Source organism: Aegilops tauschii, chromosome 7 (assembly GCF_002575655.3).
Source record: "Aegilops tauschii subsp. strangulata cultivar AL8/78 chromosome 7, Aet v6.0, whole genome shotgun sequence".
NCBI classification, from domain to species: domain Eukaryota; kingdom Viridiplantae; phylum Streptophyta; class Magnoliopsida; order Poales; family Poaceae; genus Aegilops; species Aegilops tauschii.
The window spans coordinates 634426964-634499052 of record NC_053041.3 but is presented as its reverse complement, the minus strand read 5'-3'; positions in this window follow the sequence as shown (position 1 = coordinate 634499052).

The following is a 72089-nucleotide window of genomic DNA, read 5'->3' as shown; positions in this document are numbered from 1 at the left end:
AAATAAAAGTTCTCCAAATGCCCTGAAAATGAAATATGATTTTTTCTTGAATATTTGAGAATATCTGGCACTGAGAACATAGCAGGAGGGGCAAGCACCTGGCCACGAGGGTGGAGGGCGCGCCCTACCCCCTGGGCGCGCCCCCTGCCCCGTGGGCCCACGGTGGCCCCCCTCCACTTATTCTTGCACCCACACACTACTTCTTCCTCCCACAAACACCAATATCCAGCTCAAGCACGAGTTCTAGCTCATTTTGCTGCGATTTTCAATATCCTTGCTCAAAGCACCTCTCACAAAACTGCTTGGGGGGATTGTTCCTTGGTATGTGACTCCTCCATTGGTCCAATTAGTTTTTGTTCTAGTGCTCTATTCATTGCAAATTTGTGCTGCCTAGGTGACCATGTTCTTGAGCTTGCATGTCAAATTTATATGGTTCCAAGTAGTTCTAATGCATGATATAGGCTCTAGGCACTTGTAGGAGTAGTTGCTATCAATTTTGTTGAGCTTGGTTCACTTTTATTTTGAAGTTACTAAAATTTTCAGAAATTTTCAGAGGAAGAAATATGCTCAGGAAAATGTTCCAAGGTGGTTCTTCAAGGAAGCAAGGACCCAGGCTTGCAATGCGTGATGCTGACGATGAGCCACCAAGGAACGCTCCAGTACGGCCTTGTGAATGGCCTTCAGAGAACTTTATGGATCGAGCGGGAATCAAGGAAGAATTTAACGCATATTTGCGTAACGCTGATCTTGTGAGCTTCGAGGCAGAGAAGTGCAGCCAATACCACTATGTCACTAGTTCATTTGTGAGGAGGTTTGAATTTTCATCTTCACGTAATTCCCCAACTGTCCTATTTGATCTTTATGAAAAATCTTCTACTATGGACTTAGAGGATTTTACCACTGCTTGCAAACTTCCACAATGGGGTAGTGCTAGTGAACCTCGCAAATCTGAATTTAGAAATTTTCTTGCTAGTACAACTGTGGGGGAATCTAGAGATATAGCACAAGCTACCATAGGGAGCATTCATTTTCCTGCTATACATTATTTTGCTCTCTTCATAGGTAGGTGCATAAATGGTAAAGATGAAGCATGTCATATGTGTGTCCCTGACCTTAGTATTCTTAGGAGTGCTGTGTTAGGAGACAATCTTATAATTTGGGAGCCATTGTTGCACGTAGGTTGCTTCATAATAGAATTAATGGAGATTTTTTTGGAGGAATTTATGCAACCCGCTTAGCTAATTTTCTTGGTGTGGACGTTCGTGAGGATGATATTGAGTTGCCTCCTACTTATTTAGACTATAATGCTATGGTCCACCACCAGTTTGTCGAGAGGAATGAATCACCTCTCCGGTATCGCTTAATCTTTGACAGACGTCGTGCTGTCCGTATTACTCTCCCTGCTCCTTCCTTCTTTGATTATGAGGCAAAAGGAAGATATGTTATTACCAGAGAGGAGGCAGATGAGTACGAGAGGAGGGCGGAGGCAGCTCGCCGCCACGCTGCAGCTCAGGAGGCGATAGCCGCTGCATCTCAGTACGACCCCGGCTACAACTACGGATATCCGCCAGGCCATCCATGGCAATGAACCAACTTAGGCCAAAAGCCTAAGCTTGGGGGAGTACGTATTTCCCATCGACATTACATTCATGTTCACACACACTCATTGCTAGATGTTGGTGCTCATACTTTTTCATTGTAATATCCATGCTAGTTTATTTTCTTTTTCTTTCTTTCTTCTTGTGTGTTTGTTAAACTTTAAGAAAAACAAAAAAAAATTGTAGTAGCTTTTAGTTAGTTTACTTTCTTGCTGTAGTAGTAATAATTAAAAATAAAACCCAAAAAGATTTCCCGTTCTTCTTTTGCTTGTTGGGAGCTTTCCCGTGTAAATAGTTTTTATTTCTTTTCTATTCTTTGGGGGTCGATAGGAGAAGACCATAATTAAATTGTTGAAGTGGCTCTTATATGCATTATTGTTGATTTAACCAAGAGCCCATATTGCCTTGTCTTCTCCTGTTTATTGAATGCTCGCAGATTCCAGCTTAGTCCAATGCACGTGCACTCCTATTATTATTCACATCGTTCGGTCGTGCAAGTGAAAGGCAATTATGACGATATATGATGGATTGACTGAGATGAGAAAAGCTGGTATGAACTCGACCTCTCTTGTTTTTGTAAATATGATTAGTTCATCGTTCCTGATTCAGCCTATTATGAATAAACATGTTTCCAATGACAATTAGAGATCATAGTTGCTCGTGCCATGCTTGATTAGCTATGAGTTATAATGGTTTACCTTGCGTGCCAACATGCTATTAAAATGATTGTGATCTGGTATAGTAGGGTGGTATCCTCCTTTGAATGATTTAAGTGATTTGACTTGGCACATGTTCACACATGTAGTTGAAACAAATCAACATAGCCTTCACGATATTTATGTTCATGGTGGATTATATCCTACTCATGCTTGTACTCAATGTTCATTAATTTTAATGCATGTTCATGACTGTTGTCGCTCTCTAGTCGGTCGCTTCCCAGTCTTTTGCTAGCCTTCACCTGTACTAAGCGGGAATACTACTTGTGCATCCAATCTCTTAAACCCCAAAGTTATTCCATATGAGTCCACTATACCTTCCTATATGCGGTATCTACCTGCCGTTCCAAGTTAATTTGTATGTGCCAAACTCCAAACCTTCAAATTAAATTCTGTTTTGTATGCTCGAATAGCTCATGTATCAACTAGGGTTGTCCGTATCTTCCATGCTAGGCGGGTTATTCTCAAGAGGAGTGGACTCCGCTCCTCACTCACGAGAAAATGGCTGGTCACCGGGATACCCAGTCCCATGCTTTATGCAAACTAAATCAAAATAATTGCAAACAAAACTCCCCTGGGACTGTTGCTTGTTGGAGGCACTCGTTGTTTCGAGCAAGCCATGGATTGATGCTTGTTGGTGGAGGGGGAGTATAAACTTTACCATTCTGTTTGGGAACCGCCTATAATGTGTGTAGCATGGAAGATATCGCTATCTCTTGGTTGTTACGTTGACAATGAAAGTATGCCGCTCAAAATATTATTTATCTCTATTTCAAAACCGAGCTCTGGCACCTCTACAAATCCCTGCTTCCCTCTGCGAAGGGCCTATCTATTTACTTTCATGTTGAGTCATGACCCTCTCATTAAAAAACACTAGCTGGAGAGCGCTGCTGTCATTTGCATCCATTACTATTAATTTATATTGGGTATGACTATGATTGGATCTCTTTTACCATGAATTACAATGTCTAATCACTCCTTGATCTTTAAAGGTGCTCTGCATTTATGTTTTGCGGTCTCAGAAAGGGCTAGAGAGATACCATCCTATTATATCATATCATGATTGTTTTGAGAAAGTGTTGTCATCCGAGATTTATTATTATTGCTCGCTAGTTGATTATGCCATTGATATGAGTAAACATGAGACCTAAGAGTTATTGTGAATGTGGTTAATTATAATCTTTGCTGAAAACTTGAATGCTGGCTTTACATATTTACAACAACAAGAGCAACTAGAGTTTGTAAAAGTTTTTCTTTATCACTTTCAGTTTATCAACTGAATTGCTTGAGGACAAGCAAAGGTTTAAGCTTGGGGGAGTTGATACGCCTCCGTCGTATCTGCTTTTCCAAACACTTTTGCCCTTGTTTTGGACTCTAACTTGCATGATTTGAATGGAACTAACCCGGACTGACGCTGTTTTCAGCAGACTTTCCATGGTGTTATTTATGTGCAGAAACAAAAGTTCTCGGAATGACCTGAAACTCCACGGAACATCTATTTGGAAAATAAGAAAAATACTAGAAGAAAAATCCACGTCAGGGGGCCCACACCCTGTCCACGAGGGTGGGGGCGCGCCTGCCCCCTAGGGCGCGCCCCCTACCTCGTGGGCCCCCTGACGCTCCACCGACCTCAACTCCAACTCCATATATTCACTTTCGGGGAGAAACAAATCAGAGAGAAGGATTCATCGCGTTTTACGATATGGAGCCACCGCCAAGCCCTAAAACCTCTCGGGAGGGCTGATCTGGAGTCCGTTCGGGGCTCCGGAGAGGGGGATTCGTCGCCGTCGTCTTCGTCATCATCAACCATCCTCCATCACCAATTTCATGATGCTCACCGCCGTGCGTGAGTAATTCCATCGTACGCTTGCTGGACGGTGATGGGTTGGATGAGATCTATCATGTAATCGAGTTAGTTTTGTTAGGGTTTGATCCCTAGTATCCACTACGTTCTGAGATTGATGTTGCTATGACTTTGCTATGCTTAACGCTTGTCACTAGGGCCCGAGTGCCATGATTTCAGATCAGAACCTATTATGTTTTCATGAATATATGTGAGTTCTTGATCCTATCTTGCAAGTCTATAGTCACCTACTATGTGTTATGATCCGGCAACCCCGAAGTGACAATAATCGGGACCACTCCCGGTGATGACCATAGTTTGAGGAGTTCATGTATTCACTATGTGCTAATGCTTTGTTCCGGTACTCTATTAAAAGGAGGCCTTAATATCCCTTAGTTTCCGCTAGGACCCCGCTGCCACGGGAGGGTAGGACAAAAGATGTTATGTAAGTTCTTTTCCATAAGCACGTATGACTATATTCGGAATACATGCCTATATTACATTGATGAATTGGAGCTAGTTCTGTGTCACCCCATGTTATGACTGTTACATGATGAACCGCATCCGGCATAATTCTCCATCCCCGATCCAATGCCTACGACCTTTTCACATATTGTTCTTCGCTTATTTACTTGTCCGTTGCTACTGTTACAATCACTACAAAACACCAAAAATATTACTTTTGCTACCGTTACTTTTGTTACCGTTACCACTACTATCATATTACTTTGCTACTAAATACTTTGCTGCAGATATTAAGTTATCCAGGTGTGGTTGAATTGACAACTCAACTGCTAATACTTGAGAATATTCTTTGGCTCCCCTTGTGTCGAATCAATAAATTTGGGTTGAATACTCTACCCTTGAAAACTGTTGCGATCCCCTATACTTGTGGGTTACCATACACCACATGCTGGAGTACAGACGGGATCACCAGAACCTTCGCATGTCACCTAGATCTGGCGATGCCCATATTCTGCAATGGGCAAAGAACTTAGGAGATATCGAGGATCATCGACTTCAAGCTGAGTTCTATCACATCCAGCGCGAACTTGCCCAAATCATCATGAAGGAGGTCGTCGGAAAAACAGGGATTTTCTATGAAGAAGGACAAATGTCGCGGGAAGACGTCCGAACACGCGTAGCCGCGCAACGTCTCGACCTGAAGCCTTTCACTAAGCTCGGGGACTATCTCCCAGACTTGGATGGATGGCACGACATGTTGGAGTGATTGTCGATATATGACAATGTGTCCATTTAGTCCATACTATCTGTATGACGAAACTTTGAGTTATGCACGACGAAACTTTATTTGTGATTTAATTAAACCGTCCTCCTCGACTAGCGAAGATCACTCTAGTTAGGGCATTTTGGGTACGATGAACTTTGTTATTTATGCTTATGATATGTTGCTTCTATTTTTGCCAAGTCTGTCTCTTTCTGTTGCTCAACTATATATGTTGCATATCATCGACTCATGTGACGATGCAGGTATATAGATCATCGATGGCGAAGAAGTGCTACGCCAGGAGTATACTACGAGTGGCCGGAATGTCAGGCCCAGGTGTACCGGTTTCCGGTTTCCGAGCAACAGCCAGTAGTTAGTTTAGGTTCACGCTAATGCGAGAGAGGGATACGAACTCATGTACTGCATAGTTCCGCTCTCACTCAAAGTGATAACTCTTCTCACGTATATCATTGTTTAGATGGATGATGATGTAGTTGCAAGTAATCGAGACTTGTATCGCTATTTTCGTGACGATGACGAGAGACCACTTTGTGTTGGATGATGATTATGATGATGACATGATTTGATGAGACTATTTGTATGTATATGCTATGAACATTTGTATGTGTATGATATGCTAAAGATTATTATATAAAGCTCATTCAAATACAACACAAATATGCAGGAAAAAACAGAAACTAATAAAACTAGCAGTAGAGAGGGGAACAAAGTTCGCAGTAGCTCTCCCTTACCAGTAGCGCTTTCTGCTAAAGCGCTGCAGATATTAGCAGCAGCGTTCCGCACTAAAGCGCGCAGATATTAGCAGCAGCGTTCCGCACTAAAGCGCTGCAGATATTAGCAGCAGCGTTCCGCACTAAAGCGCGCTACTGCTAGCCATGTATAGGAGTAGCATGGGACGACGGGTGCTACTGCTACACGTTAGTTGTAGCGCCTTATTAGTAGCGCGTCGTCCTGATACATCTCCAACGTATCTATAATTTATGAAGTATTCACGCTATTATATTATCCATCTTAGATGTTTTATATGCATTTATATGCTATTTTATATGATTTTTGGGACTAACCTATTAACCTAGAGCCCAGTGGCAGTTTATGTTTTTTCCTTGTTTTTGAGTATCGCAGAAAAGGAATACCAAACGGAGCCCAATTGACGTGCCAATTTTTGATGATTTTTTATGGACCAAAAGAAGCCCCCGGAGTGAAAGAGTTGGGCCAGAAGAGTCCCGGGTTGTCCACGAGGGTGGGGGGCGCGCCCACCCTCCTGGGCACGGGCCTCTATCTCGTGGATGACATGGAGACCCCCCCCCCCCCCCGGACGTGAGACCTACGCCAAGAATTCCTATAAATACATAAACCTCCAGAAAATAACCTAGATCGGAAGTTCCGCCGCCGCAAGCCTCTGTAGCCACGAGAAATCAATCTAGGCCCTCTCTGGCACCCTGCCGGAGGGGGCCATCATCACCGGAGGCCATGGAGGAGGATCCCGGAGGGGCCATCATCGCCATGAAGGCCAAGGACCAGAGGGAGAACCTCTCCCCATCTAGGGGGGAGGCCATGGAGGAGGAAGCACAAGGGGGAGAACCTCTCCTCCTCTCTCTCGGTGGCGCCGGAGTGCCATCGGGAGGGGAATCATCGCCAAGGTGATCGTCTTCATCAACATCACCATCCTCATCTCTTTTACGCGGTCCACTCTCCCGCACCCCGCTGTAATCCCTACTTGAACATGGTGCTTTATGCCACATATTATGATCCAATGATGTGTTACCATCCTATAATGTTTTGAGTAGATATCCTTTGTCTTTGGGTTGATTGATGATCTAGATTGGTATGATTTGTATGTTCTATTTTGGTGCTGTCCTATTGTGCCCTCCGTGACGCGCAAGCGTGAGGCATTCCTGCTGTAGGGTGTTGCAATACGTTTATGATTCGCTTATAGTGGGTTGCTTGAGTGACAGAAGCATAAACCCGAGTAAGGGGGTTATTGCGTATGGGATAAAGGGGACTTGATGCTTTAATGTTATGGTTGGGTTTTACCTTAATGATCTTTAGTAGTTGCGGATGCTTGCTAGAGTTCGAATCATAAGTGCATATGATCCAAGAAGATAAAGTATGTTAGCTTATGCCTCTCCCTCATATGAAATTGCAATAGTGATTACCGGTCTTGTTAACAATTGCCTAGGATAATTCCGCACACCGACTCATCATTATTCCACACTTGCTATTTATAATATTTCGTAATATATTCTAACTTTATGACAACAGCACCTACTTTTATATTTTAGCTCTCCGATATCATGCAAAGTTATCCTCTTCATACCCACAACGTAGTTTTATTTCTTGTTTCTAGTTGGAAGCAAACGTTCGGTGTACGTAGAGTCATATCAGTGGCAGATAGGACTTGAGAGAATATTGATCTTACCTTTAGCTCCTTGTGGGTTCGACACTCCATACTTATCACTTCCACCTTTGGGAATTGCTACGATGATTCCCTGCACTTGGGGATTATCAAGCTCTTTTCTAGCACCGTTGCCGGGGAGCAATAGCAATAGTGTGGGGTTGATATTCTCATGTGTGCTTGTTTGCTTTCTTCACTAAGTAGATTTTGTTTTTCCTTTTTGTTTCTGTTTAGTTGTGGGTGAAACATACAAAAAAAATTAAGAATGAAAATACAAAAAAATTTACTTACCTCTCATGCATAAAAAGTTTTTCAATAAGAGAAGTGATTGGAAGGTTATGCATTGGAGAAGTGAGGGTCGACCTTGAACACTTGTGTTCATGCTCATGGAAACAATGTAAAAAATTTCATGGAAGCTTCTCTGAAAATAATTATCCCCTTGTATATATCCATTGTATTATAAAAATAATGTGCCAAGCTTTGGTTTTAGGATGATTAGATTGCTTGTTTACTATGTGCAGTACAAAAACAGAAACTTCGGCTGTAGTGCGTGAATTTACAGTTTTTACTGGAAAGTCAAATGGGTCTGAAACTTTTTGCACATTAATTCTGTACAAATTGTTTAAGATTTCATATTTTGTTAGAAATTGTTGGAGTTACAGAAGTTTACTAAACATCCAGATTACTACAGACTGTCCTGTTTTTGACAGATTCCGTTTTCTATGTGTTGATCGCTTATTTTGATGAATCTATGGATAGTATCGGGGGATATGAACCATGGTCAAGTTGGAATACAGTAAATAAAGTGCTAATATGAAATTGGAATGAGTTTTCAACAGTACCTAAAGGTAGTGATTTGCTTTAGTATACTAACGGATCTCACAAAGTTTTTGTTAAGTTTTTGTGGATGAAGTGTTCGAAGAACGAGGAGTTACCAATGTGAGAAGAATAAATAGAGGCAAGAGTTCAATCTTTGGGATGCCCAAGGCACCCCAAGTAAATGTTCCAAGGATACTCAAGCATCTAAGCTTGGGGATGCCCCGGTTGGCATCCCATCTTTCTTCTTCAACAATTATCGGTATACCTCGGTTTTTGTTTTGTTCACATGATTTGTGTCCTTTGTGTTTTTCTTTTTCATTAAGAACCGTGCTAGTATGAGATAGCCCTTTATCTATTTATAGAATGCTTCATGTTCTTCACTTATATCTTTTGAGTATGACCTTATAGAATGCTCTTTGTGCTTCACTTAAATCTTTTGAGTATGGTTTTATAGAATGCTTCGTGTGCTTCACTTATATATTTTGAGCTTGGATATTGGTTAGACTATATTAATTGTAGAATGCTCCATGAACTTCACTTATATCTTTTGGAGTATGAATAATACTATCATCTAAAGCGGGTTTGGAAGAGTGTCAAATTTAGGAATTAGTGATCCCACTATTCCGTATGAGAAGAATTTTGCTTATGTGGAGAGTAGTAAAATTTCTATGCTTGTAGATCATGAAAAGAATGCTTTATGTGATGGTTATATTGTTGAATTCATTCATGATGCTACTGAAAATTATTATGAGGGAGGAATACATGCTTGTAGGGAGTGCAATAATATCAAGTTTCCTCTCTATGTGCTTAAAGTTTTGAAGTTATACTTGTTTTGCCTTCCTATGCTAGTTGATTCTTGTTCCTATAAATTATGTGCTCACAAAATACCTAGGCATAGGAAGTGGTCTAAATTCAAATGTGATAGTCATATTCTTCATGATGCTCTCTTTATGTTTCAATTCTTATCTTTTATGTGAGCATCATCGAAATCAACATGCCTAGCTAAAAGGCAATAAAGAAAAGCGCTTGTTGGGAGACAACCCAATATTTACCCTTACTTTTTTTGTGTGTTTAAATTATTAAGCTACAGTAGTAATCATGTTTTATAGATTTTGTTTCAATAAAGTGCCAAGTAGGACCTCTGGAAGACTTGGGTGAAAGTTAATGTGATCTTGCTGTAAAAAACAGAAACTTTGTGCTCACGAGATTAGCTGTCATTGTTTACAGAAGAGTGATTTTGAGTTGATTCTTTTTGCAGAAGATTAATAGACAAATGCCTCACGTCCTCCAATTTATTTCATAATTTTTGGAGTAGCAGAAGTATGGTTGCTGTTCAGATCATTACAGACTGTTCTGTTTCTGACAGATTCTGTTTTCATTGCATAGTTTGCCTGTTTTCTAGTTTCTATGGCTTATATTTCTCAATGTAAATTGTAGAAATGGTATGGTACAGTAGGAATTGTGTGAGAACAATTATGAACCTTGTCTTTGACAGTACGAAAGTTAATGGTTTACTCTTTATCATACTAACCTATCTCACGAAGTTCCGTTAAGTTTTGTGTGATTGAAGTTTTCAAGCTTTGAGTGAGATATCGATATGGGGAGAATAAGGAGTGGAAATACCCTAATATTGGGGATGCCCAAGGCACCCCAAGGTAATATTCAAGGAAGACTCAAGTGCCTAAGCTTGGCGATGCCCCGGAAGGCATCCCCTCTTTCGTCTTCAAAACTATCGGTATACCTTACTCGGAGCTATATTTTTATTCGTCACATGATATGTGTTTTGCTTTGAGCGTATTTTCAATTTTACTTGCTGTTTGAATAAAATCATTGGATCTGAAATCTTGAATGAAAAAGAATCCTCCCATGGCTAGTTAATTATTTGACTACTCAGTGTTCTTCACTTATATCTTTTTGGAGTAGTTTGTCATTTACTCACGTGCTTCACATATATCCTATGAGTAAATGGTTGAATGAATTGAATATCATAAATCTGAATATATATATGTTTCATATGCTTATACCATGGGGAGTAATGACTTCACACAGAATAAGTATAGGTAGTAAACTTATTGAAAGTTAGCAAACGCAGAATTGGTCACTTGAATAATTCATGAAAGAATATTGATGGAAGAGAGATTTCACATAAAAATATACTATCTTGGACATCTTTTGTAATTGTGAGCACACATTAAAATATGACATGCTAAAAGGTTGATGTTGGACAAGGAAGACAACTTAATGGGTTATGTTTTCCTATATCTGAACTGTTATATTGTCTTGGATCATCCAACATGTTGGGCTTGCCTTTCCCTCTCATGCTAGCCAAATTCTTTGCACCAAGTAGAAATACTACTTGTGCTTCCAAACATCCCTTAAACCAGTTTTGCCATGAGAGTCCACCATACCTACCTAAGGATTGAGTAAGATCCTTCAAGTATGTTGTCATCGGTGCATGCAATAAAAAATTGCTCTCTAAATATGTATGATCTATTAGTGCGAAGAAAATAAGCTTTATACGAACTTGTGATAGGGAAGAAATAAAAGCGATGGACTGCATAATAAAGGTCTTTATCACAAGAGGCAATATAAAGTGACATTCTTTTGCATTAAGATTTTGTGCATCCAGCCATAAAAGCGCATGACAACCTCTGCTTCCCTCTGCGAAGGGCCTATCTTTTACTTTTACCTTCTACCCTTATACAAGAGTCATGGTGATTTTCACCTTTCCTTTTTACACTTTTTCCTTTGGCATGCACTTTGTGTTGGAGCGATCCGGATATATATATCCCCTTGGATGTAGGTTTTCATAAAGTATTATTGTTGACATTACCCTTGATGTAAAAGGTTGGGAGGCGAAACTATAAGCCCCTATCTTTCTCTGTGTCCGATTAAAATTTTGAACCCATAAATATCACGTGAGTGTTAGCAATTGTGAAAGATTAAATCATAGTTGAGTATGTGGAGTTTGCTAAATCAAAGCTCTGACATAGACCCTTCCTGAAAATAAGATGAATTGCAATTCTTTGATGACTAAGAATATAGTTTGTTAGTTTCAAGAAAGTTTATGATCTATACATTAACATGTGAATAGCTTGTTACTTGATCATGAAAAGTTTTATGGGATGAGCTACTGTTATGACATATTATAATGCTAGAAAAGGTGATTGAAATTATCATTGATCAAACTTGTGCACCTGCTAGCATTCACACTTCATAAATTATTTCTTTTATCATTTACCTACTCGAGGACGAGCAGGAATTAAGCTTGGGGATGTTGATACGTCTCCAACATATCTATAATTTATGAAGTATTCATGCTATTATATGATCCATCTTAGATGTTTTATATGCATTTATATGCTATTTTATATGATTTTTGGGACTAACGTATTAACCTAGAGCCCAGTGCCAGTTTCTTTTTTTTCCTTGTTTTTGAGTATCTCAGAAAAGGAATACCAAACGGAGCCCAATTGACGTGCGAATTTTTGATGATTTTTTATGAACCAAAAGAAGCCCCCGGAGTAAAAGAGTTGGGCCAGAAGAGTCCCGGGCTGTCCACGAGGGTGGGGGGCCCGCCCACCCCCCTGGGAGTGGGTCCCTATCTCATGGACGACTCGGAGACCCCCCTGACGTGAGACCTGTGCCAAAAATTCCTATAAATACAGAAACCTCCAGAAAATAACCTAGATCGGAAGTTCCGCCGCCGCAAGCCTCTGTAGCCACGAGAAATCAATCTAGGCCCTCTCTGGCACCCTGCCGGAGGGGGGCATCATCACCATAGGCCATGGAGGAGGATCCCGGAGGGGCCATCATCGCCATGAAGGCCAAGGACCAGAGGGAGAACCTCTCCCCATCTAGGGGGGAGGCCATGGAGGAGGAAGCACAAGGGGAGAACCTCTCCTCCTCTCTCTCGGTGGCGCCGGAGTGCCATCAGGAGGGGAATCATCGCCGCGGTGATCGTCTTCATCAACATCACCATCATCATCACCATCCTCATCTCTTTTACGCGGTCCACTCTCCTGCACCCCGCTGTAATCCCTACTTGGACATGGTGCTTTAAGCCACATATTATGATCCAATGATGTTTTGCCATCCTATGATGTTTTGAGTAGATATCCTTTGTCTTTGGGTTGATTGATGATCTAGATTGGTATGAGTTGTACGTTTTATTTTGGTGCTATCCTATTGTGCCCTCCGTGTCGCGCAAGCATGAGGGATTCCCACTGTAGGGTGTTGCAATACGTTTATGATTCGCTTATAGTGGGTTGCTTGAGTGACAGAAGCATAAACCCGAGTAAGGGGGTTGTTGCGTATGGGATAAAGGGGACCTGATGCTTTAATGCTATGGTTGGGTTTTACCTTAATGATCTTTAGTAGTTGCGGATGCTTGCAAGAGTTCCAATCATAAGTGCATATGATCCAAGAAGAGAAAGTATGTTAGCTTATGCCTCTCCGTCATATGAAATTGCAATAGTGATTACCGGTCTTGTTAACAATTCCCTAGGATAATTCCGCACACCGACCCATCATTATTCCACACTCGCTATTTATAATATTTAGTAATATATTCTAACTTTATGATAACAGCACCTACTTTTATATTTTAGCTCTCCGATATCATGCAAAGTTATCCTGTTCATATCCACAACGTAGTTTTATTTCTCGTTTCTAGTTGGAAGCAAACGTTTAGTGTACGTAGAGTCGTATCAGTGGCAGATAGGACTTGAGAGAATATTGATCTTACCTTTAGCTCCTTGTGGGTTCGACACTCCATCCTTATCACTTCCACCTTTGGGAATTGCTACGATGATTCCCTGCACTTGGGGATTATCACGTCCCTAGTAGTGTTTGGTCTCGGTCCATGTCTGGAACGGGGACCAAAGGGGTTAGACGAACCGGGATCAATGGCCCCCGAGGCCCGGGCGGCGCCCTGGCCTCACGAACCGGAACTAATGCACCCATTGGTCCCAGTTCGTAGGAGAACCAGGATTAATGCCCTTTTCTGGCCTAAACCAAAGCCCTGTTTTCTAATAGTGCGATGAGCATTTAACAGCCAGAGCTCCCCAATTGGTAGCCAAAGGTGGCAGTGTGCCTCCGTGCGGTCATGCCCATGTGTTCGCACACGAACACGTCACCGTTTACCTCCAACACTGAGGGTGATGCACCGCAGCTCACGTCAAAGGAGACACGTCCGGAAGCGCGGTACGGAAGCAATCCAATGGGTGCTTTTGTAGACCCGAAACCCCACACACATGGGAGGGACCCGGTCAGGGAGCACGACGGCTATGGCTGCCCTAGGATGGAGGACGACGGTGCCCCCTCTACGGTGATCAAGCTCGAGTCTGACAACAAGAGCGAGGATGACGACAAGAGTGAGGAGACGACGCGAGTGAGGATTTTAATACCTCTAAGGAGGAGACCATGGCGCTTTGGAGCGCCGTCGTCACACACCCGAAGATGACAATGATGAGTAGTATGCGCGTCGGAGTACTATTTATAAGGTTTGAATGGTTGGTTGTCTAAATTGTTGCATGTTGAAAACTATGAATGTTCGGGAGTCATGTATTGAAGTGTCTAATCTGATCATGTGGTTTGCATGTTTGTTTGAGATGGATCTTTTTTGGTACCCCAAAAATCACATTTTGATGCACCAAATTTTATTCGCAACATCTCTTGTGCCCTGAAATAGGACATCTATTAGAGATGCTCTAAACATCAATTCTGCAATTATTTGGGATGAAGTGGATGATCATTACGATGGTCATGCATGCTTTGAACATGGTAAATGTTTGGCAACGGAGCGCCGGATGAACTTTGCGCTGGTCGCGTCCATGCGCGCTCCGCCCCAGCCATCCACCAAGCGACACGTAGGATGCGGGCCATCCAAATCGCTGCTTTTCTTCAACCTCCCACGGATCCCACCCCATTCCCGTCTCCCAGCTCCGCGGATCTCGCCTCATCCTCGTATCCTGCCTCCGTCGTTGCAGCACGCAGCGTCGACGCCCGCATCTCCTGCCTCCATCGCTGTAGCGCGTGAGTACCCCACCTCTTGACCGATTGACCCATTTCACCGAAACAAGGGGACCTTAAAATCATGTCCATAGTCAAGTTCCCATATGTCCACTATGTAACCGTAATATGTGTCCTTTCCCCTCTTGGTTGCTGCATCAAAGCGGACACCACTATTTTCGTTGGTGCTCTCTTGATCTTGGTCGATCGTGTAAAATGTATTCCCATTTATCTCGTACCCTTTGTAAGTTAATACAGTCGAAGATGGTCCCATGGCCAATGAGTACAGCTCATCTGCAACAGTGTTGTCACCCATGAGATGTGTTTGCAACCAACTGCCGAAAGTCCTGATGTGTTCACACGTAATCCAGTCGTCACACTGCTGCGGGTGTTTGGAGCGCAGAATATTCTTCTGTTCATTGACATACGGGGTCACCAAGGTAGAATTCTTTAGAACTGTGTAGTGTGCTTGAGACCAAGAATGCGAGTCCCTACATATTACTGAGTCTGCTCCTACCGTGCCTTTTCCAGTCAGTCTCCCTTCATACCGCGATTGAGTGAGACCAATCTTCTTAAGGACAGGAATGAAGTCAACACAAAACCCAATGACCTCCTCTATTTGATGGCCCGTGGAGATGCTTCCTTCTGGCCTAGTGATACGTCTCCGTCGTATCTATAATTTTTGATTTTCCTATGCCAATATTCTACAACTGTCATATACTTTTGGCAACTTTTTATACTATATTTGGGACTAACATATTGATCCAGTGCCCAATGCCAGTTACTGTTTGTTCCATGTTTTTTGTTTCACAGAAAATCCATATCAAACGGAGGCCAAATGGGATAAAAACTTACGGAGATTTTTTTGGAATATATGTGATTTTTGGGAAAAAGAATCAACGCGAGACGATGCCCGAGGGGGCCACAAGGTCGGGAGGCGCGCCCTGGTCCTTGTGGACACCCCGTAAGGCAGTTGGATCCCTTCTTTTGCCGCAAGAAAGCTAATATTCGGATAAAAATCATGTTAAAATTTTAGCCAAATCGGAGTTACGGATCTCCGGGAATTTAACAAACGGTGAAAGGCCAGAATCTGGGAGCGCAGAAACAGAAGGAAACAGAGAGAGAGAGAGAGAGAGAGAGAGAGATCCAATCTCGGAGGGGCTCTCACCCCACCGCCGCCATGGAAGCCATGGACTAGAGGGGAAAACCCTTCTCCCATCTAGGGGGGAAGTCAAGGAAGAAGAAGAAGAAGGTGGGGGCTCTCTCCCCCTCTCCCCCGGTGGCGCCGGAACGCCGCTGGGGCAATCATCGTGTGACTGCGATCTACACCAACACCTCCGTCATCTTCCCCAAAATCTTCATCACCTTCCCCCATCTATATTCAGCGGTCCACTCTCCCGCAACCCGCTGTACCCTCTACTTGAACATGGTGCTTTATGCTTCATATTATTATCCAATGATGTGTTGCCATCCTATGATGTGTGAGTAGATTTGTGTTGTCCTATCGGTGATTGGTGAATTCCTATGATTGGTTTGAGTTGCATGTTTTATTATTGGTGCTGTCCTATGGTGCTCTCCGTGTCCTGCAAGCGTGAGGGATCCCCGCTGTAGGGTTTGCAATATGTTCATGATTTGCTTATGGTGGGTGGCGTGAGTGACAGATGCACATACCCGAGTGAGTAGGTTGTTTGTGTATGGGATTAAAGAGGACTTGATACTTTAATTGTATGGTTGGGTTTTACATTAATGATCTTTAGTAGTTTCGGATGCTTGCTAGAGTTCCAATCATAAGTGCATATGATCCAAGAAGAGAAAGTATGTTAGCTTATGCCTCTCCCTCATATAAAATTGCAATAATGATTACCGGTCTAGTAACGTAGTCAATTGCTTAGGGACAATTCCGTAACTCCAACCACCACTTTTCCACACTCGCTATACTAACTTAATTTTTAATTTCTCTAAACAGCCCCTAGTTTTTATTTACGTGCTCTTTATAATTTTGCAAACCTATCCTACAACACCTACAAAGTACTTCTAGTTTCAGGTAAAGTGAAAGTTAAGCGTGCGTAGAGTTGTATCGGTGTTCGATAGAACTTGAGGGAATATTTGTTCTACCTTTAGCTCCTCGTTGGGTTCGACACTCTTATTTATCGAGAAACGCTACAACTGGTCCCCTATACTTGTGGGTTATCAAGACCTTTTTCTGGCGCCGTTGCCGGGGAGCAATAGCGTGGGGTGAATATTCTCATGTGTGCTTGTTTGCTTTATCACTAAGTAGATTTCATTTGCTGTTCTAAGTTGCTCTCTATCTTTAGTATGGATATGGAACACAAAATACCAAAAAATTAGGTTTACTTGCTACTCATGGAGATGGGGAACCTCCTAAAACCCTCGATGCTCATTATGTGAAAGATATTATGCACTACTTTAATAATCCTCAGAAAACCCCATTCAATTATGTAATGGGAGACACGTTGGATCAACGTGAATACTTTAGGGATTATCGCTTGAATAAAAAGGCAAACTATTATGGGATCAAATTCATATGTTGCACTGGTATGCTCGGCAAGTATGCTTGAGATATGATTATACTGTTGCTCTAGGATGAAGGCTCCACACCTTCCCTTTTCATGCAAATTTAACGACAATGAAACCTTAGCTTCTTATGCTAATTGTATATATGATTACTATGATGTGGAACGAATTGAAGAATTCGTTGCTTTTAAGGGTGCTTATGAAATTGAATCTTTGTTTGAAGAGTATGAAGCTTTTGATGATGACGTTTATAGGCCTGAAAATTTTGTCATACTTAAATATTGCTATGAGAATTATGAATACAATGCCGATATTGATCCATTTATTGAGAAAGTCTCCGCCATCCAAGAAGAGACTAATATTTTGCAGGAATCTATGGAAGAAGAAATTGATGACACTGTGAGCTCATTAGATGAAAAACATGATGAGGAGAGCGAAGAACAAAAGGAGAAAGAGCGGATTGATCACCCATGCCCACATTCTAATGAGAGTAACTCTTCAACTCATACATTGTTTAATTTCCCTTCGTGCTTACCGAAGGATGATTGCTATGATCCCTTGAATTCGTTGGAAATATCCCTTTTTGATGAACTTGATGCTTGCTATGCTTGTGGCCATGATGCCAATATGAATTTTGGTTATGGAGATGAACTTGCTATAGTTCCTTGTGTTAAGAATGAAATTGTTGCTATCACACCCACACATGATAGTCCTATTATCTTTTTGAATTCTCCCAACTACACTATATTGGAGAAGTTTGCACTTATTAAGGATTATATTGATGGATTGCGTTCTACTATTGCACATGATGATTTTGATAAATATAATATGCATGTGCTTGCTGCTCCTACTTGCAATTATTATGAGAGAGGAACTACGTTTGCGCCTCTCTATGTTTCCAATACGATAAAATTGCAAGAAACTGTTTATACTATGCATTGGCCTTTTACCTTGTGTGCATGAATTGTTCTTTTATGACATGCCGATGCATTGGAAGAGAGTTAGACTTCGTCATTACATGATATATGTTACTTTGTGCTCACTACTAAATTACAAATCATTGTTAATTAAAATTGGCTTTGATATACCTTGGGATCCGGGTGGATCCATTACTTGAGCACTATATGCCTAGCTTAATGGCTTTAAAGGAAGCGCTGCCAGGGAGACAACCCGGAAGTTTTAGAGAGTCATTTATTTCTGTTGAGTGGTTTTATAAAGTTTAAACACAAAAAAAATAAAGTGGGGAACCTAAAACTTTTTCAAAAAGAAAGGTGAAGGTAAGAAAGACGAGCACCGTTGAAGTGGGGGAGCTCCTTGAACTTTGTTCATGCCCATGGAAACTTTGCAAACCTTGATTACATAAACTTTTCAACAAAAATAATTATGCAATTGCATAAATCCATTGTATTATAAAAATAATGTGCCAAGATTTGCCTTTAGGATGATTAGATTGCTTGTTTGGTTTGTGCAGTGAAAAAACAGAAACTTTGGCTATAGTGCGTGAATTTTCATTTTTTACTGGAACGTCGAATGTTTCTGAAACTTTTTGCACAGTACTTCTAGAGAAATTGTTTATTTTGTCCTAATGTTTCAGAATTTTTGGAGTTATATAAGTATGATAGATGTTCAGATTATTATAGACTGTCCTGTTTAAGACAGATTAAAATATGAATAGGTTTGCAACAGTACTTAAAGTGGTAATTTGCTTTATTATACTAACGGATCTCACGAGGGTTTTGTTAAGTTTTGTATGATTGAAGTTTTCAAGTTTTGGGTGAGATCGTGATGGATGAAGCAATAAGGAGTGGCAAGAGCCTAAGCTTGGGGATGCCCGAGGCACCCCAAGGTAATATTCAAAGACTCCCAAGCAACTAAGCTTGGGGATGCCCCGGAAGGCATCCCCTCTTTCTTCTAACAATCATCGGTAGTTTTACTTAGAGCTATATTTTTATTCATCACATGATATGCATAAATCTTGGAGCGTCGTGTGCTTTTTCTTTTTCTTTTAATAAATGCACCATGCTGGTATGAGATAGTCCTTGGTTGATTTATAGAATGCTCGTTGCACTCCACTTATATCTTTTGAGTATGGCTTTATAGAATGCTTCATGTGCTTCACTTATATCATTTGAAGTTTGGATTGCCTGTTTCTCTACATATAGAAAACCGCCATTTGTAGAATGCTCTTCTACTTCACTTATATTTGTTAGAGCGTGGGCATATCTTTTGTAGAAAGAATTAAACTCTCTTGCTTCACTTATATCTATTTAGAGAGTTGACAGGAATTGGTCTTTCACATGGTTAGTCATAAAATCCTACATAAAACTTGTAGATCACTGAATATGATATGTTTGGTTCCTTGCAGTAGTTTTGCGATATAAAGATGCTGATATTAGAGTCATGCTAGTGGGTAATTGTGGATTGTAGAAATACTTGTGTTGAAGTTTGTGATTCTCGTAGCATGCGCGTATGGTGAAGCATTATGTAACGAAGTTGGAGCATGAGCTATTTATTGATTGTCTTCCTTATGAGTGGCGGTTGGGGACGAGCGATGATCTTTTCCTACCAATCTATCCCCCTAGGAGCATGCGCATAGTACTTTCTTTCGATGACTAATAGATTTTTGCAATAAGTATGTGAGTTCTTTATGACTAATGTTGAGTCCATGGATTATACGCACTCTCACCCATCCACCATTGCTAGCCTCTCTAGTACCGCGCAACTTTTGCCTGTACCATACATCCACTACCTTCCTCAAAACAGCCACCATATACCTTCCTCAAAACAGCCACCATACCTACCTATCATGGCATTTACATAGCCATTCCGAGATATATTGTCATGCAACTTTCCACCGTTCCGTTTATTATGATACACATCATCATTGTCATATTGCTTTGCATGATCATGTAGTTGACATTGTTGAAAATATGCCCTAGAGGCAATAATAAAATAGTTATTACTATTTCCTTGTTAATGATAATTGTCTATTGGTCATGCTATAATTGTATTAATCGGCAACCATAATACATGTGTGAATACATAGATCGCAACATGTACCTAGTGAGCCTCTAGTTGACTAGCTCGTTGATCAATAGATGTTATGGTTTCCTAACCATGGACATTGGATGTCGTTGATAATGGGATCACATCATTAGGGGAATGATGTGATGGACAAGACCCAATCCTAAGCATAGCACAAGATCCTGTAGTTCGTTCGCTAGAGCTTTTCTCATGTCAAGTATCATTTCCTAAGACCATGAGATTGTGCAACTCCTGGATACCGTAGGAATGCTTTGGGTGTATCAAACGTCACAACGTAATTGGGTGGCTATAAAGGTGCGCTATAGGTATCTCCGAAAGTGTCTACTGGGTTGGCACGAATCGAGACTAGGATTTGTCACTCCGTATGACAGAGAGATATCTCTGGGCCCACTGGGTAATGCATCATCATAATGATCTCACTATGACTAAGGAGTTAGCCACGGGATCATGCGTTACGGAACGAGTGAAGAGACTTGCTGGTAACCAGATTGATCGAGGTATGAGGATACCGACTATCGAATCTCGGGAAAGTAACATACCGATGGACAAAGGGAATTGTATACGGGATTGATTGAATCATCGACATCGTGGTTCATCTGATGAGATCATCGTGGAACATGTGGGAGCCAACATGGGTATCCAGATCCCGCTGTTGGTTATTGGCCGGAGTGATGTCGCGGTCATGTCTGCATGGTTCCCGAACCCGTAGGGTCTACACACTTAAGGTTCAGTGACGCTAGAGTTGTTATGGGAAATTTTATGTGGTTACCGAAGGTTGTTCAGAGTCCCGGATGAGATCCCGGTCGTCACGAGGAGTTCCGGAATGGTCCGGATGTGAAGAATTATATATGGGAAGTCCTGTTTCAGTCGCCGGAATAATTTCGGGGTTATCAGTATTGTACCGGGACCATCGGAAGGTGTCCGGGGGTCCACCGGGTGGGGCCACCTGCCCTGGTGGGCCAAGTGGCTGAGCAAGGGAGGGAACCAGACATTGGTGGGCTGGAGCGCCCCCCAAAGGGCCCTAGGCGCCTAGGGTTAGAAACCCTAGGGGGTGGGGGCGCCTCCCACCTGACTTGGGGGGCAAGTCCCCCCCTTGGCCGCCCCCCTAGATGGGATCTAAGGGGGCAGGCCCCTTCCCCCTTGACCCTATAAATAGAGGGGGTGGGAGGGCAGCAGCACCCCTTCCCTGGCGCAACCCTCCCCCTCTCCAACACCTCCTCCTCCTCCGTAGTGCTTGGCGAAGCCCTGTCGGAGAACTGCAAGCTCCACCACCACGCCGTCGTGCTGCCGGAGCTCTCCCTCAACTTCTCCTCTCCCCTTGCTGGATCAAGAAGGAGGAGACATCCCCGGGCTATACATGTGTTGAACGCGGAGGCGCCGTCCGTTTGGCACTAGATCGGATCTTCCGCGATTTGAATCGCCGCGAGTACGACTCCATCATCCGTGTTCTTTGTAACGCTTCCGCTTAGCGATCTTCAAGGGTATGAAGATGCACTCCCTCTCTCTCGTTGCTAGTATCTGCTAGATTGATCTTGGTGACACGTAGGAAAATTTTGAATTATTACTACGTTCCCCAACAGTGGCATCGTGAGCTAGGTCTATGGGTAGATTCTATGCACGAGTAGAACACAAAGTAGTTGTGGGGGATGATTTGTTCAATTTGCTTACCGTTACTAGTCTTATCTTGATTCGGCGGCATTGTAGGATGAAGCGGCCCGGACCCACCTTACACGTACGCTTACGTGAGCCTGGTTCCACCGACCGACATGCTCTTGATGCATAAGGTGGCTAACGGGTGTCTGTCTCTCCCACTTTAGTCGGATTGGATTCGATGAAAAGGGTCCTTATGAAGGGTAAATAGCAATTGGCATATCTCCATTGTGGCTTTTGCGTAGGTAAGAAACGTTCTTGCTAGAAACCCATAGCAGCCACGTAAAACATGCAACAACAATTAGAGGACGTCTAACTTGTTTTTGCAGGGTATGCTATGTGATGTAATATGCCCAAAAGGATGTGATGAATGATATATGTGATGTATGAGATTGATCATGTTCTTGTAATAGGAATCACGACTTGCATGTCGATGAGTATGACAATCGGCAGGAGCCATAGGAGTTGTCTTAATTTATTGTATGGCCTGCGTGTCATTGAAAACGCCATGTAATTACTTTACTTTATTGCTAACCGTTAGCCATAGTAGTAGAAGCAATAGTTGGCGAGACAACTCCATGAAGAAACGATGATGGAGATCATGGTGTCATGCCGGTGACGAAGGTGATCATGCCGCGCCTCGAAGATGGAGATCAAAGGCGCAAGATGATATTGGCCATATCATGTCACTTTATGATTTGCATGTGGTGTTTGTCATGTTTACATCTTATTTTCTTAGAACGACGATAGCGTAAATAAGATGATCCCTCACTAAAATATCAAGAGATGTGTTCCTCCTAACTGTGCACCGTTGCTTAGGTTCTTTGTTTCGAAGCACCACGTGATGATCGGGTGTGATAGATTCTAACGTTCGAATACAACGGGTGTAAGCCAGATTTACACATGCAAAACACTTAGGTTGACATGATGAGTCTAGCATGTACAGACATGGCCTCGGAACACGAGAGACCGAAAGGTCAAACATGAGTCGTATAGTAGATACGATCAACATGGAGATGTTCACCGTTGATGACTAGTCCTTCTCACGTGATGATCGGACATGGCCTAGTCGATTCGGATCATGTAACACTTGGATGACTACAGGGATGTCTATCTGAGTGGGAGTTCATTAAATAATTTGATTAGATGAACTTAATTTTCAAGAACTTAGTCTAAAGTATCTTTACAATATGTCTTGTAGATCAAATGGCCCATGCTAATGTTGCCTTCAACTTCAACGCGTCCCTAGAGAAAACCAAGCTGAAAGACGATGGTACAAGTATACGGACTGGGTTCGTAAACAGAGGATCATCCTCATAGCTGCCAAGAAAGCATATGTCCTTGAAGCACCGCTAGGTGAAGCACCCATTTTCCTAGCAACTCAAGACGTTATGAACGTCTGGCAGTCGCGTAGTGATGATTACTCCCTGGTTCAGTGCGGCATGCTTTACAACTTAGAATCGGGGCTCCAAAAGCGTTTCGAGCAGCACGGAGCATATGAGATGTTCCAAGAGCTGAAAATAGTTTTCCAAGCTCATGCCCGGGTCGAGAGATATGAAGTCTCCGACAAGTTATACAGTTGTAAGATGGAGGAAAACAGTTCTGTCAGCGAGCATATACTCAAAATGTCTGGGTTGCACCCGTTTGTCTCAGCTGGGAGTTAATCTTCCAGATGACTCGGTCATTGACAGGATCCTCCCACTAGTGCAGAACCGGGCTATAGCATCGGTTCGTAAGGCCGTTTAGTGCCGGTTCTGTAACCGGCACTAAAGGGTGGGGACTAAAGGTCCACCCTTTAGTACCAGTTCTGTACGAACCGCCGCTAAAGGGCCACCACGTGGCACGAGCCAGCGCCCCGGGCGGGGAGCCTTTTAGTAGCGGTTGGTAACACCAACCGGTGCTAAAAGGTTTGGGGGGTTTTGGGTTCAGGATTTCTTTTTCCTTTAATTTTGTGTTTTCCATTTAATTCTTTTTCGTTTGCTGGTATTTTACGATACTACATATTGTACATGTTATGCATATATATATAAATAGAATTTCTCGTAGAACCGATCATATATGTCTCGCACCACCATTCACACATACACATGTACGTATATATATACATTTTGGTATATACAATTTCTCCTACATGGAGGCATTACTGCGATAGCGGGTAATGGAATTCTCTTGTGGGATCTATGACCTGGTCGAGCAAAAATCCCGCTATTTCCTCTGCAATTGCTCGTACGCGATCCTTTGCTAGGAGCTTCTCCCGCACCTCATTGAACTGTTAAGAAGGAGATCAATATGCATGTATTAATTGTGTGACTAGATATCGATAATGATGTAAACATTGTGTATAGTGTTCTGGCAAATGTACCCATAGCTATCTAGCAGATGTGCTCCTTTCGGACGTCATCATGCGACTGTTCTCGCAAACGTAGTATGCACATAAGACTGTCCCCGGCTCCTGCTTCATGGCCTGTACGAGAACAGAGTTCAATCAGATAATAATTAATCAAGCATGATAATTAATGGTATTGAAACAAGAATTAAAGAGATTGGTACCTAGCTAGTACTACTTAATTAATTACCGTGGGTCGATACCAATACGGATTTTCTCTGAACGGACCTGGAACCTCTTTGATGAACTTTTGCGAAGCCCTGTCCGCCGGCAAAGAAACTGAATAAAGGAGTTATTAATTAGTTGATATCAAGACATCTAGTTCAATAATGATTGAAATTACCTGTTGATTATCCCCTTCACGATTGAGTACTCTTTAGGTTTTTTAAGCCGTGAGTCCAGTACTTCAACTTTTCCTTCTTCAACTTGAATGTCTAACAAGATCTAGTGGTACCTGCATGCGCATAAGTTTGCATGAATAAATTAAGCAGGCATGTGCATAACACTCATTAACTAACCCTAAACCCTGTACACTTATTAACATCTAGCTAGTAAGCAAAAACATAATTTGTAGTACAAGATAGTGTGACTCACTGGAAGTTCTAAGGAAGTAGTATATCTGCATTGGTATTGAGGCGCTTCAAGAACTCTAGCATGTTTCTCTCTACTTCTTGTTTATAATATTCATATGACCATGCCTCTTCATTAATGGTATTTGGGTCAATGAACCCAATGCCATAGCGTCCAGCTTTTCTCATTTCGGACATCTTCATCCTGCATAATATCACAGAAAAAAAATAGTTAGGATAACTACTGGTAATGATCAATGAGAGCACTACAGCTAGCTTGAGACTTAAATTACAGAAAGAAATCACTTACAGACAATAGCAACTGGTGATAGATTTGTCGAGTGCATCATGATTGAATAACTGAAACAGTTCTGTATACTTAATAGACAGAGTTGTCTCATGGAAGTAATACTCTTCCTTGACTTTCACCATGAGGGACTCTCGATTGTGGGTCTTGCAAATTTCCATGTACCATTGATGCAATTCATACATTCTCGTTGGGAGGTACTTGACCTCCTCAGGCTTGACAAAAGGTTCGCCGCGGACATATTTCCGGTTTATGTCCTCCTCTCTAAGAGGAGACATGGGCTCGATCTCTAGGAGTTTCCCAACAGTGATACCGAGCTCTTCAGCATGCCTTCTATGCTCGTCGGTTATTACCAGCTGACCGGCGCCGATACTCTCATGTGTTGGTACACCAATGGGGGGGATCGATTGCGCCGCTTGTTCTCCTAGCTGGGGAACGATTTTCCCGCATTTTTTGCCAGATGCTTGGCTCGAGCTCGAGCTCGACTCCTTCTGTAGTCGTGCTCAATGTGCCTTCCTAATTTGGCACTCATAGTCTGAGTCAACAGGCTTGGGAGCTAGTGGTGTAGCCATACGAATAAAGTGGTCAATCTTATCCTCAGGCACTTTCTCGGTTTTGGTCCAAAATGGGCATCCAATTGGGCCTTCACTATGGCTTCTTTTGCTCCTCGGTCATGTCGTAAGACCTCTGCAGAAGAGGCGCGAGGCTTGGACCATATTGAAATCGCTTGCCTCCGCCTGTACCTCCTGTACTACCTTGACTTGTACCACTACACACCATAGTTGTGGCGGCTCTCTTCCGTGATTGCTGAGGTAGCGGAGACGGCTGACGTGGCTGAGTTGGAGCAGGAGGAGTGGGCTGATGCGGTGTCGGACTTGGAGGAGGAGGAGTGGCCTAACGCAGTGCCGTGCTTAGAGGAGGAGGAGTTGCTTGGCGCGTTGGCGGACTTGAAGGAGCAGGACTCTGCTGAGGCGGTATAGGCTGATGACTTGGAGGAGCGGGAGTCTGCTGACGCGGTGGCGGACTTCGAGGAGGAGTCGGCTGACGCGGTGTCGGTGGCCTTGCAGGAAAGATGGCGCAATCCTTTCTCCATAGGATGATACGATTTATGGCCTCTCCCAGTGTGTGCTCCTCGTCACCTCCAGGAATGTCAAGCTCTAGCCCCAAATATTGGTCCACCACCTCATCAACCACGACACGAGCATAGCCGACTGGAATCGGGTTGCAATGGAAGGTTGCTTCGGCGGAATTTGTATAAGCAACGGCGTCCGCCACCTTCATGGATATGTTCTTCATTTTGAAATGTAGCTCACAGTTAGTGTTCTCCATCATGTCATCCACATTGTATTTATCCAGCAGTTGTGCCTCGCCCGGGGCGGAACCCACGCTGCTTCTCGGCATGGATAGGACGGTGCTATCCAATGCTGGATCATCCGCTAGCTACTGCCGCTGCTGAGACCCCATTTCCTGGCTATGTGAGTCGATTTGCTGCTGCTGCCGCTGGAATTGGAGTGTCAACTCTGCGTGCTTTGATTCTAGGCCTTTAAGGCGTTCTGCTTCCTGCATCCTCTGCTCCTCCAGCTTCCTGTTCTTCTCCTCCTCCATCTTCCTTCTCGCACGGCTTCTGTAGTCGGCGTTCCAGTCCGCAAACCCCTCATACCACGGAACAACGCCTTTGCCTCATGTTCTTCCCGGGTGTTCAGGATTTCCCAGGGCGCGCGTAAGCTCGTCGTTCTCTCTGTTGGGCGTGAACACCCCCGTTCGAGTCTCTTCTATTGCAACAAGTATCTTATCTTCGACTCCTTTAAGACATGCCCTCTTTAAAACCTTGCCTGTCTTCGGGTCTAACGCCCCCCATGCGCATAGAACCAAGTCCTGACCTTGGGGGGCCAGCTCTTAGTAACTGGAGTGACCTCTGCATCCAGCATCTCTTGCTCAGACTTATCCCACTTAGGCATTGCCACCGCGTAGCCACCTGGCCCCAGCTTATGGAACTGCTTCTTTTTTGAGGCATAGGCCTTGTTTACTCTTGACCGTTCCTTAGATAATTCTGATTCCTTGAATTTCACAAAATCGGGCCAGTGCTCTCTTTGCTTCTTTAGTGTTCCCTTGAATTCTGGAGTCTTCTTTCCTCCTTCGACGTACTTGGCCCATATAGTAAGATCTGGACGTTCCTTTGCTGGCTTTTTCCATTCTTGCATGGAGATCGGGACTTGGTCCTTCACAAGAACTCCGCACTGACGAACGAACTTGTTCGCATTCTTCTTAGGCAAGATTGGTTCGCCATTAGTTTTGATGGCATCGATGTTGTACTTTATGCCCTGCTTAAACTTTTTGCTCGTGCCTCGCGTTGTCCTACTGCCTGTAGAAGATTTGCTCGATCCGGAGGGCTGAAAGAAGAAAGATCGATTGGTTAATATATCTTCAAATCATTTAAAACATGTGATGATCACCAGATGCCTACTTATATAAATATACCTCACCGGTCTCTGTTATTTCAAGATCAACATTTTCTTCGTCATCATAATCATAGTTCTGGACTTTATCAATTCGGTCGTCATGATCGAATATCATATCACCCTCCCCGGTATTGTTCAGATATTGGGAGCCGTCATCTTCTTCATTCTGATCATCTGGCCGACCAGGGGAGCGTATGATCTCGAACAGGGCCTCTTCTCCTTCTCTGGCGGTTTTGTCTATCATAGCTTTTATTTAACTAATCCAGAAGAAATATAAAACAATTTAGTATTCAATTTACAATGCATCCATGCAATCAATAAGGAAAAACTGAATCATGGTACATAATATACATCATCCAATATAATCTGGAATACATTGTCTCGAATATTATCGAATAATATATATATAATCTCGAATACATCGTGTCGAATAATATATATAATCTCGGATACATCGTCTCGAATATTATATATCGAATACATCACTAGCTAGCTAGCTAGCTAATAAATATCGAATACTACGGAATAATCTAGTTCACTCGCGGTTACTGAGGCGCGGGCGGTGGACACCCAAAGAGAAGGAACCATCACAGGATCAAAGCTCGGGTGAGATCCCCGAAGAACCTGCCAGGTATTGGAGAACCTGACGTCCATAGCAGCCTTCACTTGTAGAAAAAGGGCCTACTGTGAAACTCATTAGTCTCGGTTTGTAATTGAAACGGCACTAATGTGACCATTAGTGCCAGTTCCAACGGCTAGGCGGGCGGCGCTCATTAGTACCGGTTCGTGGCGAACCTTTAGTACCGGTTCGTGCCACGAACCGGTACTAAAGAGGTGGTGGCCCTTAGTACGGGTTGGTGGCTCCAGCCGGTACTGAAGACCCCTCCCCCCTTAGTACGGGTTCGTGCCACCAACCGGTACTAAAGGGGTGTGCTGCCACCCGCAGTGCACAATGTTTAGTCCCACCTCGCCAGTTAAAAGGAGCTCGCACCGGTTTATAAGCCCCGCCACGGCTACCGTGTCAAGCTCCTCTCTAAGCAGGCCTTTGTGGGCCTATTGCAAGTCTTCTGCCCTGTGGGGCCTACTAGGCCGTACAGGCCTGCATCCTGGCCCAACTAGAGGTTGGGTTTCTAGTCGTATGCAGGCCGTGGCGGCCCAATAGGTGGGCTGTTTTTGCTTTATTTCAAAAAAAAATCCTTTAGTCCCGGTTGGTGTTACCAACCGGGACTAAAGGCCCCCCAGACCACGGTGCGCCTCGTGCCACGTGGTGGCCATTTAGTGGCAGTTCGTGTTGAACCAGTACCAAAGAGGGGGGCCTTTAGTCCCCACACTTTCGTGCCGGTTGCAGAACCGACACTAAAGGGCCTTACGAACCGGTGCTAAAGTCCGGTTCGTAACATTTCTATAACGAAAAAATAGACAAATTTCTAACATTCCTATAACTAAAATATAGAAAAATTTCTAACATTTCTATAACTAAAAAACAGACAAATTTCTAACATTTCTATAAACATTTCTATTACTAAAAACAAAAAAATTACTAACATTTTTATAACTAACAATGTGTGTGTGTGTGTGTGTGTGTGGCCATGGCGGGGCAGGAGCTCACTGGCGAGGCGAGGCGACGGGGGCGGCGACGGGGACGGCGACGGGCGGCGACGACGGGGGTGGCAACGGGGATGGAGACGGGCGGCGACGGGCCGGGGCGGCGATGGCGGGGATTGCGACGGGCGGCGACGGGGACGGGGGCGGCTACGGGGGCGTCGACGGGGGGCGGCGGCGACCGGCCAGAGGAGAAGAAGCAGAGGAAGGGATGAAAACTGACGAAATTCGTAAGTGCTGCTTATATAGTAGGGGCCTTTAGTACCAGTTGGAGCCACCAACCGGTACTAAAGGTCAAATTTGGCCAGCCCAAGCAGCGGGAAGCGACCCCCTTTATTACCGGGTCATGGCTGTAACTGGGACTAAAGACACCCCCTTTAGTACCGGTTGGAGCCACGACCCGGTACTAAAGGGGGTGCGCTGCCACCCCACGGTGCACAAAGTTTAGTCCCACCTCACCGAGCGAAGAGCAGCCACACTGGTTTATAAACCCAGCAGCGGCTGCTCCTTGGAGCTCCTCTCTAAAGCAGGCTTCTAGGCCTAAACTGCGTCGCTGCCCTTTGGGCCTACTGGGCCATGCGGGCCTGCATCCTGGCCAAACTACAGGTTGGGTTTCTAGTCGTATGCAGGCCGTTGTGGCCCAGTAGGCGGGTTTTTTTTCTTTTTTTTTCTTTTCTGCTTTATTTATTTTCTTTTATTTTTTGCGAGTTGTTTTTTTGCTGTATTTAGAGTTTCTTTGTGAATATTTTTTGCTTTAGGTACAAAAAATTACAAACTTTCAATTTGTTCCAGTAGTTTTCAAATTTGAATAGTTTAAATTTGAATTATTTGAAATTTGTGTGAATCACTAGTTTGTGAATAACTTTACTTTAAAATAGACTAGGAAAATTGCCCGTGCGTTGCAACGGGAGAAGAAGCTATCCCTCACCCTCCCACTAAAAGAACATAACCTGCAAGGTGCAAGAAGAATACCAAGATACACAAATGTGATAAGATAAAAGAACTTCCGTGACTTGATTCACTGGCATGTATAAGCTAGAATAATTATGGGAGAAAATTAGAACAGATTGAAAAATAAAAAGAAACAAAGTTTGATAACATTTAGTAAAATGGTACATTTGTTTTGACTATAGGTTTAGTTTTAACTAACATTTACAAACTAAGAGTCTAAACAACACACACAAAAAGAAGAGGGAGAAGATAAGGGTTTGGTTTTTATTGAGCGATAATTAGTGAATCCATGTCTGTGCTTTGCTATGAAGCAAGTGCAGTTGTCATGAACCAGAGTTAGTAGGTCCCCTAGACATAGTTTGGGATGTGGTAAACTATATCTAGAAAATACTTTTTTATGGTCAACGAAACTAATCTGGAAACACAAAAAAATCTTTAACCAGAAGCATCTGTAACACCATAATACTGTTGTCTTTCTAATATGAAAACACAAACAAATTTAACCGGAAGCATGTCTAACACAAACTTTTTTATCTTTTTTCTAATCTAAAAACACAAACGAACTTAACCGGAAGCATCTCTACCTTATAATCCATTTGAGCATTGAGTTCCACCAATCTTCCTAGGAGGCAGGCTGCAAGGAGTGATGCGCAGGGGCAAGCGCATGAAGCAAAAGCGACAGGATTTCCATACACCAGGTGAAAAACAAGAGCTCGCGAGCAAGGAAAGAGTTAGTTCTAAATCTAAAGTTGCAGAGTCTACACATGAAACTAAAGGTGTCAAGAGATGGCTTGCATCACTCTCAAAAATCATAGCTTGCATCAACAATACAATTGCTGAAGCGCCCTTGAGAACGTTGGTACTAATCTTGGTATCTCGTTTTCTAATTATGCCTAGTACTCTATCCTGTATATCTATCTATCTATCTATCTATCTATACCTATACTAATTACAGACTCCCAAGAAATTACCACATTAATTAATAATTAGGAACCGCTCATCTGGTGGGACCGGGTTATTAAGGTCCAGATTAATCCATATATTTGGAATTTCCACATTAACCAACGAAAAGAAAAGAAAAACATTCTAGACCGTCTATCCATCACTCGGGACTGATTTATAGTGCCTACTTTTACCATCTACTAGACCTGAATAAACAATACGGGTCTCATAACAAGACAAGGGAGGAAAGAGAAATCGTGAGCTTGCTATGGAAGAATATTCGATGTTGCCCAGGTAAACCATAGTTGTCATTATTTCGAAAGTAGATAGGTGGCTGTAATTTAATTGTAAAACTGCAATTAAACAGTGTGTAATCTGAAATTAAGGCAATGGTAAAAGCAGTGGGATTAGTGGTAAACATTCCAGTGGCACCAGTTTTGTTCGATTCTGATTTATGGTTTGCAAGTTACGACCAAAAATCTAATACTGGCACTGCGTTTTCTGTAAGAACATATTACTGTTTAGCCAATATTCCATCAAATTTGAGGAAGAATCATATTATGTTTAAAGCATGAAAATTTTATGTATTTCCCCTAGATACCACAGCTGGTATCATTTTATATGTTTGGATAAGCATATTAATAATATTAAAGGGTTCGCCAAGGAACACGTATGCAGTATATTTTTGTGTGACAATCTTTGAATAGTTTCTGATTGGAGTTTGCCTTGGCGCGTTTGGATAGTTGCAATGCGAGGTAATCCCTTCCATTGGTCATCCTGGTAAAGTGTATATATGAATGTTTCCCTTAAGAAATACCGTAACGTCAATGTTATTTTCACAACCATATAAAAATGATTTTTTTTGCAAATTAGGATGCTCGATTATTTTAAAAAACACAAAGGACACTCGACATTCGGTCAAAGACAAATACCAATTTTTCATTGTCTTGGCGCGTCACTCACAGGTGCTGGATACATATTCTCTCAAGAAAAAGGTGTCATCTATATCATGTCCATTAGCTCTGTCATACATGCATATAGATCTAAAACAGACATTCGTGTTGAGGTATGTAATCATTTGGTATCCATAACTACCGTAGCAGCAGGCTGCATGAATATGCATTTCCCTCAAAACACATATAGCATTAACTGAAGTATTTATCAGTTGCTCAACGAAGTACACACATCAGGTACAAGTTCGTCAAGCTACATTTTAGATGAAGGAGACAAAAACACGTGTTTTTGCACCCTCCTTTGGATGTTGCACGTACCATAGCTAACTCTGGAGCACCATCGGTACTACAAGACGATTATGAATCATCACATGATATGCAGTCCGTAAGATTCTCGTTCGCCGCCATAGAAAAAAAAACATGATCACCAACTGAATAGGTTCAAAATGATAGGAATATATAGGTAATAATTCAAAAATTGCACTCTATGTTTTCCATCAATATTTAAAGTTGCTAACTCTTTATGTTTTCTAATATTTAACTTTGATCACTACTTTTGCGTGAACATATATACAAACAATAAACTATGGAAAAGTTATACCGGAATGTATTTCACAGTAAATTAATCTAATAAAACTAATTACACCAATGCAATCAACCTAAATATTTGTTACAATTATGGTTGTAAAAGGGAAGTTTGGCATCCAACTACCTAAAACATTTTCTACTTTAAAACATATGAAGGTATTAATTTCTAGCTCATTCGCAAAACAAATATTGATGTTACTTTTTTATATTATTGCTAGGAGCAACAATGACAACCAGCATGATGCTCTACGATTCTTGCAAGATAAATTAATATATTCTCATAGGTGAAAAACATATGTCATGTAAAGTGCAGATGTATAGTGTGTTTTGTTTAGAGAGACTTATAACATGTGTAAAGAAGACTTATTGGAATGTGCTACTTCACGCATAAATATAGCAATTTAAAAGCAATGTTTATTATAAAGACACTGATTGGGTCTCTTACTACTTATTGGTTTCTTTGAATTTTGAATCAAAAAATATCATTTAGAATGAAAAAGTCAAGCAACTTGAAAATATTGCAGGAATGACAAACTATAATTTCAAACACTTATTTTGGGTTGCATGTAAAGTACTATTTAAGTATGAAATACATTCCACACAGTTGAAAATTGTGCTGACCCGGGGATACATGCATACACAGAACCAACTTAATGGTCGCGTTTATCAGGAAGGAATGAGGCATGGTCGATTTATCTTCTCATTTTGGCCACATTGTGGATGTTTCCCTACAACTTTATAACTGCCACTCTATAGATAAAACTGTAATTTATCTAAATTGATGGCATATAGTCGTCAAAAGGCTTCACTTCATCATGTTGACAGTAAGAAAAGCATATAGCAGTTTGTACATTTTATCTAGCCCCGTAGAAGTTAAGTAGGGTATTGACACAATAGAGTTGTAGGATTAAATAGATGGTTCATTTTTATGAGAAATTTATAAAATAGTGCATATAGTAGCAGGAAAAGGTCATGCTACAGGATATGCCTTATGCAGGCTTATTTGCGGCAGAACAGGAAAGATGATGATCTACTATCAAAACATGAGTTTACGGAAGAAATATAAGTTGTATCAGAGTCCCTTGAATGGTGCATAGTTTACTCAGGTCAACAAAGAACTGTAGTCAGTGTTCTGTCTTATGTGCACTGAATTCACTTTGAAGAACATTTTTCCTTCAATATACGTAGATGAAGTTTATGTACTACTAGGAAAAAGCTTTAGATCACGTCCAAAAAAAGAAAAGGTTTCAGATGTAATGATGTAAGCAACTAAAAACATTACAAATTATAGCATCCGCATTGACGCACTTGAAAACATAAATGGAATAGAAATCTTACAAATATATTAAAGTCAAGAATAAAACTAGGTTAAAGTTGCGAAAGTTGTACTGATCAAATGCATCAAAATGAATTTGAGAACTCAAATATGTTCCTTATATATTTATATGCATAAACTATGAATATGGAGAATATAGTGATGTAGCCCTCTGTTCACAAATAGCCTGCCAAAACTACATTTGTGAATACAGGGAGTAGCAAATTCAACATGTAAATAGGACACACACCAAATAGAACAATGAATCAGTATCATAGGTATTATTTATATATATTCTATATTCTAGCCCGTGCGGATGCACGGGTTGGCGACCAGTAACTATAATGTGTGACTTTTTCATAAAATAAGAAAGCAAGCATTAAATGTCTCCTCTAGATAAATAAGACACTACAACAGCATGCATTATGTGAGGCATACACAGGCACAAAACTCAGAGAAGCAAAACTGATACGGAGGACTATCCATTACAGAACAGTGAACAAGCAACATAAGAGTCCACACTTTACATGAACAAACAACTCAAATAAGTGTCAGAAATCTACTTGTTAGATCTAACTTCAGAGTTCATAGTTCAGTATACATATCTAACATTAGAACAAAGTCGACCTCAAATAAAGCTTGAGTCCCATGATTCAGGGACGTAAAAGTTCAGCAGCAGAAACAATTAGGTAAACCATGGCATAAGAAAATAAACAGATCTAGAGCATGTGCATGTATGTCCACGCACAGGCTATCTGAAAGTACTTATTTTGCATCTTCTTGTGGATATTTTGCACTGTGCACAATTATCATAACTTAAGCTAAAGATTGTACGTAGGCAACACAGTCACATGTACCTTGAAGTTTCTCTGAATTTTTCAGGCATGTCCCATTTATCCCTATATGATTCATCCATCTAGCGCCTTCATCCTGTGGAGGCACCATGTTGAGGAGTGAAGGGATGAGTTGTCGTCCGCGTCGCTCACCTCCCTATGAGGGGAATAGGGATCGCTAGCATCTGTAACTTTGTGCAGTAATCAGTCTCCATCACGCTTGGCTTTCCGGCTACCAGAATATTATCCGGCCTTCCGTGGTGTTCCGGCCTAAGCTGCAGCACTCAAAAGATGCAAGAAAGCCTCATGATCAACTCACATACATTGCATTGCCTCTTTATTCGCACACCAAAGTCACTTGTTATTAGTTGCACCGATTCTCTGCTACTCGATTGATTAGTGTAGTTGTTGGCTTGAGTTATTTGCCGCTGGATGATTGCATACACCACCTGTCAATTTTTGAAAAAAAAAAGAAACCTGTTGTGCGCACCAATCTCCAATGCTCCTGGTTAAAGAAGCAGGACGGCAGTAAATCATGAGCGGCAACGTTGTTGGCGAGCGCTCGGGGTGGCTATCATCCAGCCAGAGCACGCGGCGCCGAAGAAGACATCCTTGTCTGACTTGCTAGTGCTGCGGACGCTGGGGAGGTTGCAGGCGAGCTTGAAGACTTTCAGGCTACCGGCGGTGACGCCGGTGAGAAGGTCGCACACACAATCAGGCTGCGTGTTGGGCACCAAGAAGTCAGGCCACTCCACACCACATGCACCTAGACGAAGTGTCCGTGGGTTCGGCCTCTGTTGACGAAGCGAAGCTCGCTGACTGTCTTGGTATCTGCCCCATGCAGCCGAAGCAATACGCAGTACAAAGCTAGCCTCAACTTGATTGATTTTAGCAAAAGCAGCACACACGTACAACAGCACCAGATCGATCCTTGCTTTGATTGATAATTGCGGCTGGAACGTACTACTAACGCGCGTACGCACAGACACCGGCGTATTGTATTTCCTTGACAAATTCACGGTGCAAGTTACAAGCTGGGGTACACAGCTATATATTAGCTAGCTAGCCAATACTAATTCTACTTGGTATCTAACTCTAAACCTACACGGACACATATATGCACTTGTTGCACACGTACACATATGAAACTTCCAGGTCGTGTTTAACACCAACAGCCTCCTTGCCTGGCGGCTACGTGTGCTGTTCTTCCGCCTCCACCGGATCCATCCCTCAGGCCCTCACCTGTTCTCTCCCAAGCCAAATCCCTAGATAATCCGGCGTACGGCTCCTTGTGTGTTGCTCCTTCACTTGTTGAGCAGCTAGCGAGAGGCTCGATCGGTGGGAGATATTGATCCGGCAGAATCAGGGTGTGATGGGATGCAAGAGATCGTTTCCAAATCCAAAAGTCAAAGCAGGTCCTGTGGGTCCGCGTCATGACGGGTGCGGCCGAGCGCAATCGTTTTTTCTTCTGGACCGCAAAACCTTTCTCCTTTTAAATCTCAGCCGTCAATCTTTGTGATTAACACAAAATCAACGGATATAAATAGATGACGTATGGAGAACTATGAAAGCCTCCATCCTTTAATATTAGGTAAAGATAAAGATTTTTCAGTGATTCTTTTTTCTTATGTTTAATATTAGTGTGTTTTATCATTAAATTCAATTTGATAATACTTAGCTTATTTAAAAAAATGAAGTGCCTTTGTAACAGATGAGTTTTTGTCCGAAACCCTGATACTTCGAAATAGATTGTCCATTTTGTACATGAAGTGCATCAAGTTTTTGCCGTAACCCTCTCTAGTTTTTGCACATGATATGTGGGTGAAATGATGATACCATGCGAACTTTCAACATTTTCAGAGTTCATTTGTAGTGTTTTTCAATTTCAGGGTCATTTAGCTCAAAAAATCAGTAAATACATTAAAAATAGCAAATGATGTCAGAAAGGGTTGAAAGTTGATGACGTGGCTTTGAATGATGCATACTGAATGCACAAAAAGTACACGTTTCAAATGCCAAAACACATAAGTACCCTAACTATTACATAGATTCCCTACGGTTTGTCCAAACTGGGACCTTCCAGATATATAAGTCCAGAAACTCACTAGAGAAGAAAGTGATGACAGTGAAGCCGATCACATTCCAGAGTGGGATCTTTGGGCCGTGTGAAACTTTTTCTTCGCATGTGTCCCTTTACGCCGTAACTATGGATAATCTTCATCATTTAACTAGATGCTCGAGTCAATATTCACTCTGAATGGAGCAATTTCATCAAACTTTTCATAATCTTCTTTATATATCTGTCTTGTCATCCACTTCCACGATATTTTTTTCCCTGAAAGAACTATGTGGCGCTTTGGCTCATTGTATGATGTATTCGCTTCCTTATCTTTTCTTTTTCTCGGCTTGGTAGACATGTCCTTCACATAGAAAACCTGTGCCACATCATTGGCTAGGACAAATGGTTCGTCTGCGTACGCAAGATTGTTGAGATCCACTGTTGCCATTCCGTACTGCGGGTCTTCCATTACCCCGCCGCATGCCATATTGACACATTTGCACTGAAACAAAGGGACGTTCAAAGCACATCTATAGTCAATTTCCCATATGTCTTCTATGTAACAATAATATGTGTCCTTTCTGGTCTTGGTTGCTGCATCAATGCGGACACCACTGTTTTGGTTGGTGCTCTTCTTATCTTGGGCGATCGTGTCAAATGTATTCCCATTTATCTCGTACCCTTTGAAAGTCATTATATTCGAAGATGTTAACTTGGACAGCAAGTACAGGTCATCTTCAATAGCGGCGTCATGCAAGGCACGTGTCTGCAACCAATCGGCGAAAGTCCCCGTTTGTTCACGTGTAATCCAGTCGTCAGACTGCTCCGGGTGTTTGGAGCGTAGAAAATTCTTGTGTTCCTCCATATACTGAGCCACCAAGGTGGAATTCTGTAGAACTGTGTAGTGTGCTTGAGTGAGAGAATTCCCGTCCATACATATTATCTGATTTCCTCCTAGCATGCCTTTTCCACCCAGTCTGCCCTTATCCCGCGATTCAGGAATACCAATCGGCTTAAGGTCGGGAATAAAGTCAATACAAAACTCAATGACCTCCTCATTTTCATGGCCCTTGGAGATGCTTCCTTCTGGCCTAGCACGGTTATGAACATATTTCTTTAAGACTCCCATGAACCTCTCAAAGGGAACATATTGTGTAAAAATACAGGACCCAGAACATTAATCTCTTCGCATAGGTGAACTAGGACGTGCGTCATGATGTTGAAGAAGGATGGTGGGAACACCAACTCGAAACTGACAAGATATTGCACGAAATCATTTTCTAACCTTGGTATGATTTCTAAATCGATTACCTTCTGAGAGATTGCATTGAGGAATGCACATAGCTTCACAATGGCTAATCGAACGTTTTCCGGTAGAAGCCCCCTCAATGCAAGCGGAAGCAGTTGCATCATAATCAACTGACAGTCATGAGACTTTAGGTTCTGGAACTTTTTCTCTGCCATATTTGTTATTCTCTTTATATTCGACGAGAAGCAAAATGGTACTTTTATACTGAGCAGGTATTCAAAGAAGATTTCCTTCTCTTCTTTGGTAAGAGCGTAGCTGGCATTACCCTGATGTATGCCGTCTTTTCCGTGCATACGTTGCTGGTCCTCCCGTGCCTCCGGTGTATCTTTTGTCTTCCCATACAAACCCAAGAAGCCAAGCAGGGTCACGCAAAGATTCTTCGTCACGTGCATCACGTCGATTGCAGAGCGGACCTCTAGGTCTTTCCAATAGGGAAGGTCCCAAAATATAGATTTCTTCTTCCACATGGGTGCGCGACCGTCAGCGTCATTCGGAACAGGTTGTCCGCCAGGACCCTTTCCAAAGATTACCTTCAAATCCTTGACCATATCATGTACATCAGCACCAGTACAGTGGAGAGGCTTCGTCCGATGGTCCGCCTCACCTTTGAAATGCTTGCCTTTCTTTCTTACGGGATGCCTGCTCGGAAAAAATCGACGATGTCCCAGGTACACATTCTTCTTACAATTATTAAAATATATACTGTCGGTATCCTCTCAACAGTGCGTGCATGCGCGGTATCCCTTGTTTGTTTGTCCTGAAAGGTTGCTAAGAGCAGGCCAATCATTGATGGTCACGAAGAGCAACACCTTTAGGTCAAATTCTTCCTGTCTGTGCTCATCCCACGCACGTACACCTGTTCCATTCCACAGCTGTGAGAGTTCTTCAACTAATGGCCTTAGGTACACATAAATGTCGTTACTGGGTTGCTTAGGGCCTTGTATGAGCACTGGCATCATAATGAACTTCCGCTTCATGCACAACCAAGGAGGAAAGTTATACATACATAGAGTAACAGGCCACGTGCTATGGTTGCTGCTCTGCTACCCAAATGGATTAATGCCATCTAGGCTTAGACCAAACCATACGTTCCTTGTGTCACCTGCAAACTCCTTCCTGTACTTTCTCTTGATTTTTCTCCACTGCGACCCGTCAGCGAGTACTCTCAACTTCCCGTCTTTCTTACGATCTTCTCTGTGCCATCGCATCGCCTTGACATGCTCTTTGTTTAGGAACAAATGTTTCAACCGTGGTATTATAGGAGCATACCACATCACCTTGGCAGGAATCTTCTTCTTCCTGGGGCACTCGCCCTCGACATCACCAGGGTCATCGCGGCTGATCTTATAGTGCAATGCACCGCATACCGGGCACGCGTTCAAATCCGCGTACTCACCGCGGTAGAGGATGCAGTCATTAGGGCATGCATGTATCTTCTGCACCTCTAACCCTAGAGGGCAGACAGCCTTCTTTGCTTCATACGTACTCTCGGGCAATTCGTTGCCTTTGGAAGCATCTTCTTTAACTTTACCAGCAACTTTCCAAATGCCTTGTTAGATACACCATTCTCTGCCTTCCATTGCAATAATTCCAGTGTGGTGCCCAGCTTTTTCTTGTCAGCTTTGCAATTCGGGTACAACAATTTCTTGTGATCCTCTAACATGCGCTGCAACTTCTTCTTCTCCTTTTCACTTGCGCAGTTTCTCTCTACATCGGCAATGGCCCAACTTAGATCATCAGTTGGCTCATCTGATGCCTCTTCTTCAGCTTCTTTCCGCATTGCCGGCTCAGCTTCATCCCCCATTGTTGTAACATCGTATTCAGGAAACCCATGGCCAGGATAGCTATCGTCGTCCTCTTCTTCTTCATTTTCTTCCATCATAACCCCTCTTTGTCCGTGCTTGATCGAAACATTATAGTGGGGCATGAAACCGGACTCAAACAGGTGGACGTGAATGGTTCTTGAGTCAGAGTAATTGTGATCATTCTTACAGCCAGCACATGGACAAAGTATAAAACCATCCGCCCGCTTGTTTGCCTGTGCCGCAATCAGAAAATTATGCACGCCATCAACAAACTGGGGAGAGCATCGGTCATCGTGCATCCATTGTCGGCTCATCCTCATTACACAGCATCGAATAGACCAAATTAATACAAGTTCATACAACATTTATTCTCATAAAGGAAACATATAAATAATTCTCTAGCTAAAGCATTTAAATGCAACAACAAATGCGATCAAGATCGCAACTAAGGTAACAATTGATCCGACAGCATAATGATTCCAAGCCTCACTATCAATGGCATATTTTCTAATCTTTCTAATCTTCAAGCGCATTTTCTCCATCTTGATCTTGTGATCATCGACGACACCGGCAATATGCAAGTCCAATTCCATCTTCTCCCCCTCAATTCTTTTCATTTTTTCTTTCAAATACTCGTTTTCTCTTTTAACTAAACTAGTAGAGTGGCCCGCCCATTGTGCGGGCTAGAATTTTTAGTTTTTTAACATGAGAATACCTTATTTGATTTTTGTTAGAAAATTGGAATGGAATGTGAACACATTCAACAATATGATCATTTCTTAAACATAGTTTTGTCTTTGTTTTTTTTTGTTTTTTTCATTGATATATAAATATTTGTGTCACAAATTAAGAGAGTGGACTTTTAGTACCCGGGTGTCTAGGCACCCTCATATCTCCACCGTCCGTCCATAATTCAACTCCTAGAGATCTGTACCACACGTCTTGCAACACACAATTGATTATCAGGTCTAGCTGTATACTAAGCACGGGAGGATCGAAAAATTAAAAACCAAACCGGGCCCAGCCTTGCATTGTGCGTCATAAGCTGATTCCACCTAGCGGAAAGGGGGAGACGTCGGAGTTGACATCTAATTGAAATAGAAGAACTAATGTGTATACGTGACGTGCATTGATCGCCTCCTTGCATGACTCTACTCAACATTGGCTACCTAGGAGGGTGAGTTCCCGGGCCACCCGGAACCCAGCAGCTTTTGTATTTGAATGCCATGTGAAACCCACTCTGCTTGTCGAAAGTTGTCATAGACGGTGTGCATGTGGGACCGACTCTCATGCTGACCTGAAACCCACGTGGACCCGTGGGAGAGTATCATGTGATACCGGGACAATGATGCTCCCGTGAAACGGGCTCCTGGCCGTCGGATCTCAGATGCCACGTCAATTGAGGAGCTGTCGTTGCTGATGTACTTATGCGCATTTTGCCACCACGTGGCACGAGCCAGGCCCGGGTGTTGGTAGACCATTAGTACCGGTTGGTATCACTAACCGGTACTAAATGTTTGGAGGGTTTTGGTTTTAATTTTTATTTTTTCATTAATTTTGTGTTTTCCATTTAATTCTTTTTTGTTTGCTGGTATTTTACGATACTACATATTGTACACGTTATGCATATATATAAATAGATTTTCTCGTAGAACTGATGATATATATATAATCGAATGTCTCACAACCACCATTAATTATTCACACATACACATGTATATATATATACAATTTCTCCTACATGTTGTCTTGGTGCCTTCGGAGCACGATGACAAGTGGTTCATGGGGCGGTAGCGGGTAATAGTATTCTCCTTTAGGATCTATGACCTGGTCGAGCAAAAATCCCGCTATTTCCTCTTGAAGTGCTCGTATGCGCTCCTCTGATAGGAGCTTGTCCCGCACCTCTTTGAACTGTTAAGAAGGAGATCAATATGCATGTGTATTAGTTGTGTGACTAGATATCGACAATCATGTAAGATTTGTGAATAGTGTTCTGGCAAACGTACCCAGTCCTGTCTATCAGATCTGCTCCTTTCGGACGCCATCATGCGAATGTTCTCGCAAATGTAGTATGCACACACTTCAGTCCCCGACGCCTGCTTCAGGGCCTTTACGACAATAGAATTTAATCAGATAATAATTAATCAAGCATGTTAATTAATTAATGATATTGAAACAAGAATTGAAGAGATGGTAGCTAGCTAGCTAGTACTACTTAATTACTTACCTTGGGTCGATACCAACATAGCTTTTGTCGCCATTTTCCTGGAGTCACCTTGATGTACTTTGCCCAAGCCCTACCCGCCGGCAAAGAAAATTAATAAAGTAGTTATTAAAAATTGTTCATATCAGGAAATTACGAACTAAATAGGCCGAGATATAGTTAATAATGATTGAAATAACCTGTCGACTATCCCCTTCACGATGCTGTAGTCATTATTTTTTTTAAGTAGTGAGTCCAGTACTTCAACTTTTCCTTCGTCAACTTTAATGTCTAACAAGATCCAGTGGAAGCTGCATGCGCACATGTTTGCATGTATAAATTAAGCGGGCATGTGCATAACACTAATCAACTATAACCTTAAACCCTATACACTTATTAACATGTAGCTAGTAAGCAAAAACAGATTTTGTAGTACAAGACAGTGTGACTCACTCGAAGTTGTAAGGAAGTAGTATATCTTCATTGCTATTGAGGCGCTTCAAGAACTCTACCATGTTTTCCTCTACATCTTGTCTACACCATTCCAATTTCCATGTGTATTCATTAACGGTATTTGGGTCAATGAACCCAATGCCATAGCGTCCAGCTTTTTTCATTTCATACATCTTCATCCTGCATAATACCACAAAAAAGAATATATAGTGAGGATATATAATTACAGGTAATTAGTGATCAATCAATGAGCACAAGAGCTAGCTTGAGACTTAAATTACAAAAAGAAATCACTTACAGACAATAGCAACTGACGATAGATTTGTCGAGTGCATCTTGATTGAATAACTGAAATAGTTTTGAATACTCAACGGCCAGAGCTTTCTTATGGAAGTAATGATCTTCCTCGACTTGCACCATGAGGGACTCTCGATTGGAAATCTTGGTAATTTTCATGTACCAATCATACAATTCATACATTCTCGTTGGGAGGTTCTTGACCTCCTTGGGCTCGACCAAAGGTTGGCCCCGGACATATTTCCGTTTTATTTCCTACTCTCTAAGCGGAGACATGGGCTCGATATCGAGGAGTTGTCCAACAATGATCTTGAGCATTTCAGCCTGCATTATATGCTCCTCGGTTATTACCACATCGCCCAGCTCGGGAACGTAAACGGTTTGCCCACAATAATATTGGGCGTGCGTACTCTCATGTGTTGTTGGCACAACAAGCGGGGGGGGGGGTCGATTGCGCCGCCTATTCTCCCAGCTGGGGAACGGTTTTCCCACATTTTTTGACAGCAGCTTGTTGGCTCGAGCTCGAGCTCGCTTCTTTCTGTAGTCGTGCTCGATGTGCCTTCCTGATTTGGCGCTCATAGTCTGAGTCAACAGGCTTGGGAGCTGGTGGTCTAGCCATATGAATGAAGTGGTCAATCTTTTCCTCAGGCACTTTCTCTCTCGGCGGCGTTGCCGGTTTCGGTCGAAAATGAGCGTCCACTTCGGCCCGCACTATTGCATCTTTTTGCTCCTCGGTCATGTCGTAAGGCCTCCGAGGAAGAGGAGCGAGGCTGCTTGGACCATATTTATATCGCTTGTCTTCGCCTATACTTTCTGTACTACCTCGACTCGTACCGCTACGCACCATAGCTGCGGCGTGTCTCTTCTGCGATTGCTTAGGCGGCGGGGACGGCTGACGTGGCTTAGTTGGAGCAGGAGGAGTGGCCTGACGCTGTGCCGGACTTGAAGCAGGAGGTGTGGCCTGACACGGTGTCGGACTTAAAGCAGGAGGTGTGGCCTGACGCTGTGCCGGACTTGAAGCAGGAGGTGTGGCCTGACACGGTGTCAGACTTGAAACAGGAGGAGTGGCCTGACGCTGTGCCGGACTTGAATCGGGAGTCTGCTCACGCGTTCGTGGACTTGGAGGAGCGGGAGTCCGCTGACACGGTGGCGGACTTCGAGGAGGAGTTGGCAGACGCGGTGTCGGTGGACTTCGAAAGATGATGCAATCCTTTTTCCATAGGATGAAACGATGTATGGCGTCTCCCAGTGTTTGCTCATCGTCACCTCCAGGAATGTCAAGCTCTAGCCCCGAATATGGGCCCACCACCTCATCAAACAAGACACGAGCATAGCCCGCTGGAATCGGGGCGCAATGGAAGGTTGCTTCGGGGGTAATTGTAAAAGCAACGGCGTTCGCCACCTTCATGGATATGTTCTTCATTTTGAAGTGTAGCTCACAGTTAGTGTTCTCTATGATATCATCCACAGGGTATGTATCCAGCAGTGCGTCGCCGGGGCGGAACCAACGCTGCTTCTCGGCATGGATGGGATGGTGCTATCCAATGCTGGATGATCATCCGCTTGCTGCTACCGCTGCTGAGACCCCCTTTCCTGGCTAAGTGAGTCGATCTGCTGCTGCTGGAATTTGAGTGCCAAGTCCGCGTGCCTTGCTTCTAGGCCTTGAAGGCGTTCCGCGTCCTGCTTCCTCTGCTCCTCCTCCAGCTTCCTCTTCTTCTCCTCCTCCATCTTCTTTCTTGCACGGGTCCTGTAGTCGTCGTTCCATTCCGAAAAGCCCTCATACCAGGGAATAACGCCCTTGCCTCGTGTTCTTCCTGGGTGTTCAGGATTTCCCAGGGCGCGCATAAGCTCGTCGTTCTCTCTGCTGGGCGTGAACACCCCCTTTTAGACATGCCTTCTTCGAAACTAGGCCTGTCTTCAGGTCCAACGCCCCCCCATGCGCATAGAACCAAGTTCTGCACCTGGGGGGCCAGCTCCTAGTAACCAGAGTGACCCCTGCATCCTCCACCTCTTGCTCAGACTTATCCCACTTAGGCATTGCCACCGCGTAGCCACTTGGACCCAGCCTATGGAACTGCGTCTTTTTTGCGGCATTCACCTTGTTTTTTCTCGACCGTTCCTTAGATAATTCTGATTCCTTGAATTTCACGAAAGCGGACCAGTGTTCTCTTTGCTTCTCCAGTGTTCCCTTGAATTCTGGAGTCTTCCTTTCTGCAGCGAGGTAGTTGGCCCATACAGTTTTCTTGTGGGTGTTGAATGCAATTGCCATCTTCTTAAGAGCAGCGTCCTTGACTTTCTGCACATCTGCATCAGTGAAATAATCTGGTAGGGTGAAATGTTCCATCAGAGATTCCCAAAGTTTTTGTTTTGCTCTGTCGTCGACCCAAGTAACATCTGGGTGTTTAATTTTTGGCTCTTTCCATTCTTGAATGGAGATCGGGAGTTGGTCCTTCACAAGAACTCCGCACTGACGAACGAACTTGCTCGCAATGTTCTTAGGCATGAGGGGTTCGCCACTAGCTTTGATGGAATCGATGTTGTACTTTACACCCTCCTTCAACTTTTTGCTCGGGCCGCGCTTTGTCCTGCTGTCTGTAGAAGCGGATTTGCTCAATCCGGAGGGCTGACAGAAGAAAGATCGATTCGTTAATATATCTTGAAATAAAAAAACATGTGATGATCACTAGATGCTTTCTTATATAAATATACCTCGCCGGTAGTCTTTGTTATTTCAAGATCAACATTTTATTCGTCATCATAATCATTGTCTGCGTCATCATAATCATAATCATAGTTCATGACTTCATTAGCTCGGTCGTCGAAATCGAATATCTTATCATCACCCTCCCCGGTATTGTTCAGATATTGGGAGCCGTCATTTGCTTCATTCAGATCATCTGGCCTGCTAGGGCTGCGTATGATCTCGAACATGGCCTCTTCTCCCTCTCTGCCGGTATTGTCCGCCATAGCTTTTATTTAACTAATACAGAAGAAATATAAAACAATCTAGTATTCAAATTACGATGCATGGATGCAATCAATAAGGAAAAACTGAATCATATAGTACATAATATGCATCATCTCGAATAATATATAATCTCGAATACATCGTCTCGAATAATATATAATCTTGAATACATCGTCTCGAATAATATATAATCTCGAATACATCGTCTCAAATAATATATAATCTCGAATACATCACTGGCTAGGTAGCTAATAAATATCGAATACTATAGAAGAATCTAGGCCACTCACGGTTCCTGGGGCGCGGGCGGTGGACACCCAAAGACAAGGAACCATCATAGGATCATATCTCCGGTCATCTGCCCAAAGAACCTGCCAGGTATTGGAGAACCTGACGTCCATAGCAGCCATGTAGCGATGGACGTGCTCGTCCTCCTCCCTGACACGACGACGCACCACCTCCGGCGGGGCCGGCTCCCTCTGCACCGAATGTGGCCCACGCGAACGCCACCAAAGGAGATCAGGGTCAACGACGGGACCCGAGGCCGGGTTCCTCACCAAGCGTCGCGCCCCTCCAGGTAGCACCTCCTAGTGCCAGCCCGGCGGAGCCCAATCCCGGACATGGGTCCTCTGAAGCAGGACGTCGTCGCGAACGGGTCGACAACGAGGATGCGGGCCGGGCATCGTCGACAACAAATACTATATGCCGCAAAAGTAAAGTAACATTTTGAAATGATTGGATTGTGATTTCTTATATGCAAATTCTAAATTTTATAACTAAAAATATAATAAACTAAAAAAACATCGACCATATCTAAAACTAACATTTCTATAACTAAAATTGTATAACTAATTTTTCTTTAACATTTCTATATAACAAACATTTCTATAACATTAATACAGAAAAAACTAACATTTCTATATATAACTAACATTTCTATATAACTAACATTTCTATAACATTAATACAGAAAAAACTGAAATAACTAATAACTAATAACTAATAACAGAAAAACTAAAACTAAAAACAGAAAAACTAAAAACTAAAAACAGAACAAAAATTGTGTATGTGTGTGTATGGTGTGTGTGTGTGTATGTGTTGTGTGTGCAGGCGACGGCGACGGCGCCGGCAGCGCGCGCGGCGGCTTCGATTGGAGGGAGAGGAGAGGGGGGACAAAGGCTCACAGCGCGGGTCAGGTCGAGGCGACGGCGACGGCGACGGCGACGGCGACGGCGACGCGGGCCGGTGCGGGGACGGGGACGCGGGCCGGTGTGGGGATGGGGATGGGCCGGCGACGCGGACGGCGCGACGAGGACGGGGGCGGCGCGGAGTCGATGGGGACGGCGCGACGGCAGCGATGAAGCAGAGAGAAGTGGGAGGAAACTGACGAAATTTTCATAAGTGTTTCTTATATAGGATGGTCCTTTAGTACCGCTTGGAGCCACCAACCGGTACTAAAGGTCGATTTTGGCCAGGCCAAGCGGCGGGAAGCGCCCACCTTTAGTACCGGGTGGTGGCACCAACCGGTACTAAAGGACCACCCTTTAGTACCGGTTGGTGCCACCACCCAGTACTAAAGGGTGTGCGCTGCCAGGCGAGGGGCACAGAAGTATAGTCCCACCTTGCTACTTGAGGAGCGCCAGGACCAGTTTATAAGCCCCGACGCGGGCACTGCATTGAGCTCCTCTCAATAGCAGGCCTTTTGGGCTACCTCTCCTACTCTGCCTGTGGGCCTACTGGGCTTGCGGGCCTGCATCCTGGCCCAACTACAGGTTGGGTTTCTAGTCGTATGTAGGCCGCTCTGGCCCAGTAGGTGGGCTTTTTTATTTTCTTATTTTTTTTGCTTTATTTATTTTTGGTTTATTTATTTTTGAGTTGTTTTTTGCTGTATTTAGAGTTTCTTTGGGAATATTTTTTCTTTAGGTACAAAAAATTACAAACTTTCTGTTAGTGCCGGTAGTTTACAAATTTGAATAGTTTACATTTTGAATTATTTGAAATTTGTGTGAATCACTAGTTTGTGAATAACTGAACTTTGAAAATAGATTTTCAGTGATTCTTTTTTCTTATGTTTAATATTAGTGTGTTTTATCATTATATTCAATTTGGTAATGCTTAGGTTATTTAAAAAATGAAATCCCTTTGTAACGGATGAGTTTTCGTCCGAAACCCTGATACTTCGAAAGAGATTGTCCATTTTATACACGAAGTGCATCCAGTTTTTGCGGTAACCCTCTCTACTTTTTTGCACATGCTATGTGGGTTCAATTATGATACCATGCCAACTTTCAACCTTTTCTGAGTTCATTTGAAATGCTTTTCAATTTCAGGGTCATTTAGCTGAAAAAATCAGTAAATGCATGAAAGAATTTGTTTGCACATAAAATTTCTTCGCGTTTCAAATGCCAAAACACATAACTACCCTAACTATTACAGAGATTCCCTCCTGGGTGTGAAACACAGAAGAAAGTGATGATAGTGAAGCCGATCACATCCCAGATCTTTGGCTGTGAAACTTTTTCTTCGCGTATGTCCCTTTGCGCCGTAGCCATGGAAAATCTTCATCATTTAACTCGATGCTCGGGTCAATATTCACTGTGAATGGAGCAATTTCATCAAACTTTTCATAATCTTCTGTCTTGTCATCAACTCCCACGATGTTTCTTTTCCCAGAAAGAACTATGTGGCGCTTTGGCTCATCGTATGATGCATTCGCTTCCTTATCTTTTCTTTTTCTCGGCTTGGTAGACATATCCTTCACATAGAAAACCTGTGCCACATCATTAGCTAGGGCGAATGGTTCGTCTGCATACGCAAGATTGTTGAGATCCACTGTTGTCATTCCATACTGCGGGTCTTCCGTTACCCCATATCGTGTCATATTGACCCATTTGCACCGAAACAAAGGGACCTTCAAATCACGTCCATAGTCAAGTTCCCATATCTCCTCTATGTAACCATAATATGTTTCCTTTCCCGTCTTGGTTGTTGCATCAAAGCGGACACCACTGTTTTGGTTAGTGCTCTTCTTATCTTGGGCGATCGTGTAAAATGTATTACCATTTATCTCGTACCCTTTGAAAGTCATTATATTCGAAGATGGTAACTGGGACAGCGAGTACAGGTCATCTTCAATACAGGCGTCATGCATGGTACGTGTATGCAACCAGCCGGCGAAACTCCTGGTTTGTTCACGTGTAATCCAGTCATCAGACCGCTCCGGGTGTTTGGAGCGTAGAAAATTCTTGTGTTCGTCCATATACGGAGCCACCAAGGCGGAATTCTGTATAACTGTGTAGTGTGCTTCAGTGAGAGAATGTCCGTCCATTCATATTTTTTGATTCCCTCCTAGCGTGCCTTTTCCATCCAGTCTGCCCTTATGCCGCGATTCAGGAACACCAATCGGCTTAAGGTCAGGAATAAAGTCAATACAAAACTCAATGACCTCCTCATTTTCATGGCCCTTGGAGATGCTTCCTTCTGGCCTAGCACGGTTATGAACATATTTCTTTAAGACTCCCATGAACCTCTCAAAGGGGAACATATTGTGTAGAAATACAGGACCCAAAACGCTAATCTCTTCGCATAGGTGAACTAGGACGCGCGTCATGATGTTGAAGAAGGATGGTGGGAACACCAACTCGAAACTGACAAGACATTGCACCAAATCATTCTCTAACCTTGGTATGATTTCTGGATCGATTACCTTCTGAGAGATTGCATTGAGGAATGCACATAGCTTCACAATGGCTAATCGAACGTTATCCGGTAGAAGCCCCCTCAATGCAACCGGAAGCAGTTGCGTCATAATCACGTGACAGTCATGAGACTTTAGGTTCTGAAACTTTTTCTCTGCCATGTTTATTATTCCCTTTATATTCGACGAGAAGCCAGACGGTACCTTAATACTGAGCAGGTATTCAAAGAAGATTTCCTTCTCTTCTTTGGTAAGAGCGTAGCTGGCATGACCCTGATGTATGCCGTCTTTTCCATGCATACGTTGCTGGTCCTCCCGTGCCTCAGGTGTATCTTTTGTCTTCCCATACACGCCCAAGAAGCCAAGCAGGGTCACGCAAAGATTCTTCATCACGTGCATCACGTCGATTGCAGAGCGGACCTCTAGATCTTTCCAATAGGGCAGGTCCCAAAATATAGATTTCTTCTTCCACATGGGTGCGCGTCCGTCAGCGTCATTCGGAACAGGTTGTCCGCCAGGACCCTTTCCAAAGACTACCTTCAAATCCTTGACCATATCATGTACATCAGCACTAGTACAGTGTCGAGGCTTCGTCCGGTGATCCGCCTCACCTTTGAAATGCTTGCCTTTCTTTCTTACGGGATGCCTGCTCGGAAGAAATCGACGATGTCCCAGGTACACATTCTTCCTACAATTGTCCAAATATATACTGCCCGTATCATCCAAACAGTGCGTGCATGCGCGGTATCCCTTGTTTGTCTGCCCTGAAAGGTTACTGAGAGCAGGCCAATCATTGATGGTCACGAACAGCAAGGCCTTTAGGTCAAATTCTTCCCCCATGTGCTCATCCCACGCACGTACACCTGTTCCATTCCACAGCTGTAAGAGTTCTTCAACTAATGGCCTTACGTACACATCAATGTCGTTGCCGGGTTGCTTAGGGCCTTGGATGAGCACTGGCATCATAATGAACTTCCGCTTCATGCACAACCAAGGAGGAAGGTTATACAAACATAGAGTCACAGGCCAGGTGCTATGGTTGCTGCTCTGCTCCCCAAAAGGATTAATGCCATCTGCGCTTAGACCAAACCATACGTTCCTTGTGTCATCTGCAAACTCCTTCCCATACTTTCTCTCAATTTTTCTCCACTGCGACCCGTCAGCGGGTACTCTCAACTTTCCGTCTTTCTTACGGTCTTCTCTGTGCCATCGCATCGCCTTGGCATGCTCTTTGTTTTGGAACAAATGTTTCAACGTGGTATCATAGGAGCATACCACATCACCTTGGCAGGAATCTTCTTCCTGGGGCACTCGCCCTCGACATCACAAGGGTCATCGCGCCTGATCTTATAGCGCAATGCACCGCATACCGGGCAAGCGTTCAAATCCTCGTACTCACTGCGGTAGAGGATGCAGTCTTTAGGGCATGCATGTATCTTCTACACTTCTAACCCTAGAGGGCAGACAGCCTTCTTTGCTTCGTACGTACTCTCGGGCAATTCGTTGTCCTTTGGAAGCATATTCTTTTTCATTACCAGCAACTTTCCAAATCCCTTGTCAGATACACCATTCTCTGCCTTCCATTGCAGCAATTCCAGTGTGGTGCCCAACGTTTTGTTGTCAGCTACGCAATTCGGGTACAACAATTTCTTGTGATCCTCTAACATGCGCTGCAACCTCTTCATCTCCAAATCACTTGCGCAGTTTCTCTTTGCATCGGCAATGGCCCGACCTAGATCATCAGCGGGCTCATCTGATGCCTCTTCTTCAGCTTCTTCCCGCATTGCCGGCTCAGCTTCTTCCCGCATTGTTGTATCATCGTATTCAGGGAACCCATGGCCAGGATAGTTGTCGTCGTCCTCTTCTTCTTCATTGTCTTCTATCATAACCCCTCTTTCTCCGTGCTTGGTCCAAACATTATAGTGGGGCATGAAACCGGACTTAAACAGGTGGACGTGAATGGTTCTTGACGTAGAGTAACTGTGATCATTCCTACACACTAAACATGGACAAGGCATAAAACCATCCGCCCGCTTGTTTGCCTCAGCCGCAAGCAGAAAAGTTTGCACGCCATTAATGAACTCGGGAGAGCATCGGTCATCGTACATCCATTGTCGGCTCATCTTCATTACACAACACCGAATAGACCAAATTAATACAAGTTCATACATAAAGTTCATACAAGACTTAAATGCAACAAAAAAATAACTCTCTAACTAAAGAATTTAAATGCAACAACAAATGCGATCAATATCGCAACTAAGGTAACAATTGATCCAACATCATAATGATACCAAGCCTCACTATCAATGGCATATTTTCTAATCTTTCTAATCTTCAAGCGCTTTTTCTCCATCTTGATCTTGTGATCATCGACGACATCGGCAACATGCAACTCCAATTCCATCTTCTCCCCCTCAATTCTTTTCAATTTTTCTTTCAAATACTCGTTTTCTCTTTCAACTAAATTTAACCTCTCGACAATAGGGTCGGTTGGAATTTCCGGTTCACAAACCTCCTAGACAAAAATATCTATGTCAACTTGATGGGCATAATTTGTCATAAACACGAAATGCAACAACTAGTTTTAAAAGAGAATATACCACATCAGAATCATAACAAGGACGAGGGCCGACGGGGACGGATATCAAAACGATGGCACTATGTATAACAAACAACGTACGGGTAAGATAATTATACGAGTAACTATATATCCAAATCACACAAACATCAATTTGGTAATGTAAAACATTCGTGAACAAGAGGCTCACCACAAGGTGGTGCCGGCGACGGAACGGTGCGGGCGATCGACTGTGGTTACGACGGAGATTTAGAAGGCACTAAGTAAACCACACCTACATATGCAAACTAAGTGTTAGTTTTGACCACAAATTGCATATAAATCAAATACTAGCACATATATTTTCTACCAAATTACTAAACTCATAAATTAATCACTATACAAAGCATTGCAAGAGCTAATCTAGCAATGAGAGATGAAAGGACAAAGTTGCTAACCTTTGTGATCATTTGAATGGATGGGGGCCTTCAAATCTTGACAAATTTTGGGCAAAATGTGTGATGAGCTCGAGAGGAAGAGGGGAAGAACAGAGAGGAGAGGGGAAAGGGGAAGAACAGAGCGAGCTCAGGTGGACGAAGGGCTTATGTAGGACGACCTTTAGCACCGGTTCGTGCCATGAACCGGTACTAAAGGTGCTGGAGGGGCCCCGGACTGACAACATCCTGCCACCACTCACTTTAGTACCGGTCCGTGGCACGAACCGGTGCTAAAGGTCGGCCACGAACCGGTACTAATGAAAGCGGCTGGCTAGCCGTTGGAACCGGCACTAATGCACACATTAGTGCCGGCTCAAAAGCAAACCGGCACTAATGTGCTTGACATTTGACCCTTTTTCTACTAGTGCTAAAAAGCCTTCTTGCATTTGTAGTTTCCTTTCATTGAATCCGTCCATCGATACACATATCAAGAGGGAAGAAGGATGTGGTGCTTGGAAGTTGCCTTGGTAGTAGCACCACAAAATGCCAGTGGAGATGGTACTACAAACAACCTATGACCTCATATGTAGAAGTAAACAATGGTTGTAAAAAACAGTGGCAGGTTCTGAAACAACATATGCTAGCAGAGACGCCTCGAACATAGCCATCATAAGCATGCATAGACTTCAGTTAGAGTCAGTTTGTCATGCCTTGTGATATAAGGAATTAGTGGATGCGAGATGTTTTGGAGGTAGTTGCGCACAAAAAAAAGCCCCACTCTACCAGTATCAATTTGGTCTTTGAGCGCCTACTCATCGGTTGGTCGATCCGCTTAGTTAAAAAATATGCAGCTCTCAATAGGCAACACGGTCTGAGGAGTAGCAGAAGAGGATCAAAACTAACTTTTTTATTTCGTCCATATTTCAATAGAGGATGAATGCTTGCATATATGAAGGCATCATCTCACGCATTATGGATTTTTCTGAGAAATTAACAGCATGTCGTAGTCCATGTTATTTTGTTTCAATGGAAGTCCCGCGCTGGTTTATTTTTTAGGCAGACTCCCATGCTAATTTCTATTTCAATTGTATACAGGCAAAAATTAGAGTCCGACAATAGGTTTTTTTCTAGCGAGTCGCGTGCTAGTTTTTTTTTAACCTTGAGGGTCTCACGTTAGTTTATTTTTTCAAGTACTCCCATGCTAGTTTTTTCACAGCCACGCCAGTTTGTTTTTTTTTGACAGAAGAGAGTCCCACACTAGTTCTCGCTAGTTCTTTTTCCTGTCGTAGACAAAGATGAGCGGATCGTTTTTTATTGTAGTGGCAATGGTGGGTAAATTTTTCCACTTAAAACTTATCTAACGGCTCTAGTTTTTAGTCTATAAATTAAATGGTCGGATGTTTTTGTTTATTGTGGGATTTTAAAGCCTATTTATCTTTTTTATGGTGAACCCGTCAAGTACTTTTTATATATAAATAGATTTAACCTCTCGACAATAGGGTTGGTTGGAATTTCCGGTTCACATACCTCCTAGATAAAAATATCTATGTCAACTTGATGGGCATCATTTGTCATAAACACGAAATGCAACAAAATAGTTATAAAAGAAAATATACCACATCCGAATCATAACCAGGACGAGGGCCAACAGGGACAGATATCAAAACCATGGCACTATGAATAACAAACAATGTACTGGTAAGATAATTACACAAACATGATTTTTTTTATACAAAAAAGATAAGAACAAGAGGCTCACCCCACAAGGTGTGTTGCCGGCGACAGGACGGTGCGGACGATCGACAGTGGTTAGGATGGAGACGGGAAGGCACTAAGTAAACCACACCTACATATGCAAACTAAGAGTTATTTTGAGCTCAAATTGCATATAAATCAAATAAACTACCACATATAATTCCTCCCAATTTACTCACACCCACAAATTAATGACTATATAAAGCATCGCAAGAGCTAATCTAACAACGAGAGATGAAAGGACAAAGTTGCTTACCTTTGTGATCACTTGAATGGGAAAAACAGAGCGAGCTCGATCGCGGGTGTACGAAGGGTTTATATAGGGCGACCTTTAGTACCAGTTCGTGCCACGAACTGCCACGAACCGGCACTAACGGTGATGGAGGGGCCCCAGACTGACAACATCCTGCCACCACTCTTTTTAGTACCGGTTCGTGGCACGAACCGGTGCTAAAAGTTCGGCATGAACCGGTACTAATGAGAGCGGCCTGCCTAGCCATTGGAACCGGCACTAATGGTCACATTAGTGCCGGCTCAAATACAAACCGGGACTAATGAGCTAAACATTAGGCCCTTTTTCTACTAGTGTCAAGTCGCTCCCAGCTAGCTACAAGAGCTTTGTGATGAACTACAATATGCAAGGGATGGAGAAGTCCATTCCTGAGTTATATTCAATGTTGAAATGAGCGGAGGTGGAAATAAAAAAGGAACATGAAGTGTTGATGGTGAATAAGACCACTAGTTTCAAGAAAGGCAAGGGTAAAAAGAACTTCAAGAAGGACAGCAAGGGAGTTGCCGCGCCCGGTAAATCAGTTGCCGGGAAGAAGCCAAAGAATGGACCCAAGCCCGAGACTCAGTGCTTTTATTGCAAGGAAAATGGTCACTGGAAGCGGAACTGCCCCAAGTACTTAGCGGAAAAGAAGGCCGGCAACGCCAAAGGTATATGTGATATACATGTTATTGATGTGTACCTTATCAGCGCTCGTAGTAGCTCCTGGGTATTTGATACCGGTGGGGTTGCTCATATTCGAAACTCAAAACAGGAGCTGCAGAATAAGCGGAGACTGGCGAAGGACAAGGTGACAATGCACGTTGGGAATGGTTGCAAGGTCGATGTGATCGCCGTCGGCACGCTACCTCTACATCTACCTTTGGGAATAGTTTTAAACCTCAATAATTGTTATTTAGTGCCAGCTTTGAGCATGAACATTGTATCTGGATCTCGTTTAATGCGAGATGGCTACTCATTTAAATACGAGAATAATGGTTGTTCTATTTATATTAAAGATATGTTTTATGGTCATGCCCCGCTGGTCAATGGTTTATTTTTTATTGAATCTAGAACGTGATGTTACACATATTCATAGTGTGAATGCCAAAAGATGTAATGTTGATAATGACAGTCCCACATACTTGTGGCACTGCCGCCTTGGTCACATTGGTGTCAAACGCATGAAGAAGCTCCATGCGGATGGACTTTTGGAGTCTCTTGATTATGAATCATTTGACACGTGTGAACCATGCTTCATGGGCAAAATGACCAAGACTCCATTCTCCGGAACAATGGAGCGAGCAACCAACTTGTTAGAAATAATACATACTGATGTATGTGCTCCAATGAGCGTTGAGGCTCGCGGTGGCTATCGTTTGTGTTCTCACCCTCACTGATGACTTAATTAGATATGGGTATGTCTACTTAATGAAACACAAGTCTGAGACCTTTGAAAAGTTCAAGGAATTTTACAGTGAGGTAGAGAATCAACGTGACAGGAAAATAAAGTTCTTACGATCAGATCGTGGAGGAGAATATTTGAGTCACGAGTTTGGCACTCATTTAAGGAAATGTGGAATTGTTTCACAACTCACGCCGCCTGGAACACCTCAACGTAATGGTGTGTCTGAACGTCGTAATCGCACTCTATTGGATATGGTGCGATCTATGATGTCTCTTACCGATCTACCGCTATCATTTTGGGGCTATGCTTTAGAGACTGCCGCATTCACTTTAAATAGGGCTCTTTCGAAATCTGATGTGACGACACCGTATGAATTATGGTTTGGGAAGAAACCTAAGATGTCGTTTCTAGAAGTTTGGGGATGCCATGCTTATGTCAAGAAACTTCAACCTGAAAACCTCGAACCCAAGTCGGAAAAATGCGCCTTCATAGGATACCCTAAGGAAACTATTGGGTATACCTTCTACCTCAGATCCGAAGGCAAGATCTTTGTTGCCAAGAATGGATCCTTTCTGGAGAAAGAATTTCTCTCGAAAGAAGTAAGTGGGAGGAAAGTAGAACTTGATGAAGTAATGCCTCTTGAACTGGAGAGTAGCGCAGCTCAGGAAGATGTATCTGTGGTGCCTGCACCGACTAGAGAGGAAGTTAATGATGATGATCATGAAACTTCGGATCAAGTTGCTACTGAACTTCGTAGGTCCACAAGGACACATTCCGCACCAGAGTGGTATGGCAACCCTGTCCTGGAAATCATGTTGTTAGACAATGGTGAACCTTCGAACTATGAAGAAGCGGTGGCGGGCCCGAATTCCAACAAATGGCTTGAAGCCATGAAATCCGAGATAGGATCCATGTATGCAAACAAAGTATGGACTTTGACAGACTTGCCCGATGATCGGCAAGCCATAGAAAATAAGTGGATCTTTAAGAACAAGATAGACGCAGATGGTAATGTGACCGTCTATAAGGCTTGACTTGTTGCTAAGGGTTATCGACAAGTTCAAGTGGTTGACTACGATGAGACCTTCTCACCTGTAGCGAAGCTGAAGTCTGTCTGAATCATGTTAGTAATTGCCGCATTCTACGATTATGAGGTATGGCAAATGGACGTCAAAATGACATTCCTTAATGGTTTCCTTAAGGAAGAATTGTATATGATGCAGTCGGAAGGTTTTGTCGATCATAAGAATGCTGACAAAGTATGCAAGCTCCAGCGCTCCATCTATGGGCTGGTGCAAGCATCTCGCAGCTAGAACATTCGCTTTGATGAAATGATCAAGGCGTTTGGGTTTATGCGGACTTATGGAGAAGCCTATGTTTACAAGAAAGTGAGTGGGAGCTCTGTAGCATTTCTCATATTATATGTGGATGACATACTATTGATGGGAAATGATATAGAACTTTTGGAAAGCGTAAAGGCCTACTTGAATAAATGTTTTTGAATGAAGGACCTTGGAGAAGCTGCTTACATATTAGGCATCAAGATCTATAGAGATAGATCAAGACGCCTCATTGGTCTTTCACAAAGCACATACCTCGGCAGAAGATGGAGAAAAGATGAGTGTCATCCCCTATGCCTCAGCCATAGGGTCTATTATGTATGCCATGCTGTGTACCAGACCTGATGTGAACCTTGCCATAAGTTTGGTAGGGAGGTACCAAAGTAATTCCGGTATGGAACACTGGATAGCGGTCAAGAATATCCTGAAGTACCTGAAAAGGACTAAGGATATGTTTCTCGTTTATGGAGGTGACGAAGAGCTCGTCGTAAAGGGTTACGTCGATGCTAGCTTCGACACAGATCTGGATGACTCCAAGTCACAAACCAGATACGTGTACATGTTGAATGGTGGGGCAGTCAGCTGGTGCAGTTGCAAGCAAAGGGTCGTGGCGGGATCTACATGTGAAGCGGAGTACATAGCAGCCTCAGAGGCAGCACAGGAAGTAGTCTGGATGAAGGAGTTCATCACCGACTTAGGAGTTATTCCCAATGCGTCGGGCCCGATGACTCTCTTCTGTGACAACACTGGAGCTATTGCCCTTGCGAAGGAGCCCAGGTTTCACAAGAAGACCAGGCACATCAAGCGTCGCTTCAACTCCATTCGTGAATATATTCAAGATGGAGACATAGATATTTGTAAAGTGCATACAGATCTGAATGTCGCAGATCCGTTGACTAAACCTCGTCCACGAGCAAAATATGATCAACACCAGAACTCTCTGGGTGTTCGATTCATCACAATGTAACTAGATTATTGACTCTAGTGCAAGTGGGAGACTGTTGGAAATATGCCCTAGAGGCAATAATAAAATAGTTCTTATTATATTTCCTTGTTCATGATAATTGTCTATTGTTCATGCTATAATTGTATTAACCGGAAACCATAATACATGTGTGAATACATAGATCGCAACATGTCCCTAGTGAGCCTCTAGTTGACTAGCTCGTTGGTCAATAGATGGTTATGGTTTCCTGACCCTGGACATTGGATGTCGTTGATAACAGGATCACATCATTAGGGGAATGATGTGATGGACAAGACCCAATCCTAAGCATAGCACAAGATCGTGTAGTTCGTTCGCTAGAGCTTTTCTAATGTCAAGTATCATTTCCTTAGACCATGAGATTGTGCAACTCCCGGATACCCTAGGAATGCTTTGGGTGTATCAAACGTCACAACGTAACTGGGTGGCTATAAAGCTGCACTACAGGTATCTCCGAAAGTGTCTGTTGGGTTGGCACGAATCGAGACTGGGATTTGTCACTCCGTATGAAGGAGAGGTATCTCTGTGCCCACTCGGTAATGCATCATCATAATGAGCTCAATGTGACTAAGGAGTTAGCCACGGGATCATGCGTTACGAAACTAGTAAAGAGACTTGCCGTTAAGAAGATTGAACAAGGTATGAGGATACCGACGATCGAATCTCAGGCAAGTAACATACCGATGGACAAAGGGAATGGTATACGGGATTGATTGAATCCCCGGCATCGTGGTTCATCCGATGAGAGCATCATGGAACATGTGCGAGCCAACATGGGTATCCAGATCCCGCTGTTGGTTATTGGTCGGAGAGATGTCTCGGTCATGTCTGCAGGGTTCCCGAACCCGTAGGGTCTACACACTTAAGGTTCGATGACGCTAGAGTTGTTATGGGAAATCGTATGTGGTTACTGAAGGTTGTTCAGAGTCCCGGATGAGACTCCGGACATCACAAGGAGTTCTGGAATGGTCCAGAGGTGAAGAATTATATATGGGAAGTCTTGTTTCAGTCGCCGGAATAATTTCGGGGTTATCGGTATTGTACCGGGACCACAGGAAGGTGTCCGGGGGTCCACCGGGTGGGGCCACCTGGCCCGGTGGGCCAAGTGGGCTGAGCAAGGGAGGGAACCAGCCCCTGGTGGGCTGGTGCGCCCCCCAAGGGGCCCTAGGCGCATAGGGTTAGAAACCCTAGGGGGTGGGGTGCCTCCCACCTGACTTGGGGGGCAAGTCCCCCCCTTGGCCGTCGCTCCCCCTTAGATGGGATCTAAGGGGGCCGGCCCCCTTCCCCCTTCACCCTATAAATAGAGGGGGGTGGGAGGGCAGAAGCACCCCTTCTCTCGCACAGCCCTCCCCCTTTCCAACACCTCCTCCTCCGTAGTGCTTGGCGAAACCCTGTCGGAGAACTTCAAGCTCCACCACCACGTTGTCGTGCTGCCGGATCAAGAAGGAGAAGACGTCCCCGGTCTGTACGTGTGTTGAACGCGGAGGCGCCGTCCGTTCGGCGCTAGATCGGATTTTCCGCGATTTGAATCGCCGCGAGTACGACTCCATCATCCGCGTTCCTTGTAACGCTTCCGCTTAGCAATCTTCAAGGGTATGAAGATGCACTCCCTCTCTCTCGTTGCTAGTATCTCCTAGATTGATCTTGGTGACACGTAGGAAAATTTTGAATTATTACTACGTTCCCCAATAGACATCGTATTTGTGGCAAAGCCACCGTTCATAATTCTTTCAAACATGTCACTCTTGATTCATTGCACATACCGGTACCCCGCCGGAGGCATTCATATAGAGTCATATTTTGTTCTAAGTATCGAGTTGTAATTCTTGAGTTGTAAGTAAATAGAAGTGTGATGATGATCATTATTAGAACATTGTCCCATAGGAGGAAATAAAAGAAATAAAAAAAGAGGCCAAAGAAGCCAATCAAAAAAACAGAGGCTAAAGAAGCCAATAAAAAAAATTGAGAGAAAAAGAGAGAAGGGACAATGTTACTATCCTTTTCCACACTTGTGCTTCAAAGTAGCACCATGATCTTCATTATAGAGAGTCTCTTGAGTTATCACTTTCATATACTAGTGGGAATTTTTCATTATAGAACTTGGCTTGTATATTCCAACGATGGGCTTCCTCAAATTGCCCTAGGTCTTCATGAGCAAGCAAGTTGGATGCACACCCACTTAGTTTCTTTTTTAGCTCATAAACTTATAGCTCTAGTGCATCTGTTGCATGGCAATCCCTACTCACTAACATTGATATATATTGATGGGCATCTCCATAGCCCGTTGATACGCCTAGTTGATGTGAGACTATCTCCTTCTTTTTATCTTGTCAACAACCACCATATTCTATTGCACCTATAGTGCTATGTCCATGGCTCACGCTCATGTATTGCGTGGAAGTTGAAAAGGTTTGAGAACATCAAAAGTATGAAACAATTGCTTGGCTTGTCATCGGGGTTGTGCATGATTTGAATATTTTGTGTGGTGAAGATGGAGCATAGCCCGACTATATGATTTTGTGGGGATAACTTTCTTTGGCCATGTTATTTTGAGAAGACATGATTTCTTTATTAGTATGCGTGAAGTATTGTTGTCTTAATGTCAAATGATAGACTATTTCTTTGAATCACTCGTGTCTTAATATTCATGCCATGATTAAATTGCATGGTCAAGATTATGCTAGGTAGCATTCCACATCAAAAATTATCTTTTTTATCATTTACCTACTCGAGGACGAGCAGGAATTATGCTTGGGGATGCTGATACGTCTCCATCGTATCTATAATTTTTTATTGGCAACTTTTTATACTATTTTTGGGACTAACATAGTGATCCAGTGCCCAGTGCCAGTTCCTGTTTGTTGCATCTTTTTTGTTTCGCAAAAAATCCATATGAAACGGAGTCCAAACGGGATAAAAACTTACGGAGATTTTTTTGGAATATATGTGATTTTTGGGAAAAAGAATCAACGCGAGACGATGCCCGAGGGGGCCCCAAGGTTGGGAGGCGCGCCCCTGGTCCTTGTGGACACCCCGTAAGGCGGTTGGATCCCTTCTTTGGCTCCAAGAAAGCTAATATCGGGATAAAAATCATGTTAAAATTTCAGCCCAATCGGAGTTACGGATCTCCGGGAATTTAAGAAACGGTGAAAGGCCAGAATCTGGGAGCGCAGAAACCGAAGGAAACAGAGAGAGAGATTTAATCTCGGAGGGGCTCTCGCCCCTCCGCCGCCATGGAGGCCATGGACCAGAGGGGAAACCCTTCTCCCATCTAGGGGGAAGGTCAAGGAAGAAGAAGAAGAAGGAGGGGTGCTCTCTCCCCCTCTCTCCCGGTGGCGCCGGAACGCCGCCGGGGCAATCATCGTGTGACTGCGATCTACACCAACACCTTCGTCATCTTCCCCAACATCTTCATCACCTTCCCCCATCTATATTCAGCGGTCCACTCTCCCGCAACCCGGTGTACCCTCTACTTGAACATGGTGCTTTATGCTTCATATTATTATCCAATGATGTGTTGCCATCCTATGATGTGTGAGTAGATTTTTGTTGTCCTATCGGTAATTGGTGAATTGCTATTATTGGTTTGAGTTGCATGTTTTTATTATTGGTGTTGTCCTATGGTGCTCTCCGTGTCGCACAAACGTGAGGGATCCCTGCTGTAGGGTTTGCAATATGTTCATGATTTGCTTATGGTGGGTGGCGTGAGTGACAGAAGCACAGACCACAGTAAGTAGGTTGTTTGCGTATGGGAATAAAGAGGACTTGATACTTTAATGCTACGGTTGGGTTTGACCTTAATGATCTTTAGTAGTTGCGGATGCTTGCTAGAGTTTCAATCATAAGTGCATATGATCCAAGAAGAGAGATTATGTTAGCTTATGCCTCTCCCTCTATAAAATTGCAATAATGATTACCAGTCTAGTAACATAGTGAATTGCTTAAGGACAATTCCGTAACTCCTACCACCACTTTTCCACGCTCGCTATACTAACTTAATTGTTAATTTCTCTAAACAACCCCTAGTTTTTATTTACGTGCTCTTTATTATTTTGCAAACCTATCCTACAATAAGTACAAAGTACTTCTACATTCATACTTGTTCTAGGTAAAGTGAACGCTAAGCGTGCGTAGAGTTGTATCGGTGGTCGATAGAACTTCAGGGAATATTTGTTCTACCTTTAGCTCCTCGTTGGGTTCGACACTCTTATTTATCGAGAAAGGCTACAACTGATCCCCTACACTTGTGGGTTATCACCTAGCACGGTTACGAATATATTTCTTTAAGACTCCAAGGAACCTCTCAAAGGGGAACATATTGTGTAGAAATACAGGGCCCAGAATGCCAGACGTGTGTCATGATATTGAAGAAGGATGGTGGGAACACCATCTCAAAACTGACAAGACATTGCACGAAATCACTCTTTAACCTTAGTAGGATTTCTGGATCGATTACATTCTGAGAGATTGCATTGAGGAATGCACATAGCTTCACAATGGCTAATCGAACATTTTCCGGTAGAAGCCTCCTCAATGCGGCCGGAAACAGTTGCATCATCACATGGTAGTCATGAGACTTTAGGTTTTGGAAATTTTTCTCTAGGATGTTTATTATTCCTTTTATATTGGACGAGAAGCCAAACGGGACCTTCATACCGAGTAGGCATTCAAAAGAAGATTTTCTTCTCTTCTTTGGTAAGAGCATAGCTGGCAGGACCTTGATACTGCTTTGGATGCATGCCGTCTTTTTCGTGCACACGTTGCTGGTCCTCCCGTGCCTCCAATGTATCCTTTGTCTTCACATACACGCCCAAGAAGCCTAGCAGGTTCACGCAAAGATTCTTTGTCACATGCATCACGTCGATTGAAGAGCGGACCTCTAGGTCTTTCCAATAGGGTAGGTCCCAAAATATAGATTCCACATGGGTGCGCGTCCCTCGGCGTCATTCGGAACAGATAGTCCGCCAGGACCCTTTGTAAAGATTACTTGTAAATCATTGACCATATCGAGTATGTGATCACCAGTACGGAGGGCGGGCTTCTTTCGACATTGATGGTTGGTCGGAAGAAATCGACGATGTCCCAGGTACACATTCTTCCCGCATTTGTCCAAATATATACTTTCGGTGTCATCTAAATAGTGTGTGCATGCATGGTATCCCTTGTTTGTCTGTCCTGAAAGGTTTCTGAGAGCAGGCCAATCATTGATGGTTATAAACAGCAACGCATGTAGGTCAAATTCCTCCTGGTTGTGCTCATCCCACACACGTACACCTTTTCCATTCCACACCTGTAAAAGTTCTTCAACTAATGGCCTTAGGTACACATCAATGTTGTTGCCGGGTTACTTAGGGCCTTGGATGAGCACTGTCATCATAATGAACTTCCGCTTCATGCACAACCAAGGAGGAAGGTTATAGATACATAGAGTCACGGGCCAGGTGCTATGATTGTTGCTCTGCTCCCCAAAAGGATTAATGACATCTGCGCTTAAACCAAACCATACGTTTCTTGCGTCACCTGCAAAGTCCCCTTACCTTTTCTTGATTTTTCTCCACTGTGACCCATCAGCGGGTGCTCTCAACTTCCCGTCTTTCTTACGGTCCTCTTTGTGCCATCGCATCAACTTGGCATGCTCTTTTGTTTCTTAACAGACGTTTCAACCGTGGTATTATAGGAGCATACCACATCACCTTGGCAGGAACCCTCTTCCTGGGGCGCTCACCCTCAACATCGCCAGGGTCATATCTTCTGATCTTATACCGCAATGCACCGCATACCGGGCATGCGTTCAGTTCCTCGTACTCACCGCGGTAGAGGATGCAGTCATTAGGGCATGCATGTATCTTCTGCACCTCCAATCCTAGAGGGCATAGAACCTTCTTCGCTTCGTACGTACTGTCGGGCAATTCGTTATCCTTTGGAAGCTTCTTCTTTAATATTTTCAGTACCTTCTCTAATCTATTGTCAGATACATCATTGTCTGCATTCCATTGCAGCAATTCCAGTGTGGTACCAAGCTTTGTGTTGTTATCTTCGCAATTTGGGTACAACCCTTTTTTGTGATCCTCTAACATGCGATCGAACTTCAACTTCTCCCTTTCACTTTGGCGTTGTCTCTTTGCATCAACAATGACCCGGCGAAGATCATCATCGGGTACTTCGTCTGGTTCCTCTTGATCTTCAGCTTCCCCCATTGTAGTATAACCGTATTCAAGGGGCGGGTAGTTGTCATCATCATCTTCTACTTCGTTGTCTTCCACCACAACCCCTCTTTCTCCATGCTTGGTCCAAACATTATAGTGTGGCATGAAACCCTTCTCAAGCAGGTGGACGTGAAGGGTTTTCGAGTCAGAGTAATCCTTCGTATTCCCATAGATAGGGCATGGACAATACATAAAACCATTATGCTTGTTTGCCTCAGCCACTTCGAGAAAATTATGCAGGCCCTTAATGTACTCGGAGGTGCATCTATCACCGTACATCCATTGCCAGTTCATCTGCGTGCATTATATAATTTAGTGTATCAAAAACCATTACAGGACATCATGAAAAGAGAAGTGACCAAATTAATACAAGTTCGTCATCACATTAAAACCAAAGTACAGTAGTGATCAAATGTTATTACTGAAAAAATAAATACATAAAGTTCAAACATAGTTCTCATAGAACAACATATAGCTCTCTAGAGCATCTAATTAAAACATACATTGAAACTATGTAAAACATTTCAATTCATCAACAAATGCGATCATAATCGCAACTAAGGTAACAATTGATCCAACGGCATAAAGATACCAAGCCTCAGTATGAATGGCATATTTTTTAATCTTTATAATCTTCAAGCGCATTGCATCCATCTTGATCTTGTGATCATGGACGACATCCGCAACATGCAACTCCAATTCCACCTTCTCCTCCTCAATTATTTTCAATTTTTTCTTCAAGTAATTGTTTTCTTTTTAACTAAATTTAACCTCTCGACAAGAGGGTCGGTTAGAATTTCTGGTTCACATACCTCCTAGAAAAAAACATCTATGTCACGTTAATAGGCATAATTATCATAAACACTAAATAAAACAAATCGTAATAAAAGATAATATACCACATCCGAATCATAGACAGGACGAGGGCCGACGGGGGTGGATACCAAAACCATGGCACTATATAATAACGAACAATAATAAAAGTAAGAAAATTATACAAGTATCTATCTAAATCATACAAGTAAGAATTTTTTTTCTTTTAGAAACAAGATAAGAACAAGAGGCTCACCACGGTGGTTCCGGCGACGAGATCGGCGTGGGCGATCAATGGAGGTGAGGACGGGGACGGGACAGTACTGACCGCCAAACCTAGACAAATCTTGAGGAAAATGGAGTTTGGAGGTCGAGCTTGGAGAGGAGAAAGCTTAAGTGTGGCTTGGGCATTTCATTGAACACTTCATAGGAGGTGAGAGCAGAGCAACACACACCTGCACACGCCGGCCGGCCAAAAAACAGAGGAGTGAGCGGGCAAGGGCGAGCATATATATAGACATATGTTTAGTCCAAGTTGGTGGCTAGAACCGGAACAGAAGCCTGCTCTTTAGTCCCGGTTCCAGCCACCAACCGGGACTAAAGGGCAGCGCCAAGAGCGAGGCCCTTTGGTCCCGGTTCGTGTCTGGAACCGGGTCCAAAGGGGTCAGACGAACCGGGACCAATGGCCCCCGAGGCCCGGTCGGCTCCCTGGCCTCACGGACCGGAACTCATGCACCCATTGGTCCCGGTTCGTAGGAGAACCGGGAGTAATGCCTTTTTCTGGCCTGAACCGAAGCCCTGTTTTCTACTAGCGCGATGAGCATTCAATAGCCAGAGCACCCCAATGGGTAGCCAAAGGTGGCAGCATGCCTCCGTGCGGTCATGCCCATGTGTTCGCACACGAACACATCACCGTTTACCTCCAACACTGAGGGTGATGCACCGCAGCTCACGTCAAAGGAGACCCATCCGGAAGCGTGGTACGCAAGCAATCCGGCGAGCGCTTTTGTAGACCCGAAACCCCACACGCCCGGGAGGGACCCCGTCAGGGCGCATGGCAGCTATGGGCTGCCCTAGGTCGACCTGATCGCCCCTAAGGCCTCGAGGTTCGCCGCCTTGCAACTAGAAGAACGAACGAAGGACGAGAAGAAGAAGAACAAGGGAGAAGGAAAAGGTAAAGGTTAAATATGATTGATTGATTTGCCGATTGTGTTGTTCAATCGGCCGTCACCTCTCATCTATTTATGAGGCGGTTGGACTTATCGTACAAGAAAAGGACTCCAAATCTCATTAAAATCCTTCCAAAATTAGCAGAACTCGGATTAGGTATGTCTGAAACAGCAGTTCGGTTGTTGTGTTTCACAGTCCAAATACCACCTCCAATGAAGATGCGCCCAAAATTAAATTTAACCGTGTCGACAAGACGAAGAACTTTGTTGTTGGACGTTTTTCGATTCGAGGCTATCTCGAGGGCCAAATCGCTCGCGCGAACCATCAGACATCACCCACACGGGTGTCTGATGCCCCGGGCCAGTGTTTACTGATGGTAGGTCTGCAGTGCATTGGCTCCATACGACCTCGAAATGAGATGATGTTTATATCAAAATTGATCGTTTCGACGAGACGAAGACAATATGTGTATAAACTTTTCTCATACGAGGCCGTTTTGGAGGCCTAATCGGCCGAACAGTACTCTGCGTATAAAATCTAGTACTTCGAGCACAACTTCGGCCCTCGAGATGAGATCGGATGACGATGGCCCAAACTTCAAAGATGTTCATGTCAATAATACGGATTTTTTTCATGTGAATCACTTCTCAGTTTGAGACCATCTTAATTGTGTTTCATATCATGCCAAAATCTGGTCTCAACACCATGAGCATGCCCAGTCGTCGCCAAGAAGAAACACACGATTCCCTCCTCCAAACCTCGGTGATACTGTTTTGACGAGCCTGCTACTAAAACTGCTAGAGCTCTGGAGCCAGTTTTTTGCCGACAAAGAGGACCTGTTGGCCGTAATCTTTCAACTCAGACCATTGGCCTTTATCCAAGTCCGCCTTGAATACACGTAGATTCATCCTGTGCGCATCGATCTCGACCCCGTAAATCACCTCAGGGATGTTCCACCGCACAATCAGTAGTTTTTACTTGTCAGATGATGTGAGCAGGTGGTATTTTGCAGAAGCGAATCGCTAACTAAGGAGTACCCTTTGCAAAGGTCACTCCCCCCTCGGCGTGTTGCGACAAGTGGCGTGCGTCATTTGTCGCAACCTGTGAGTTTTTTTTTTTCTAGATCGGTTTATTCAAAACATTTCATCTCTTAAACCATGCGTCCAAATTTCAAACCAGGACTCCTCACATCGAGATATTCAAACTAGATCCCATGTTGATAAGTTTTGACGAACATTTTTTAGAAAAAACCCGAATCGAGTGCATGTTTTTTTCCTTTCCGAAGAGGCACAACGGTGCCTCCCACAGATGCAAACTCATGCCTCCATGAGAAGTAAATGTGTGCCTCCCGCAAAGAGACACGATTGTACATCTCGCGGAAGCAAATCCGTCCTCCACGAGAAGTAAATCCATGCCACTCATTGAAGTAAAAAAAAATCACGTTTTTTTCCTTTTCCGATAGGCAAGAGTGTGTTTCTTGCGGAAGCAAATCCTTACCTCCACGAGAAGTAAATCTGTGTCTGACGCGGATGGAGAAAAACAAAAAAAAACATGTTTTTCTCCTTTTAAGAGAGGCACGACTGTGCATCTCGCGGAAGCAAATTCGTGCCTCCACGAGATGTAAATCTGTGCCTCTCGCGGAAGAAAAAATAGAAAATAAAACATGTTTTTTTTTCTTTTCCGAGACGCATGACTGTGTGCCTCTCGCGTAAATAAGTTTGTGCTTCCACGAGAATTAAATCTGTCCCTCTCGTGAAAGGAAAAAAAGAACATGTATTTTTTCTCACCAAAAAGAAATTCGGAAATTATTTGTTGGTCCAAAACCTAAAAAAACACGGGGAAAACCAAAAAAGGTGGGAAATAAATCTATAAACCGAAAAAACATAGTGAAAAATTGGAGGAAAAGTCAGAGCGCGACACGTGGCGCCGGCGGCTGAGAGTGTGCCAAGTGGCGTGCTCTCAACCCATCTAAAGTGACCCGTGCGGGCGCTCTCAAAGGAGTACTCGCTGATTAGTTGCTCTCTTGCATAAGGTGCGTATGGGGCTCATTGATGATTAGGGCCGGCCCTGACGGGGGGGGGGGGGGGGGGGGGGGGGGCAGGGGGTCCGCCGTCCCGGCCCCCCAAAATCCATGGCGCCCGTCCGTAGCTCGTAGCCATCGTTCCTCCTTCAAAATGTTAGTCCACGTAATGGCTAGAGAGAAGGGACGTAGGTGGCAGCACGTAGGTATATCGATTAACTAACCAGACATGCCTCCCTAATTCTAAAGTAGACCGATAAATGATAAAAAGTACCAGTCGTACTTTTTCATATATCTTATGTTGGTGGTGAAATATAAGTGGTTCTGTCACAACCAAGAAAGTTTCTATGAGTAAGCGATCCTTGATAAACGTCGATTGATACGTGTCAATGTCAATAAATGGATGACTGTTGTTAAAGACAATGTTTGTTCCTCTTCTTTGAAATGATTTTCATGAATCTCGAGATGATACTAATTCGTCTAAAATCCTCGAGCGTGTCGGCATCTTTTTTCTTTTTGGAGAGTGATGGATGCCGCCAGGTTAAAGTTGGATGTAACCTCTGTAGTTCATAGTGAAGGATGATGTTGGGTCTATGATGCATTTTATTTGGATTTTGGCTGATAGTTTTCGATGAAGCCACATATACTACTCTTGTTTGAGACCTGTTGGCTTGATCCAGAGGGAGATGTGTTCTAGGGTGTCAAAGTACTCTTCAGCTGAGGAACTCTCTTTGGGACAAGGGCATCATCAAATTAAGGAATTAGAAGAAGAAGTAGTAAGTAATGCAATGCGAAACAACCGTCATGTAGCAAGGTGCCCGGAATCTACTATACATCATATATATGGATTTTGGATTGCGATTTCCTTTTGGGATCAGGCCGATTTGATGTTAGGAACCTAGTTCCTTGATTTTTGCAGCCTAAGATTGGGATTGGCCTACTCTTCTTCTATAACTAGGATCTTACGAATTTCATGCTTCATAAGTTGGCACCTCGCATCTTGCCAAAAGCTAATCCTCTTATTCTCTAGCTAGTGTTGGGCTCCTTTAGACAATATGATACTTCTACTTTTGACACCTTTTTTTCCTATATTTAAACTCAAATTGATAAAGCCACCTAGCGAGTAGGAATAGTTTTGAGTTTTTTGTCTGTTTTGAATGCCACTTCCTTTGCTATGGTAGCTAGACTTGGACGTCCATCTGAATTCAGTAGAAGTTACTAGAAGGATAGACATGAAGCTCTGAAGGATGTAATAATGCTTGGAGGGAGAGAAGTTTGAAGAGAAATGGTCTCTTATGATGGGCGGTTTGAGATGATGGTTTATACTGCAAATAATGCCTTCTTGACAGCTCTAGCATCACCAGTTATCTATTAAGCATAAAGATCGATTCATGATAAGATTTAGCATAATAAGAAACAAAGAATAGATATTGAAAAAGGAATAAAAAGAGCAGAGCCTTATAACCGTCCATAGAGAAATAATACCACGTTCCTCTTGTTCTTTATGTTGATCCAACTCGTGCTTTTTAGGATGGATTTCACACGGAATCAAGGGAGGTGCTGGGTGTTGGAAATATGCCCTAGAGGCAATAATAAAATGGTTATTATTCTATTTCCTTGTTCATGATAATTGTCTACTGTTCAAGCTATAATTGTATTACCTGGAAACCGTAATACATGTGTGAATACGTAGATCACATTATGTCCCTAGTGAGCCTCTAGTTGACTAGCTCGTTGATCAATAGATGGTTGTGGTTTCCTGACAATGGACATTGGATGTCATTGATAAAGGGATCACATCATTAGGAGAATGATGTAATGGACAAGACCCAATCCTAAGCATAGCACAAGATCGTGTAGTTCGTTTGCTAGAGCTTTTCTAATGTCAAATATCATTACCTTAGACCATGAGATTGTGCAACTCCCGGATACCGTAGGAGTGCTTTGGGTGTATCAAATGTCACAACGTAACTGGGTGGCTATAAAGGTGCACTACAGGTATCTCCGAAAGTGTCTGTTGGGTTGGCACGAAGCGAGACTGGGATTTGTCACTCCGTATGACGGAGAGGTATCTCTGGGCCCACTCGGTAATGCATCATCATAATGAGCTCAATGTGACTAAGGAGTTAGTCACGTGACCATGCGTTACGGAACGAGTAAAGAGACTTGCCGGTAACGAGACTGAACGAGGTATGGGGATACCGACGATCGAATCTTGGGCAAGTAACATACCGATGGACAAAGGGAATTGAATACGGGATTGATTGAATCCCCTACATCGTGGTTCGTCCGATGAGATCATCGTGGAACATGTGGGAGCCAATATGGGTATCCAGATCCTGCTATTGGTTATTGGGCGGAGAGGTGTCTTGGTCATGTCTGCATGGTTCCCGAACCCGTAGGGTCTACACACTTAAGGTTCGGTGATGCTAGAGTTGTAATGGGAATAGTATGTGGTTACCGAAGGTTGTTCAGAGTCCCGGATGAGATCCCGGACGTGACGAGGAACTCCGGAATGGTCCGAAGGTGAAGATCGATATATTGGACGAAGGGTATTGGAGTCCGGAATTGTTCTGGGAGTACCGGGTGACGACCAGCGTGATCGAAAGGAGTTTCGGAGGCCCCGACAAGCGTTGGCGGGCCTTATGGGCCAAGGGGAGGGGCACATCAGCCCACTAAGGGGTTGTGCGCCCCTCCCACCCCATCTCACGTAACCTGGAGAGGTTGGGGCCCCTCCCCTAGGGTAGCCACCCCTCCCGGCTTGGGGGGCAAGTTTCCTAGGGGTGGGGGCGCCCAAACCCATCTAGGGTTCCCTTGTGGCCGCCGCCCCTCCCCTAGGGAAACCCTAGGGCGCCTCCTCCTTCCCCCTTCCCCCTATATATATTGAGGGAGAGAGAGGGCAGCCGCACCCCCTTCCCTGGCGCAACCCCTTCCTCCTCCAACTCCTCCTCCTCCTCCTCCACAGTGCTTGGCGAAGCCCTGCAGGAGAACCACAAGCTCCACCACCACGTCGTCGTGCTGCTGGAGTTATCCCTCAACTTCTCCTCTCCCCTTGCTGGATCAAGAAAGGAGGAGACGTCCCCGGGCTATACGTGTGTTGAACTTAGAGGCGCCGTCCATTCGGCGCTAGATCGGACCTTCCAAGATTTGAATCGCCGCGAGTACGACTCCATCCACCGCGTTCTTGTAACGCTTTCGCTTAGCGATCTTCAAGGGTATGAAGATGCACTCCCTCTCTCTCGTTGCTAGTATCTCCTAGATTGATCTTGGTGACACGTAGGAAAGTTTTGAATTATTACTATGTTCCCTAACAGTGGCATCATAGCCAGGTTGATGCGTAGATTCTATTCACGAGTAGAACACAAAGTAGTTGTGGGCGATGATTTGGTCAATTTTCTTATCATTGCTAGTCTTATCTTGATTCGGCGGCATTGTGGGATGAAGTGGCCCGAACCGACCTTACACGTATACTTACGTGAGACTGGTTCCACCGACTGACATGCACTTGATGCATAAGGTGGCTAGCGGGTGTCTGTCTCTCCCACTTTAGTCAGATCGGATTCGATGAA